This window comes from Benincasa hispida, chromosome 11 (genome assembly GCF_027475165.1).
Source record: "Benincasa hispida cultivar pf3 chromosome 11, pf3_genome.v1.1, whole genome shotgun sequence".
NCBI lineage: Eukaryota > Viridiplantae > Streptophyta > Magnoliopsida > Cucurbitales > Cucurbitaceae > Benincasa > Benincasa hispida.
The window spans coordinates 88167534-88227869 of record NC_143488.1 but is presented as its reverse complement, the minus strand read 5'-3'; the positions used below and the strand labels follow the sequence as shown (position 1 = coordinate 88227869).

Sequence of the window (60336 nt, the reverse complement as noted above, 5' to 3'; positions counted from 1 at the left end):
AATCGAATTGATCGAGTCATGTAGGAATAAGGTTCAAGTCTACCGGTCTGTTAGGATACCTCAGTTGCATACATCATTGTACTTCCACCTGACACCTATCGTAATGATAAACGACTCATCTCGCCATGACCTTCTCTTGAATTCTTAAAACTTCTGTCGCTCCATCCCCATAGGGGCAGAGAACACATCACTGTCTCGGGTATATATATATATATATATATATATATATATATAGTATTATATGTATGATACATATGTGTTATATATATGTCATATGTTAGTTAGTTGAATATATATATTCGTCAGAGCGGGGCGGAGAATCGGGATGGGGTCAGGGTCGGGACCGGGGAATGTAATCCCCGTCCCTGTCCTCGTTTAGTCAATGGGGAAAAAATCTTCTTCGTTCCCTCCCCATTCCCAGTCTAATCGGGGACTCCCCGCCCCGTTCGTGGTGGGCCCCGCGAGTTAAATGAACGTCTCTATACATAATAGCAAAATATCATAGTTTATCCGTTGATAGACTAAACACACACAAGAATAGTAAAATATCATAGTTTATATGTCATAGACTGCAGTGGACTAAGACAAAGATAATCGTCTATCACAATCTATCGTAGATAAACAGTGAAATTTTGTTATTATTTATAAATATTTTGATTTATTTTTCTATATTTGAAAAAATTTCAGGTATATATCTATAAATAATAACTTAGATAAATATACGATTAAACTACAAGTTAAAATTCATCAACTTTCTATTTAGTATATGAATTTTAAAAAATATTTAATAAGTATTTAACTTTTCAAATTTAGGTTTAATAGCTCTCTAATTTTTAATTTTACTTCAAATAGTCATTCATATTTTTTAAGAGAGTTTACAAAACTAATAGACACAAAATTGACTATTAAAGGCATATTAGAAAAAGAATACTTAAATAATGTAATTCAATAATACATAAATTGATTAAAAAAAAATCAATTGCAATTTCCAAATGCTATGTAGTTTTGTAAAATTTGCACTTTCAACTAGATGCACCAAACGATGAAAAACTAACATTTAACCCTCAACATATTATATTTCCTTGTTAAGAAAATGTCAAATTTGATGACAAGGGTGTAAATGTTGACACTTGTCCCAACTAATCTAACTTTTTTTTAGTAAGAGGTTTTAATAGAAGCAGACCCAACACTCAATACAAAAATTAGAAATCACATTAAATTAACGAGACTAATCATTCTCGTTCGAATCTTTGATGAACTAATCCAAAATGCAAGAAGAATCGTAATTAGGAGATTCATCTTCTCCGTTTAAAGGTTTAGAGAATATTAGTGTAAGTAAATCACTTCTATAAAGGGAGAGAGAGCATTATCTCCTCCTGGTTTTCCTACAACGTGGACGATATCGCTATTGACGATGAATATAATATCTAAATCTTCGGTTTAAAACTATAATGATTTTAGGAGATAATATCTAAAAGTACAAATTCCATATAGTATAATAGAAATTTCCAAAAAGATAAACGTAGATTTTAGGACAATGTCACAATTCCATATAGTAATATATATATATATATATATATATATATATATATATATATATATACATATACACATAATCAATGAAACACACATATTAATTACTGTCTATCTTTCTCATATCTAATGATCGAACGAGCAACCTTGAGAGTTGAGAGGATGTCAAACCTACTAAAGTATTGATAGTTTTATCTTCCTATCGAGGGATGTGACAAAACGAAATGGTGTTGACGGTATTTCCAACAAAAATAATATTCTCAATTAGGACTCCAATTAAGATTATTCGTTTTCAGCACATTTGAATCTATCTTGACTTCTTGAACAACAAGTTTGAGTCTTCCCATTCATTTTGAACAATAGACAGCCTCTCCAATACGGACTCAATTTCCAACAAACTGATATCTGCCCCATTTTGATAAACTTACACCCATCCCTAATTGCTTTACCCATCTGATCTCAAACAATCCACCCAAGCTTGCCGAAAACCACGTTCCATTGAACTAGACTGCATCAACAATTAGCTTCTAACAACTCATACTCGGTAGAACCTAGCACAAAAGGATATAAAGACTACACGTACGGACAACAACAGGACTATCAGTATCTCCCATCAAACAACTACCTGTAACGCCACTAACATCCAGGAGATAGATATCAATCAAACTCTTTAGATAGAGAAAGTTATTCACACCATTCTTGGAACAATATATCAATTATGTAGTTCCATAAGCTTCAGAAAATGACCAGTGCATAGTTTAACTTCTCACATTAACACAATGATATCAAACAATCCAGTAATCCAACAGGGACCAGTTAAACTTGCCCAAACCATTCAAACTTACATTTTGGGAGGAAAACTTCCCAAATTTTATTTGAGAACTTACACTCCTTCATAATTAATATGACTTGTTGACTCCATATACTTTCTAATTGATATATTAAAAAAAACCTTACACTCCCCTTACCCTTGTTATATTAAAAAAAAAACCTTCTAATTGGTACCAAAATCAAGAATGAGTTAAATTATAAGAAATACCCTTGAACTTGTTATTTGTTTAAAAAACACCCATATACTTTCAAAAGTTGCAATATTAATCTTAAACTTTCGTAAATATTAAAAAATGCCCCTTGAAGTAGAGATTATGTAAAATTTTGGATGGAAATTGAAATATGAAATAATGTAGCAATGACCTAGAATGAAAATTTAGGTCACCACATTGCTTTAGGTTAATGCCACTTAGTTTTAAGTTTCGATCTATGTTTGAATTCTAAAAGATTTCTACTCTAAGAGTAGCTTTGAAACATCCATAAAAAGTTGAGGGTGTTATTGCAACCTTTGAAATATAAAGGTGTTTTTGAAACAAAGGGTAAAATTCAAGTGTATTTGTTACAATTTAGCTAAAAATGATTAATTTTTTAATTAATTAAAAAATGACATGACAATTTGTGATCGACCACAGTTTCTCACTCAACGATGATAAATTTTAAATTAAATTTAATTTATAGCACTCTTTATTAAGATTTTTTTTCAATGAAATTAATCTATTACTTTGTATACCACTAATATATCATTTTGATAGTATATTATCGATGAATTGTTTTTGTAATACATAATCAATATACATTTCTACTATACATCACTTATAGACATTTATAAGCAATAACGGCCATAGATTATTTCTATATCTATCCATAATAAAGTTGGACATTTGATCCTAAAGATATCATATCCTATCAATAATCATTATAACATTCAATTCCATCAAATTTGTCCTTAGATTAGAGAAAGGTTGTAATTTCTATCTTCATTCCATTTTTACTATTTCTCCCACTAATTTTATTAAAGAGTAAATAATAAAAAAAACTAATTTATGTCACGAGTAAATAATAATAATAATAAAAAAACTAATTTATCAGGAGTAAATTATAAAAAAAAATGATTTTTTTTTTTTTTGGTGTGAAAAGAAAAAAAAAAAGAGAATCCATGTTTCAACTCAGCTGCGATATGCTTGCATGTGACTCGTGAGCCTGAGAAACTACCTGTTCTTGGAAAGAAACTGCTTTTCCAAACCATGGCTTGAAAATTCAGCTCACTCTTCGATTAATGGCGTCAATTAATGCGATCAAAGAGGCGCCAGTCAACCAAATGTCTGTCAAACTTGAAGGTGAGTGTAATTCTAGGGTGTTTCTGCACTTGCTCGGGATCGAATGTTTTCAATTCTAATACAAATTGCGGCTGGAAATTGAACTAATCTAATAGATTATTAGCTAACTAGTTTGGATTTGGGGAGAACTTAATCACTGATAAGAAGTATCATATCGCGTTGTTGGTTTGATCATCCTTAATTTGTCAGTCCTGTCGACATTAACCCTAATATGTATCAGAAAGTTTTATAGAATTAGGAATTTATGATTGGAATAGGAGATAGTTCGATCTGATGTTTGAATAATAAATACGAACAACTCGAGGAAAAAAGAATAGATGGAGAAAATAAACTTTCTTCTATGAACTTTCATGCAATTTCCGATTGTCTTATAGAGAATTTTCATAGCCCGGCTGGTATTTGAAAAATTACAGAGTCAAACAATGGAGGGTAGAACTATACAAACACGAGGATGCAGATAATTCTGGGTGATAGATTAGTAGCGAAGGTCTGTTCACTCTGTTTCCTATTTAACGCATTGCATTGTTCCTTCTATTTTGTTTATTGCATATGATCATCCTTCGTTGATATCTTTAGCACACACATTTACATGTTTCATAAAATCATCAGCACTATACCATTTCGGAAGAAAATGGCAAAAAAATTTTAACTCAAAAACTTCATCTCTGCATGTGGTCTTTCCTGATGTTTGGCGTCAATGTCCTAAATTCCTTGTTACGGCAGCACCATGTATCCTGTGGTGGCATGGCTGCATGGAGGCTTTACAATGACAGCAAGTAATAGTAGGCCAATGCTACTGGCAATGCAATGAGCAAGCCCAAAAGTACCCTGTAACCAAAAGAAAACACCATTTCATTATGTTGTTTAGCTATATAACTTGCGCTTCTCCTTAAACTGCTCAAATGTTGCCATGGCATGTAAAGTTTCTTCGATTTTTTTTATGAATAATGTTGGAAATTAAAATGAAGCAAAGTTCTCTCGTGTGAGCGCATTTAGATACAAGAGATGATCAGTGACGGTTTGAAAATTGACATAGGAGATGAAAATTACAATAGTTACCCTGTGCTTAAAACGTCTGGATGTATGTTATACTCTTTGGAAAAGACAAATGGAACAATTCCTTGAGGAAGTGCTGCCTGTACCAATGAGAAGAAGAAAGAAGAAACAAACATGTCAAACAGAATTGTTAGTCCTGAATGTGGACTTAGTAATGCAAATTACAACAACCTGCACAATTGCCACTCTGAGCAATCTTCCCCTAAGTCCTAGAGCGAGTGAGCATGCTGCCATAAGTGCAGGCCCCATTAAGAATTTCATTCCCATGGCCACCAGTGTCATCTTTGTACCACATGCTATAATGCTAGTCCGCGAACCCATGAAAAGACCTAATAAGTAAGAGTCAGACAACTAGAAGTTACGTTTCTCGTCATTTACTTGTTGGAGCTTCTAGTAATGTTTTCGTTTCATACCTAAGCTGAACATAGCCATACCAAGTCCTCCAGTTGATAGAATGTTTATTGATCTGTCAATAACTTCTGGCAGTTTTACTCCCCACCTGAAATAATGTTAGTTTCATCCCAATACATCTTTAACTTTTTTTGAAGTGAAATCTATCATCTCTAATTTACCTGAATCGTATGCTTGCCCAAATGAGACCCAATATAGTTGCATGAGTATTGGGGTTGATGATGAGCTTCCTAGCGACTGTTAAGAGAATGGACCTGGTTTTGAGACTCCTCCCATTTCTATCTCTTGCCTCCTCAATTTCTTCTTTTGCTCGTCCATCTTGAGTTATATCAATTTCTGCTTTTCAAAAAGACAAACAACATAATTAGAATTAATGAATTGGACAAAATTAGCTTACACATTTTTGTTATGTGAATTCATGTGAGACTATGTTGAGTATTCTTTCTGCCAAAAACAGTAGCCTAAGTATAGCACTCATGACCTACGGATGTAGGAAGAGAATAAAAATTTAGGAAATGAGGAAAAGTAATCAAGAGAAAATTTAGGAGGTTTCCACTCTTGGTCTTACATGGATGAAGGAATGTTATTGAGATTGATAGCATGAATACAACCATTTCTGTTGAGGGAAGTTCTAATGTTATACATGAAGACTTAAACTGGGATGGTTACTGAAGATCATGGCATTGGCATGAATATGACCATTTTTGTTTAGCGAAGTCCTAAGCTTATGCATATAATGACTTATAAAGTTGAGTTGATTTGATTCTCTTTGTTACTATTTTTAAAAAGCAAATTCCAATGCCTACCTGTGGCTTCTGATGCTGGAGCTAAAGAAGCTGCTTTGGTGGTAGTGAACTCAAAGAGAAACAGTAATATGTTGTACCAAAGAATGCTCTGTAAGACAACTATCTGGGCAAGAAGCACATCTGCTTCACTGCCGTACATAGCCTTCAATACTGGTAGTCCAAGAATTAGAGTATTTGGCATGGTTGACAGAGAGAGACCAGTGATAATCCAATTTAAGCCTCCCCGAGAGGTGATTTTAGTGATTGCTCCCAGCAGAACAATAGCTAATATTTTCTGAAGGAAGTCAGCCAATATCAGTTGCAGGTTCATTTTGTAGAGGTTGTTGTCTGAAATGACTTGAAAGGATAACAGTGGGATTGAAAATTTTGCCACAAACTTGTTTATTCCAGAACATTGCTCCGCTGTGAAGAACTTCCACCATTTTACAGAGATGTAAGCTAACATCATGGCTACATACAGAGGGACTGTGGCTGCCACAACATGATAGACATCAGACAACGAAATCATGGTGACCACTGAAAGAAGGATTGAAAATTTTTCGTATTGTCTATAGAAATTCCTTGTTAATAAAGCACTTTCCTCTGCTTTTCTTGATTGCTTTATTAATCAATAAAAGCTCGGGTTTTAAGCCACTGTTCATTGGAAGCCTCTTCAAAAGTTCCAATAATGCCCAGAATGATCTTCACCTCGCTTATTTATAGATGATAATAAGTCTATGTAGATATCTTATAATAGGAGAGGAATTTACAGTTATATTATAATACCCAGTCCAAACTTTAATTGTATTAACTGATAATTAAACTGGATATGCTGTATGAGATTTTTTTAATAAGATTACGAACTAGCCATTTTGTTATACATTTTATGAATCACCTTTTTCTAATCCCTCGTGTGATGGTTAGATATTGATTATAAGTCTTGTGATAATAGTTTGTAACAGCGGGAACTGATTAACTTAGGAAAGTGGGGGTATTCTTGTCACTGTAAGCTAAAAGTAGATTCCAGGATTCTTGTGCTCATGTGCTTTACATTTATCAGTTCTTTAAATAAAGGAGATCTAACTAGGCTGACATGATAACTCCATAACTTCATGCTTTAGTCTTTTACTTCAGTTTGAAACAACATTAAAAAGGAATTTCCATTAGTTTTTTTTTTCCAATTTTGTTTTCCAACTCGTCGACAAAATAAAACATACATTTTATACAAAGCTTTTAGCACCCTCCGTTTCCTACAGTTCAATCTGTGTTTTGTATGTATCTTTCATTTCAACTGTATGCTTAGACTTGTTCTTTCCTTGTTGAAGAATAATGCTTCAAGTAATGACCCAATACATAGTTTTCTTGTATGACTATATTGGGTGAGTATTCTAAATTTCACCTGCAAATGTTTAGGCTTTTGATATATATATATATATATATATATATATATATTTTTTTTTTATCTTGTAACAGTGGGAAGAAGGAATAAAGAACTGAATTGCAAGTGAAGTAATGGCAATAATAGTGGCAGAGTTCAATGCAGTTGTAAGATGGAATTTTTTCCTAAATATGGTCAAAAGTGTGAGAATAATTGTCATGAGAAGGAATTTCCTTTTGGGCAATGCAAAATTTTGCTATACACAGAACCTAATGTCTCTATGGTTTTCTTTACTATAAAGACCTGAAAAAATTGCAAGAAGTCATTGAAGATATCAGAAGATTGATGACATCATCACCTTGCTGCTTTTTAGAAGAATAATGCCAAAACCCTGTAGAGTCTGAAAAGTAGCTCAAGAAATGGAATTTGATCCCTTTTTTTTAATTCATTAGAATTAGATCCTTTTTATTTATTTGTAATAAATCAGAGAGGATTCATTTTTGATAATAGAAATTGCCAACTCATTAGAAAGTCAAGACCATTTCATTCATTGGGAAACATACAGTATGGAGTTAAAAAGTGAGATGATCAAAAGCCAACCAAACAACTTAAATTTGGATGGCTCTGATTTGATTGAAATGTTCAATCTCTTCTTCTAGTGTGATATAGAATTTTTTTTTTCCCTAGTGGCCAAATAGTTGTTCAAATTTTATTCTCCACATTAACTCTGTTATAAGGAATATGTATCATCTCAAATTCTTTATGTTATAAAAATGTTGTGACATAGAATATCTTTTGATAGTGACTTTGCCCATTGGTTTATGAAACACTGTTTGGTATCTGTCTTGGAAGGGTTTATGTTGTCTGCAGCTTGTTCCCACTCGAAAGAAGATTTTTAATTCTTTTGAAACTCAACTAAAGATATTGTTTTTTCATTTTATATTCAAAAGAAAGAAAAATAAAGTGATTTTGTTTTGAAAATATGTGCAAAAAGCCCCTTCATACAATCTCAAGTTTTCACAATTCAAAGAGCAAACCACTTTTATTTTGCACAAAAAAATAAAATAAAATATGTGTTCGCACAAGATTAACACAAATTTTTTGGAGAAACTTGTGATGAAAACACGCGATATTATTTATGTCTTCAACTTCAATTTGGGGACACATGTCAACTTCAATTTAGAGACACATGTCAACTTCAAATTGGTCCCAAGTTCAAATATTTGAGTTTCATCCTTAAATTAGTGAATGATGTGGCAATTTGTAATTGGTCCAAAATTTCTCCTTCCACAAATAACCTTTTTCGAGATTTATGCACATACATTGGTGGATGAATCTCGAAAAAGAAGATGTAATCAAAATACAAGTTATTTGCTCTTGATTTAAACTCCATTTGATGTGCTAGCCAAACTATAAACTTAGTACTAAAATTTGGGATAAAATTTGGAATATAGCCAAATTTTAATTTGAGATTTTGTCTCCAATTTGATTTAGACTGAGGGCAAAAGCTAAACTTGATTTAAAATTGAGATAAAATTTGAAATATAGCCAAATTTTAATTTGAAAGGAATTTTAGATTTTACCTGCAATTTGATTTGGAAATAGGGATAAGAACCTAAATTTGTATGAATTTGAGATAAATTTTGGGAGATGACTAAATTTGAATTTTACATCAATTTGAGACTATCCTTAATTTAATTTGACTTGAGGATAACAATGTGTGTAATTTGAATTTTGGATAAATTTTGGAATATAGTCAAATTTTAATTTGAGATAGATTTGAGATTTTATCCCTAATTTAATTTGGCTTGAGGATAACAATGTGTGTAATTTGAATTTTGGATAAAATTTGAAATATAGCCAAATTTTAATTTGAGATGGATTTGAGATTTTATCCTTAGTTTAATTTGGCTTTGGGCATGGGAGGCCAAATTTTGATGATTTGAATTCGGGGATGAAATTTGAAATATGTCCAAATCTCGTTTGAAGATAAATTTGAGGGAAAAATCTAAATTAAAAAAAATCTTGACAAACATAGGGATGACTCCTTATTTTATTTATCTCACCCTCTTGACACACATAGGGTTGACACACAAATATGTCCAAATCTCGCTTTTATTTATCTCACCAACTCCTTTTTTTTTTTTTTTTTTTTTTTTTTTGTAGCAATGCCCCGATACGTGACCACTGCCTTAACACACATAGGGATGACTCCGGAAAGGTCTAAACAACCCTATTATATCGTCACTTCTTGATCAACATAGGGATGACCTCGAAAAGGTCTAAACAACCCTATTGCATCACTTATTGATCAACATAGGGATGACCTTGGAAAGGTCTATACAACCCTATTACATCACTTCTCGATCAACATAGAGATGACCCCAGAAAGATCTAACAACCCTATTTGATCAACATAGGGCTGGCCATGGAAAGGTCTAAACAACCCTATTACATCACTTCTCGATTAACATAGGGATGACCTAGGAAATGTCCAAACAACCCTATTACATCATCACTTCTTGATCAACATAGGGATGACCCTGGAAAGGTCTAACAACCCTATTTGATCAATATAGGGATGACCCCAGAAACGTCTAAACAACTTTACTACATCGTCACTTCTTGAGCAACATAGGGATGACCCCATAAATGTCTAACAATCCTATTTGATCAACATAGGGATGACCCCGGAAAGATCTAAACAACCCTATTGCATCACTTCATGATCCCTATAATATCATGGTTTGGTTCACATAGGGATGACCCTGAAAAGGCCAAAACAACTTTACTATGCCACTTATTGATTTGACTTTGAAGATGAAGCAGATATGCCATCGAGTTTTGAAGATGAGGCGGATATGACATCGAGCTTTAGAGCAGAGCTGGGTAGATTATACTTAATCTCGCATATGAGGTGGAGTCAGGCAGACCGAACTTAATCTCACATATAAGGGGGAGAGGCAGACTGGACTTGATCCCGTGTATGAGGCACAACCAAGCAAATCAGACTTGATCTCGCAGATGAGGTTGAACATTACAACCTAGACTTAATCTCGCATATGAGGTAGAACCTAGCAAACCAGACTTGATCTCGCATATGAGTGGATCTAGGCAAACCGGACTTGATCTTGCATATGAGGTGGAATCAAGCAGACCAGATATGATCTCACATATGAGGTGGAACCAAGTAGACTGGATGTGATCTCGCATATAAGGCAGAATCGGGCAGATTGGACTTGATGAAGTAAAGTCACACCAAACTTGTCTTTATGCCAGTTTGCATTGGACTTGATTTTCCACCTTCTGCATCGGTCTTGACTTTTCGCCTTTCACGTTAAGCTTGACTTCGCGAATTAAGCATATAGATGGCATCATAAAGCCTCCAAACTTGAGTATGAAGATGGACTATCGACGAATCCTTCGAACTTGAGCTCGACGAAACATCAGAGAATCCTTCTCATTTGAACTTGAAGAAGCATTGACGAATCTTTAACACTTGCTTATTAAGAAAGCTTCGGCAAAATCTCCGAGCTTGCATTTGAACAAGCCTTGATGAAACCTTCAAATTTGAATTTTAGGAAGCATAAATGAAACCTTTGAACTTGATTTTGAAGAACTTATTGTTGGGATTGGTGTCCTAATTCTCTCGTAGTCTCGTTGTTTTATAAAGATACACATTGTTCAATGAATAAAATAAGTGTTGTTTAATTTTGGCATTTACTCATATCCAATAAACAAACCTTCTTGGTTATCTTATGTGAACTTAAGCATGTATATGTGATATACAAGTAGATCATGCCTTAAGTGATAACCTAAATCGGTTTGTAGTATAAAGATTAAGGTAGATACCTAATCATGGTGACACTACAAATATGGCCCGTTTTGTAGAGGTTTGCAAGTGTTGTAAACTACTATAGATGGTAGATCCTGACCATTTGCGTGGAGATGTGGAGCGGGAGTGTCCTATACAAAGAGTTTGTATAAGACATGGACCACGAGAAGACTAGACTCTGTATATAATGCCGTTGATACTAGAGACTTGCATCTCACCTAAACGACCATAGGTGACACGACCTCAATCCTGAGTATTTTGGGAACTTCTGTCTTTGAGGGTGGTCCTTTGATTAGTATGGATGAGAATGACCAGATTGCCAACTCAACATGCCTACCTTTTTGGGGACTTGTCTGATTTGGGAGCTGGAAACTCAATCCACAAGATGGAATTCACTTTTTTTCCGAAGCAGGGATAAGTAGAGAGATTGCTCCCTTAAGGGCTGATTCCGGGGCTTGAACATAGTGGCCACAGCTTCTCTTTGGAAGAGAAGACTCAGTAATTCTTTACTAAAATACTATTTATTATAAATATCAATAACCCATCGTTTTCAATTACGAAAAAAAAATTGGCTATTCCATTAGTTTTAGTTCATGAATTCTACATAGTAGGACTATGATTTATGTTCATTAAAGGAATCAGTGGTACTTAAGGAGACAGATGTAACTACAGGGGCATAACGGTTATTGACCCAACTGTACTTACGAGTGATCTGTGAAGGGCTGTCACACTGTTGATTGGTTAAGATGGATACATAATATATCTGTAGTGAGGAGAGTTCAGTTGTCGGTCTTTAGTGGAGTGCCTGGAAGTTAACGGATGGTAGATCCTGTGATTAAAAAGTTTAGTCAGTTATTCACGTACTGTTGGAGCTTCGAATCTACAGGTCCATGAGGTCCCCTTGGTAGCTTGGATTCTATTGAGGATCAGTTCTTGGTGTTGATTTGAAATGTTCAAATTGACAAAAGGTATTTTGATTATATATGATATAATCGGTATGATGTATAAGATACATCTAGTGGAGGATTGATGTAAATGAGATTTACATTAAGTACCATGGAATAGGAAAAAAACTATAGTTTATATGTTTCATGAGATGAAATATTTAAACTATATATTATAAATATAGTATGATAAGTTGGTTATCATTTATGTTTATAACAATATTAATTGTTAGATAATTAATACTTTTTCTTTTAAATAACCAAAGTAGTAAGTGATTATTGGATCATGGTAACCGTGAGTTTAAAAGGAAGTGGTTTCCTATTTTGAAAAAAAAAGTTTTACAAAAGATTGAAAAGAATTTTGAGTTTTCTCTCTAGCGAAAATAAACTCACGGAAGTCATCAAGTAAATACAGATTTACTAAACGATGGTTGGGCGACCTAAACGATCATGCAGTATTTACTAAAGGATCGCATAGCTTTGCTAGACGATCGCTGGCCCAAGGTACATGATCGTGTAGAGTCTGTACGCGACAAACCAAGCTAAACGATAGAGCTAAACGATCGCATAGCTTTTGCTAGACGATCGCATAACTTTATCTAAACGATTGGGCATCAACCTATACGATAGGTCTCCAACTTCTCCCACTTGCCCAATCGTGTACGCGATCGTTGTTTCCTCCGTTTGTCTACCTCATACCAAGTCCGAACAGAGCTCACCCTCTGGATTCTCACACTGAGAATACCAAGGTCGCCTTGTTGGTGGTGTCAGACTCAACTCGACACCATCGAGGTTTTTTTAAGGCCATTCATGGTGTTGTGGAGGTCGTTCATGTCGCTAAGGACGAGCGTGGTATTCGTACTGTTGTGGAGGAGTTCGTGACCGAGGAGATCGTTGAGGATGAGCGTGAAGTGTTCGTGCTATGTTCGTGCAGTGTTGCGGTCATGTAGATCGAGCCCTCGTGGTAGCTGTTGTTCAATCAGAGTTGCGCATCGGAGCGTGGAGACGCTTCTGCCGATGTTCATATAGAGTTTGATCTTTGTTCTTCTGTATTGTTCATGCTATAATTTTTCTATATAATTGTATAATCATTTGTTTTGAAGTCGACTGTAAATGTATTGTTGATTCATGATTGTAATTTGGAATAAGTCTCTTTCGTTGCTCACAAAAATCATCGATTCTAATTTCCTTCAATTGGTATCAGAGCTAGGTTCTCTAATATTCCAAATTACAAATCTGAATCAAACGTTTTTTACAGTCGCGGTGGGTTTCTGCATTTGTGGTTAACAGTTTTCTGCATTTGTGTACGAAATTGATGAACGTTTCGGGTTTAATCTGCCTTTTTTTGTTAAAGCTTTCAGTATTACAAAGTTTTAATTGTAAGGGCCCCTGTATTTTTGGGCGAAATTAACTTTGCCATCGAGTCTGTAATTCGAAAAGTTCGAGTTCGTCGAGTCGTTCGTGATAAAGCTTCGGCGCATGGCGATGTAGTTCTCAATGAAGAAGAAGATCAAGCGTTGATCGGATCGTGTAGCCCCAAGGCAAACTATCGTAGGGATTTTACTAAGCGATCGTTTAGATTTTTTGTTCTAGACGATCGTATAGTATTTTATAATCGATCGCTTAGCTAATGCTAAGCGATGAGGTAAATCGTTTACCATATCGCGTGGTGTTGGTTGCACGATCGCGTAGGCACTGGAGGTAGGCAATCAAAATGGGAGCATGCGATACTCGTTGTTTAGTAGAAGGCGCGCGCTAGACGATCGTTTAGTTAGCAAGCTTCATCGCTTAGTTACTACCTATGCGATCGCGCATATGTGATACAGAGACGTTAGCTAAGCGATCGCTTAGGCGATGGTGCTTCGTGGCATCGTAGTCGCTTAGACTATCGCGGAAGGCGGGCGTTGTGCGGAGTGCGCTAAGCGATCGTGTACTTCAGGCTTCATCGCTTAGTAAAAGTACACGATCATGTAGTAATAACTAAACGATCGTTTGGATTTTTCTAGACGATCGTATAGTAATGTTAAATGATTGTTTAACTCTAGGAGCATTGGTAAGCGATAGAGCAAAAAGTTTGTTTTATCGTGTAGACGATCGTGGGGTGCTTAGTACACGATGGATGGTTGGAGAAGCGATGCTTTGCCGAGCGATTCAAGACCCGGTTCGCCTGTTTGAACCGGAGACTCCTTGTTTTTGTAATAGTTAGCTTTTCTTTTATGTTTTAAGGCAATTTTACTCGGTTCATCAACTTTGATTGCTTATACATGTGATGTATGGTACTTATATGTCGAAGTGTTTGTCATATAGTTAAAAAACCACCTTAGGTTGTGCAATTATTGATGCATCATATATTATAAATGTTATAATCTTGCATGAAGAAATTACTTGAAAGCATGCGCATGCATCATGAAATATAAGAGTTATATTTTGCATGTATCGAGCATTATCATGCATCATCCTTTTATTATAAGCGTTATAGTCTAAGGGTGAATGGAAGCATGTTTTACTTGTTTCATATCTGTTTTGTATAAGTGTTATATAAAAGAAGTAGCAGTGAATGGACAATGCATTGAGCATGACACTTAGGCCGTTTATAAGTGTTACGAATGCCTTGCATGTGTTAGCTTCGCATTGTGGTTGTTTCCATTTATAAGTGTTATAAAGGAAATTAAACCTAAAATCAATAATTTAGAGTTGCATGCAGACTTATGGTTAACTCAAGTTTTTTTAAAAGGGTTTTAAAATTGGATTGAGATAAACCTAAGTTCAAATGGTTCTAAAGAGTTTAGTAACCTAGATTAATCTTTTAAATTTAGTTTAATAGAATTAAATTGGTTGGAATAAAAGATTAAATTTGTTGTAAATCTATCTATAAGGGACCTTTTGTCTAAGGCAGGTTCTGGCTAGGCTGGGGTTCTTAAGTTGACGGAAACGTAACACCCCTACCTGGGAACCTACCTAGAAAGGTGAATTAGATAGATTTTCAACAAGCATGCGACGTTTTGGTCAAAAACTCCATTAAAGAGTTTAATGGATGATGATCAAAAGTTGTTCAACTATCCAAGGTAAATGTTACTTTTGGGAAAACCTAAAAGTCGCTTAGTTAAAATCCTTAGCCGTATTTTTTCTAAGTAAACTAAACCCTAGGTTATAAAATACTCAGTGGGAGGAGGAGGCTTATCAGATATATCTATGATTCCACTCACGTTTCTCCCTGTATGTTCACACCGTGAGATTCATGTTTGGCCTCGAGATGCCCCAAGATGCATCCCCCTTCGGATGGTGTTTGCATGAGTCAATATCAAGGTGGACGGAGAGAGTATTTATAATAAGTGGGTGAAGGGTGTGTGCCAATACGTCCTATGGTCTTTGTCATTGATTCACACTGTGAGATAATTCTGTATGCCCTCGTGTCACCTTCGATGCGGCCCCCTTCGGATGGGTTTTGTGTAGTTGGTCAATATCAAAGTGAACTCCAAAAATGGATAGGGTCGCTTTAGGTTTTGCCCAATCCGAATTTTTTCCCTTTGGATTGGCCTTTTGGGACGGACCTCTAGGGCTTAAAATGGCCGGTCACACTTACGGGAGATTATTAAGTAAGTTAATGATTTATTGGCCAAATCAATCATGGCTTGTTGTTATAGGAACAAGAGTTGTTCTGGTATTAATGACTGATTGAGATCTTCTCAATTCAAATGAGGGATAACCGACCTCCCTTCGACGACTTTTGTCCTAAACCTTTGAAGCGTCATTGCAAAACTAGATGTCACACGGGGTTCATGTTAGTTTTGCTAAAACCTTATTGGATGTTGTTTTGTTTTACAACGGGTATTTGCTTAAAACCTAACGTAGGTCAATGTGTTTTTCTTTTCAGCAACTCGTTTGTATTTCCGTTTAAAGATTTTAAAAATGACTGATTTATTACAGTGGAAAGAATTGTGTGAAGCGAATTTCGTGGCAAACGACCTCTATCCCACTACTCTCCAAAAGAGGAGACAAGACAGTAAATATGATTTATTGATCTTGAAGACATGTCTGGTAGAGAATGATGATTATGCTTGGATCCTTGATTCAGGTGCTATCAATCATGCCAGTTCCTCTTACCAAGGATTTAGTTCCTGGCAAACGTTGCCACAGGGAGAGATGACTCTTCGAGTCGGTAATGGTGAGGTTGTTTCAGCTGTTGCTGTAGGCAAGCTAAAATTATTTGTTGACAAGAAACGTTATCTGTTACTAAATAATGTTTTTGTAGTTCCTCATATTAAGAGGAACTTAATCTCGGTTTCTTGTCTCATTGAACAAGGCTATACCGTCTTCTTTTCTGAGAATAAAGTGTTTATTTTCAAGAATGGAATGGAGATTGGTTATGGCTCAATGGAAAGGCCGTTAGTCATAAAAGCCTTGTTTAACACTGAAATCTTTAGTACGACAACAACAGCTAAAAGACTAAAGGTTTCTCTAAAGGAAAACACTCATCTTTGGCATCTAAGGTTAGGTCACATCAACCTCAATAGGATTGAGAAGTTAGTGAAAAATGGATTTGTAAAGAGTTTAGAAGAAAACTCCTTGTCGGTATGTGAATCATGCCTCGAAGGTAAGATGACCAAACGACCTTTTACTGGAAAAAGTTACAGAGCCAAGGAAGCCTTGGAGCTTGTACATTTAGACCTCTATGGTTCGATGAATGTTAGAGCTCGAGGTGGGTATGAATATTTCATCTCTTTCATAGATGATTATTCAAGGTCTAGGTATCTCTTTCTAATGCGACCTAAGTCTGAAGCCCTTAACAAGTTCAAGGAGTATAAGGCTGAAGTTGAAAACTTGTTAGGTAAGAAGATAAAAACACTACGATCTGATCGTGGTGGAGAGTATATGGACCTCTAATTCCAGAACTATATGATAGAACATGGGATTGCGTCTCAACTCTCGGCCCCAGGTACACCTCAGCAAAATGGTGTATCTGAAAGGAGAAACAGGACCTTGTTGGACATGGTTCGGTCTATGATGAGTTATGCTCATCTTCCAGACTCGTTTTGGGGTTATACAATGCAGACTGCATGTTATATCCTGGACACCGTTCCCTCGAAAAGTGTTTCTGAAACACCTTTTGAGTTATGGAGAGGCCGTAAAGGTAGTTTACGCCACTTTAAGATTTAAAGCTGTTCGGCACATGTGCTAGTGGCTAACCCAAAGAAGTTGGAACTGCGTTCGAAGGTTTGCCTCTTTGTGGGTTACCCTAAGGAAACGAGAGGAGGATACTTCTATGATCCAAGTGAGAACAAAGTGTTTGTTTCCACTAATGCTATCTTCTTGAAAGAAGATCACAAGAGGGATCATAAGCCACAAAGTAAGCTCGTTTTACGTGAGATCTTTAGTGAGACTGAGACTGCTGAGGGTTCAACAAGAGTTGTTGAACAGGCCGACAAATCAACAATAGTTGTTGAGGTCGGGACGTCTAGTCAACCAGCTCAAGAGTTGAGACTGCCTCGACGTAGTGGGAGGGATATGAACCCACCAAATCACTACATGGGTTTAAATGAAGCCCAAAACGTCATTACGAATGATGGAGTCGAGGATCCATTGTCTTTTAAGAAAGCAATGGAGGATGTTGACAAAGATGAATGGGTTAAGGCCATGAACCAGGAAATGAAGTCTATGTACTTCAATAATGTCTGGGAGCTTGTTGATCCACCTGATGGGGTCAAACTTATTGGGTGCAAGTGGATCTATAAGCAAAAGAGAGGTATAGATGGAAATGTGCAAACCTTTAAGGCTAGACTCGTGGCAAAGGGTTATACCCAGGTTGAGGGAGTTGACTATGAGGAAACTTTCTCACCTGTTGTCATGCTTTAGTCTATCAGGATACTTCTATCCATAGTCACATTTTATGATTATCAAATAAGGAAAATAGACGTCAAGACTATCTTTCTGAATGGTAATCTTGAGGAGACCATCTATATGACTCAACCAGAGGGGTTCGTAGTTCCAGATCAAGAGCAAAGAGTTTACAAGCTTAATAGGTCCATTTATGGGCTGAAACAAGCATCTCGATCTTGGAACATCAGATTTGACATTGCTGTCAAGTCGTTTGGCTTTGACCAGAACGTTGATGAGCCTTATGTTTACAAGAAGATCATTAACAGCTCAGTAGCTTTCCTGGTACTGTATGTGGATGATATCCTATTCATTAGGAATGATGTAGGATATCTGACTGACATTAAGAGTTGACTAGCTGCCCAGTTCCAAATGAAAGATTTGGGTGAGACCAATATGTTCTCGGGATCTAGATCATTCAAGATCGGAAGAACAAATGGTTAGCCCTATCTCAGGCATCGTACATTGATTAAATATTGATCAGGTACAGAATGCAGGATTCCAAGAGGGGTTTGTTACCTTTTAGGCATAGAATCATTTTGTCTAAGGATTAATGTCCTAAGACACCTCAAGAAGTTGAGGAGATGAGACGGATTCCCTATGTTTCTGCTGTAGGAAGCTTGTTGTATGCAATATTATGTGCAAGACCCGACATTTACTATGCAGTAGGGATTGTCAGTCGATATCAGTCCAATCTAGGATTTGATCACTAGATGGCGGTCAAGACGATCCTCAAGTATCTTCAGAGAACGAGGGACTACATGCTTGTGTATAGAGATAAAGATCTGATCCTTACAGGATACACGGACTCTAACTTTCAGACCGATCGAGATTCTCGCAAATCAACATTGGGGTCAGTGTTTACTCTGAATGGAAGGGCTTTATTTTGGCGAAGCATCAAGCAAGGATGCATCGTGAACTCCACTATGGAAGCCGAATACGTAGCAGCTTGGGAAACAGCTAAAGAGGCTGTTTAGCTGAGGAAGTTCCTTACAGAATTGGAAGTTGTTCCAAATATGGATTTGTCTATCACTATTTATTGTGATAACAGCGGGGCTGTGGCAAATTCGAAGGAGCCTCAGAGTCATCGTCGAGATAAGCACATAGAACGAAAATATCACCTGATCAGGGAGATTGTGCGTCGCGGTGATGTGCTAGTTGAGCAGATCGCATCGGAGCACAATGTTGCTGAACCTAAAGGCCTTCATGGCTAAAGTGTTCGAGGGTCACCTGGAGAGTCTGGGTCTACGGGACATGCGACATCTTGTCTAGGGCAAGTGGGAGATGATACTAGGGTATGCCCTAGTTTATTATATATTGTACATTAGTCTCCCGAGTCATTAGAACAAGTGGGAGATTGTTGGGATTGGTGTCCTAATTCTCCCGGAGACTCGTTGTTTTGTAAAGATACACATTGTTCAATGAATAAAATAAGTGTTATTTAATTCTGGCATTTACTCATATCCAAAAAACAAAACTCCTTGATTATCTTATGTGAACTTAAGCATGTATATGTGATATACAAGTGGATCATGTCTTAAGTGATAATTTAAACCGGTCTGTAGTATAAGGATTAAGGTGGGATACCTGATCCTGGTGACACTACGAATACGACCCGCTTTGTAGAAGTTTGCAAGTGTTTTAAACTATTATAGATGGTAGATTCTGACCATTCGTGTGGAGACATAGAGCGGGGGTGTCCCATACAAAGAGTTTGTATAAGACATGGACCACGAGATGACTAGACTCTATATATAATGCCATTGATACTAGAGACTTGCATCTTACCTAAACGACCATAGGTGACACGACCTCAATCCTGAGTATTTTGGCAACTCCTGCCTTTGAGGGCGGTCCTTTGATTAGTATGGGTGAGAGTGGCCAGATTGCCAACTCAACATGCTTACCTTTTTGGGGACTTGTCTGATCTGGAAGCTAGGAACTCAATCCACAAGATGAAATTTACTTCTTTCCCAAAGCAGGGATAAGTAGAGAGATTACTCCCTTAAGGGCTGATTCCGGGGCTTGAACATAGTGGCCACAACTTCTCTTTCTAGAGGACTCAGCCATAGTAGGACTATGATTTATGTTCATTAGAGGAATCAGTGGTACTTAAGGAGACAGATGTAACTTTAGGGACATAACGGTTATTGGTCCAGCTGTACTTACGAGCGATCTGTGAAGGGCTGTCGCACTGTTGATTGGTTAAGATGGACACATAATATATCTGTAGTGAGAAGAGTTCAGTTTTCGGTCTTTAGTGGAGTGAGTGGAAGTTAACGGAAGGTGGATCCCGTGACTAAAGAGTTTAGTCAGTTATTCACGTACCGTTGGAGCTTCGGATCTATAGGTTCATGAGGTCCCCTTGGTAGTTTGGATTCTGTTAAGGATCAGTTCTTGGTGTTGATTTGAAATGTTCAAATTGACAAAAGGTATTTTGATTATATATGATATAATCGGTATGATGCATAAGATATATATAGTGGAGGATTGATGTAAATAAGATTTACATTAAGTACCATGGAATAGGAAAAGAACTATGGTTTATATGTTTCATGAGATGAAATACTTAAACTATAGGTTATAAATATAGTATGATAAGTTGGTTATCATTTATGTTTATAATAATATTAATCGTTAGATAATTAATACTTTTTCTTTTAAATAACCAAAGTAGTGGGTGGTTATTAGTCATGGTAACCGTGAGTTTAAAAGGAAGTGGTTTCCTATTTTGAAAAAAAAAAAGAAGTCTTACAAAAGGTTGAAAAGAATTTTGAGTTCTCTCTGGCGAAAATAAACTCATGGAAGTTGTCAAGTAAATACAGATTTACTAAACAACGATTGGGCGACCTAAACGATCGTGCAGGTACGAGCTAAACGATCGTGCAATATTTACTAAAGGATCGCATAGCTTTGCTAGACAATCGCTGGCCCAAGGTACACAATCGTGTAGAGTTTGTACGCGACAGACCAAGTTAAACGATAGAGATAAATGATCGCATAGCTTTTGCTAGATGATCGCATATCTTTATCTAAACGATTGGGCATCGACCTATACAATAGGTCTCTGACTTCTCCCACTTGCCCAATCGTATACGTGATCGTTGTTTCCTCCGTTTTTCTGCCTCATATCAAGTCCGAACAGAGCCCACCCTCTGGATTCTCATACTGAGAATACCAAGGTCGCCTTGTTGGTGGTGTCAAAATCAACTCGACACATCGAGGTTTTATGGAGGCCATTCGTGGTGTTGTGGAGGTCGTTCGTGTCGCTGAGGATGAACGCGGTGTTCGTACTGTTGCGGAGGAGTTCGTGACTAAGGAGATCATTAAGGACGAGTGCGAAGTTTTCGTGCGGTGTTGCAGTCGTGTAGATCGAGCGCTCGTGGTAGCTGTTGTTCGACCAGATTTGCACATCGGAGCGTGGAAACACTTCTGCCGATGTTCGTATAGAGTTTGATCTCTGTTCTTCTGTATTGTTCATGTTGTAATTTTTCTGTATAATTGTATAACCGTTTGTTTTGAAGTCGACTGTAAATGTATTGTTGATTCATGATTGTAATTTGGAATAAGTCTGCTTCTGCTGCTCACGAAAATCATCGATTCCGATTTCCTTCACTTATAAACTTGAAGATGAAGCGTTGATCTTTAGTTAAACAATGCTCTTATAAGCATTTAACTTGTAATGTCTTGCTTCTAGTGTTGTGCTTCTTTGATTTGTTGGGTTGCCCCCTCTCCCCCCCCAATAAGAATGAACATCTTCGATTTATTGAATTGCGTTTATTAGGGTTGTCCTCAATTCTTAGTGACATTCTTTAATACAGATGAACACCATCAATTTGTTAACGTTACACTTTAGATGGTGGTGACTTTTTCCTTGGACTGAACTTAAACTTCTTTAAGTTCTCTACGTACCAAAGAAATGGATTAAGCCATGACATGGTTCAATTGATTTTTTTTTACTGGACTGAACTTGAAGTTTTCTTCAAGATGCCAACTTACCCTTTATAATGAATATCGATCAAGTCATAACATAGTTCAAAAGATTTTTTTTTTGGGTTGTTCACCTTTTAAGTGTTGGGTTTTATATCCTAAAACTCATGGTATGTAAACAATAGAACTTATTCTGGAAACTCAATAAGGTGTTATTGAATAGATGTTTTGCTTAATAGAAATCCAATAAACCAGAAAGTCCTTTGACTATTGGATGAGTACTTGAACTTTATGTGGAGATATAAAGGTGGATCAGGTTTGAGTAAATAGTCAAAATGATCTATAGTATATGAATAAGGTTGGGTACTTTATTATGGTAATACTTCCTACGACCTGCTCTATAGTTATTACAAGGAGTTGTAAAATGCTACAAACGAAACGATCCTAATTCGTTCATGTTGGGACATGAGAAGTGGGAGTGTCCTTGTGTAAAAGGGTTTGTACAAGATCGGACTACGAAATTAGTCACTTTTACTCTATAACGTTGTTTACTGTTTAAAACTGACTATTTCAAAGCGATGACTTAGGTAACTTGACCTTAATCCTGAGCTAACTATGAACTCCTATTTATTTGGAATTATCCTAAGATTTGCATAGGTGAGAATTGGCTTAACAGCGCCGGTTCAATAAACTTCCCATTTCAGGGGTAAGACTGGATAGATAGCTGGGGATATAGGGTACAAGACGGAATTCACTCTTACCCGCTTTAGGGATAGTAGAGAGGTTGTTCCCTTAAGTGCTGATTCTGGGTCTTGAACAAAGGGCCCCGTCCTCTCATTGGCTCGAGAGGGACTCGGTTTTGTTGATTGGATCACAAAACAATTGTTCGTTATGGGATCAGTGGGGACTTAAGAATAAGAGGTAATTTCGGGAGTAAAATAGAGATTTGACCAAATCGTTATTATGAACAACCTGTGAAGGGTTGACTTACTAATCATGGTTATATCGAGTGGACATAATATATCTACAGTGAGGGGAGTTCAACTATGGGCTTTAATGGAGTGACCCATTAGTTAACGAATGGGGGTTAGATCGATCTAATGAGTTTAGTCGATTAATTTCGGATCATTGAAGCCCATGATCTATAGGTTCACGAGGTCCCCCTACTAGCTTGGTAATGGATTAGCTCTAGAGTAACGTGATAAGTTAATTTGAAACGTTCAAATTAGAATCAAACGGAATTGGAGAATATATATTTAAATATGATTTGAATATATGAAGATGAATTGTGTAAAAATTAATTTAATATTGGATATTAAATTAATTAGAATTATTTAAATTGTTTAAATAATTAATTATTTATTAATTTTATTAGAAAATTAATTTGTGAAATTAATTTGTAAAATTAATAAATTTTGATTTTAAAAATAAAATATGATTTTAAAATCAAAATTAGATTTTGAAAATAGAAAAACACAAAAAATAAAAAATTAGATTTTTCATCTTCATCTTCAAAGTAGCTCACTAAAAACCCATTATCTTCAACCTTCAATTACTCCAAGCATGAGCTGCATCCCATGCAATAAATTTCTTTGCATGATAGTCTGTAATATATTGAAGAGATTGGAGTGAAGTTGAGTTGGTTGCAACCGATTGAATTTTTCTGAAAATTTTGGTTAAAAGAAGGTGTTTTTCATTGGGTAGCTACAATGAGCTTTCTCCAAATTTTCTTTGATTCCAGCTTAGTTTGAATCTCACAACTCAATCTAGAGCACTAAGAGAATAGTAGGAAAGATCTTGTGGTGGTCTACACAAAGATTTGGAGGAATTTGTAGCTGAAAATCAAGATTTCAACGGTTCTTCAAAGGTACGTTTTTGAAACCCATTAAATTCTGTTTAAGCATGTTTTTGTTTTTGCCAAAATTAATCAATTAGAGTGCTTATCGATCCTCGTCGCTTCTGCTGCATGCTGGGACCTCTCATCTATCCAATCTTATTCCCAAAATGGGAGGCTTATTGAGCAGTGCAGTTGGACCACTCTTACCTATGCAGATCAAAAGATAATCCCAAATAAACGAGAGTTCATAGTTAGCTCAGGATTAAGATCGAGTTACCTTAGGTCATTGAGTTTGAGATAGTTATTTTTAACAGTAAACGGTTGTTATAAAGAAAAGTGACTATTTCGAGGTTTTGGTCTTATGCAAACTTATTGCACATGATGCCCCCACTCACATGTCTCCACATGAATGATTTTTGGATCACATCATTTGTACCAGTATACAAAATGGGCCGCATCCAAAAGTGTCACCAGGATGAGGTACCCAATCTCATCCATATACTTATAGACCAGTTTGGCTACATACTAAAACTTGATCCTCTCTTATGTCGCCACATAAAGTTAAAGTATTCATGTTATAGCCATAGATTTTTTTATTGGATTTTCATAAAAGGATGTAATATCAATAGTAATTTATTGAATAAAATACTCAACAACATTTTTATTGATAAATAGAATATATTAACAACATTTACGAACTGCGAGTTTAGGATATTCTCAACACAAAGCGCAGTCTGATGCGATTGAAGGCTGAGGTTCTTTTATCCTTGCCTTCATTTTCTTCTGCATCATCGACTTCTTCTACAGTTACATGATTGTTGTCAACCACCTTTTCCTTCGCCATTCTAGTTATGTGAACTGGCTTTACGACTTATATCCAAGTCCCTTCTTCGATGCAGGTATAACACGCCCTTCCTACAAAAGATTCTTTTGGGTCGAAGAAAGCTCGGGTCGCTCATAAATGTTCAAACAGTTAAATTCCGTGTGAGTTATAAAGTCATACCCTGATTTTGCCAACAATTTGTAAGCTTTAGGATCGAATCCGTCTTTTGGTCGTGTTTCGGGCATATTTACCTTTGTCAAGTCTCCCTTAGGTTCATGGATTTCTTGCTTCGTTATCGACGTGAGTGGTGTAACAAAACTTTCTTTTAAGATTTCAATATCTCTGATCTCCAAGCCTTTTGAGCACTCTGTAAAAAGTGACTCACTCTTCTTGTGCCTCAACAAAGGACACAGCACAAGATCGGAGGATTTGAAGCCTTTTTATCTTTTAAAATCGGTGTCTTTGTAACTTTGATGGATGCCTCCCCCCTTTCGAGGTAAAGGCTCCTGCCTTGTTGTCTGTTTCCTTCCCTGCATCTGCTTATGATTTTGACTTGGATTCACCTTCATCCTTTATTAATGGAGTCTCCACAGGAATTACCTCACCAACACCCTCACTCTTTAAATAAAACTTCTAATCTGTGAAGTGAGACTCAGCTTCTGAAAATGTATTAAAGTCTACTTCAACTTTCTTAATCCCGTCTTGATAGAACTTGAAACATTGATGCAGTGTTAATGTTATCACCCCATTTCCATGAATCCAAGGACGTTCCAACAATAACTTATATGTGGTCTTCGAGTCTATGACATGACACAACGACTCGGCCTTCAGGTCACAAATGAGGAGTTCTAAGCGTATCATACCAATCGCCCTTTGGCTGCCTTGGTTGAAACCTTGGATTACCAACTTACTTTTTGTCTATTCTTCCATGAGGATGCCCAGTTGCTTCATAGTCGTCTTAGGCATTATATTGACAGCTGATCCATTGTTGATGAAAATTCGCCCAACTTTTTATTCTTAAACATATCTCGAGACGTATAAAGGCCTATTATGTAGCTTTGATCCCAACAGTAGATCCTCATCTGAGAAACCTATGGACGTACTACAAGAGGCATACACGCGCATCATAGAGGTCGACACACTAAATGTGTTGGACTCTAACAACGTGTCGATAAGAGCCGTCTTAGTTGCTTGAGAGAGTGACAACAGGTCATTTATGCTGAACGATAGTAAGTCGTTTGATTCTTCCATCACTTTTGATAAACTTAGAGGAGTATCCTCTTCTCTTAACATGCTGATGGCATTACATGTAACAACCTCTAGTGCTTTCCTCGGACAACGACCATGGAAGTTCTTCGGTAGAAAATCTGCTAATGTCCCTTATCGCCTGGGTTGAGGGAAGTCTTCATCTTCCTCATTAACAAGCCTAGGCTTTCAAGGCTTCATTTTTTCCTTTCCTTTTATGAGTCTTGTTCCCTCTTCTATAATTCCGAGAAGAGCATGAATATTTTTGGGTGAAACTCAACTTTCTCTTCTTTCAATGCATTACGAGAATCCATCCCTCATCATTGTCATCGTCAACATGTTCTTCTTTATTTTGAAAATATCTCATTTGCACCACATGCTAAAACCAAATGACTACGGTTCAAAGGTCCCGAACTGGACTAAACTCTCCTTTTCGTCATAACACATATATGATGTTGGAGCACTCGGACTTACTGCCACTGCGACATTATTTGTTTGAGCAACCTCGTCCAGATCCAGCTTAATTTTTTTATCATGAGCCAACCTTAGAATTAGCTTCTTCAACACAAAACATTTTTCAACTAGGTGGCTAATGATCCTGTGGTACTTGCAGTATTTAGAATTGTCCATTTTTTTGGCTTACTCTGGTTGTTTGCATTTCGGTAGCTGAATAAGCCGCTTGTCTAGCAGTTGCTCAAGCATATCTGCAACATCGAAGTCAGGAAACAGATAAACTTTTTCTTGCTTATCCTTCAAAGTTAGGCGACGTCTTTCGCCTCGATCGTCTTTTTTCTCAATTTTCTTCTCTTTTCCTTTCGAAGCAAATTTCAGTGCGGTCGTATTAACGACCATTGATTCCTTCGTGGCACTTTTCACAATCTTTTCAGCGTTCTTTATCTCTTTCTTGTCTTTCTTCATCTTAGGGATCAGGAAATCTTTCGTCCCCCTATTGGTGATGCTCAACTTCATATCATCAACACGAGTTACCAATTCTTCAAACGTATGGGCTTTTATTCCCTGCAAAATATAAAGAAGTCTCTAGTACGTACCTTGGGTGTGCATTTCTACCGCAAACAGTAGGGTGAGTCGGTCTTTGCAGTCTAAGCTCAAATCTCTCCATCGGTTGATGTAATCGATGATCGGCTCTTCTTTCCATTTTTTGGCGTCTGTCAACTCAATCATACCGACAGTGCGTCTGGTGCTGTATAAGTGATTCAGGAACTTTTTTTCCAGCTGTTCCCAACCATTGATCACCTCAGACTCTAGATCAGTGTACTAGTCAAAAGCATTTCCTTTCAGGGTTCTGACAAATTGTTTGACCAACAGATCTCCTCTGGTTCTCGTGTTCTCACACGTTTTGACAAAATGGGCAATGTGTTATTTTGGGTTACCTTTTCCATCAAATTGTTGAAACTTCTCGGGTTGGTACCCAACAAACATCCTCAAGTTATCGATCTCTAGTTGCACGACTTAGAATACATAAAGGAGGTTTGAGACGGGTCTCCATACTGAGCCCTTATGGAAGTCATGATCATATTTTGCAACTGTTGGACTGATAGAGAAGCAACGAAGTTTGATTGATGCGATTGAGCTTCTTGTAACACGGTGTTCCCTTTATCATTTTCCCTAATAGCAGGGGTTTGACTTGAATCAACGGTTTCACAAGCCTGCACCTGTTCTCTTAAGGAAATAATCTCATGATATCGTTCCTCAACAACTTTCATTAGAAAATTTATCTTTCTTTCCATTTTCACCATGGCTGCCTCGACCGCCACGTCTGCCATCATTACAGACATTACATCCGGATGTGATTCCCTCTTCAACTTGCTGGAGGTAGAAATAGAGTTTTCAAACAAGAAATTTTTCTTGATGAATACCCCGCCTTTATGAAACTCTATCATCTGTTTTAGAATGTTATGCGCGATGATGGAGCTCTACTCTTATCCCTATAGAACCTCCTTTGAGCAACTGTGGGTGACAGATCCCATGTAGAGTTGTTTGCAGTAGTTACTTTGCAACTTTCTTTGGTGTCATTGATTTGTTTGGATGTTTAGAGAGAGATGAGAGGTAAAGATGTCCCACTGGACATGCCAATTTGTTCACACTAGGTTTTTGGAGAAACTTATTTCGTGGAGTGAAACTTGTGTTGATGTTGATTTAATGCGACATGGTTCGATCTCTAGTACTTGATCCTCTGATTCTCTCTTAGTTCAATGTGTAAGCCTGACTTGAAAAAGTGGAGTGCATGATTTTCTTGAAGTTGAACTTGAAGTTGAAGTCTTGGAAGAGTCCTTGTATCTTCAGGAGACTTGTGTTTTCAAGGAGCGTACAACTTCAAGAGTCTAGGAGTCTTCTGATTGTTGGGAGAATTCTCTCTGGAATATAGAATTGTTGACCCCCACAAATGAAGAGAGCTCCTCTATTTATAGAGTTCTCTGGTGAGCTTCGTGGGCTTGAGCTTGGTTGGTCCATCAGTCTGGCCCTTGGGTCAAATTAGTTGGATTTGGAACTACTTTGGCTCTTGGGCCAAATTAAGCCAATTTTTGGGCTTAACTAGACTTTAGCCCAAATTATAATATCAAATTGGTCTAAATTAATTTCACTCTTTGTGATGAAAACACGCGATATCATCAGACTTTGCCAATTTATGTCTTCAACTTCAATTTGAGGAAACATGTCAACTTCTATTTGGTCCCAAGTTCAATTATTTGGAGTTTCGTCATTAATTTAATAAATGACGTGGCAATTTGTGATTGATCCAAAATTTCTCCTCCAACATTATGCATCACCAATTTGCAGTTGCTCTACTTAGTTTGTTAACTCCGTGAAATCTATATATTTATTAAATATTATATTAAATATGCCATGAAAAAATTTAATAGTTGCTCTTTCTTTCTTTCTTTCTTTCTTTGTTTTTTTTTTTTTGAAAAAAGCAAAAATTAATCCTGACTTGATTAAATTACATAACTTGAATGGAAAGGTAAGAATGAGTTCTTACTTTCCCATAAAGTTCATTTTTATTGGTTAAATTATTTAGATTATATTTAATAAAAATCTATAGATCCTACGAATTTTTTTCTCCATAAATGTAGGGCATATAATAATAATAAAAAAAAATCCTATTTATTGGTGTGTAACTAAATTTGATTAGATTATATTTTTTTAATACAGATTGAAGATGAAAATTTAAACCACAAAATCTCTTATTCTTCAACATATATAGCTACTAGTTGAGCTAAGTTCTTCTTAACTGATTAGATTGAATTTTTAGTTACACATATGTTAACTTCTTGATAAAAATGAAAATTTATTTTGAGTTAATATTTTTCGGTCTAAATTATTTAAAAGAGTGATAGATGAACTTAATCGATGTGATATTTTATGTTAATGACATAGAAATTATAGATCATAATGGTTAAAAAGAAGAAACAAGAATATAGGTTGAAACTAAAGATCCATTGTCGTGGTTTCGAGGGAAAAAAGAGGATTGAGGAGTTAATCTATCTCAAGATGAACCAATATTGCGGGATGAATTTCTATAATAATTACTTGTCATGTTAAATTTTTATTTTTCTTTCCTCTTATGGTAATTGACATATTGCAAATTTTAACAAAAATGATAAAAATGAAAATGAAACATTTTTTTAAAGTATAGAGATCGACTAAAAACTACTCTCTTTTTTTTAAGGGACAAATGGTGACCACATGAGGACAACTTTTTACTCAAATTGTTAAAACATTTCTATATGATTGGATGTACATTATTATAAGGGCAACCAAAATGGAAAGAAGCTACCTCAAATTTCTTTTCAGCTGATTCTTTGGTAATTTATGAAGTTAATTGACCATAGGAAAAGAATATATAAAAATGTTAGTTAAATTATAATGCAAGCATCAATATAGTAACTTCTTGTTATCAGAATTTTTCAGCTTATTCCAAATCCATAGACAATAATCACTTCAAAAGATGAAGAGGTGCAATTTAATACACTTTATAACTATCATATGTTTTAGGGGATTTTCAAAAATACAAAAAAAATGGAAAATTATTTATACAAACTAACACAACTTAATCTTCTTTGATAGAGACTGATAGAAGTCTGTCATTGATACTATGTGATAGACGCTAATATAAGTCTATTAGTGTCTATCGGTGTTTTTTTTGCTATCTTTGTAAATAGTTTGATATTTTTCTATCTATGAAAATTTCTCTATGTTTTATCTATTCTTCTTTGTTACTTACTTATTTTTTTTTATTTTAAAATACTACATATATAGAGTAGATATTCAAACCTATAATCTTTTAACAGAAGTAAAAATGTCTGAACAAAATATCTTATTAGTCCCCTAGTTTTGAAGAATAGGTATATTTGATTCATAAGTTATCAAAACAGGCATTTTTAGTCATTGAGTTTTTTAGCATATGTGTACAATTGGTTCATGAGTTTTCAAAATATACCTTTTTAGTTCCAAGTTTTTAAGAATAGGTTTAAAAGGTCCATGAACTATTTTTTTTTTAAATTTTTATTCAATATAATTATATGAAATTTTAAATTACAAAAATATGTTTAAAAAATATTTTTCGAGCGGAGAGGTCATTTTCTTAAAAGAAAAATTAATTTTCTAATTTAAAATAATAATAATATATTATTGCAGAGAACTGTTAAACCTATTTTTAGAAAATTAAGGACTAAAAGGGTATGTTTTGAAAACTTGGGACCAAACGCATATATTCTTCAAAACTCGAAGCTTAAAAAGGTAATTTTCCTAAATGTTTTTATTCTCAAAACGGACAACTATGCTTAAGTTAGCATATATGTTTTACATTAATTACTATACAATAAGGATCATAATAGATTGACCTACAATCAATAAAAGGTCATGAGTTTAATAAATAACTTAGGACCTGTTTGGTAGACAATCTGAAAATAGAATTTTGAAAACAAGAAATTCAAAGAAAACATAGTTGTATTTCATGTTTTCAGATATGTGTTTGATAGTAGAATCAGAAATTAAATTTCAATTTAATAATTTTTCAATATGTGTTTGAAAATATATTTAGGTAATACTGCATATTAGGTTGAATATGAACCCTTACTAATTAATTTATGAATATTTTTTATATTAATTTTTTTTTTTATAATTATTATTTTGTAACATCACGTAATATATAAGATGTGATATATTACATATTATAATTTAATAAAAATAATTGAGCCTATAACTTGAAATAGTATATTTGTTATTGTTCTTAGTATTTTTAATATAATTTTGCATTTTAAAATCTTGCATTCAAATTTTGGATATACTGAAAATATAAAAAAGTTGTTTCCATAATGTGCACTATTTGGATCACAAAATCTAAAATCAGTTTTCAAAAACATAATTCAAACTGTCAACCAAATACTATTCGAACTCATTGAACCTGAAAACATAAAATAGAATTTGAATTGACTACCAAACAGGCTCCAAGAGACTTGAATTAATTCAATCCATAGTGGTCACCTACTTTAGATTTAATATCCTATAATGTGATGTTCTCGTAATCTCATTACGGTCAGCTTGAAATAACATGAAAACTTAAAATACAACATTTTATATATACATATATATTAATCTCAACACAAATAAGTGGGGGTGTGAAAGGTGGCGATGGATTTAAGTCTCCTACCTTTTAATTAAAAACATATATCTTAACAAGTTGAGTTATGTTCGAGTTGATAGTTTAGCATAATTCACCTCTCATCCTAAATTAATTTTAGATTTGATAATCAAACTTTATTATTATAATATGTTCTAATAGATAATATTTTTTAACCTCTTTCAAAGAAATTATATTTTTAATCTTTTTTTCATAATTTTCTTATGAAGTTGACGCCATTGTGGGAATTTGGTACTTATCGCTTGATCAGGCATCTATTTGTGGTATAAATTTTAAGGTAAATTGAAACATTTTCATAATAAAAAAAAAAAAAGAAAGAAAGAAAAAGAAACTTAAAACATAAGAGAATTTTAAAGATAATGTATATTTGAAAGGTTCATGATTAAGATTTTTTAAAAAAAAATAAATAAATAAAAAAGAAAGTTATATAAGCGACAATAACCATTAATTTATATTGAATGTATTATTATTATTATTTTAGGAAAATATTGTTCATATTATTATTAATATGCATAGAATCAAACTAATTAAATATGAAATTATGTCATTATTAACACAATCTTCATCTCACATCTCTATACTTGAGTCATTCTAAGTCTCACTTAGGTTAAACTATGACTCACCTATAATCTTTTCATCTTACGTATTTAATCAAATGACTTTGGTTCATCTGAATAGAGTCTATAGTTTATATATAGAACTTGTTTTATTTTAATAAATTTAGTTACATATAGAAGATTTGTATGGATGTATTTATAATATTCATAATATACGATTATTTTTATGATGATAGAGTTGCAAAGGATACACATTTCATTAAGAATAGTCATGAATAGCGTTAAAATGAATACATGTTATACAATTTTATCTTGACAATCAAATATATGGTTGGGACATAGCTAAATGATCATTAGCATTAGAAACTTTTAAATATGTAACGATAGAAACTTATTTTTTTATCGTGGAAATTGAGCTGAAAACATAAAATTAATCAATTGAATTAAATAGTTAATTGAGCCTTTCTTTCCAGTCATATTGTTTATTTATTTGATGCTAACACTGAAAAGTACCATATACAATGTTTTAAAAATATCATGAGAAGACAATATATTTAAAATATCGATCTAAATATAAAAATTTTGAATCTACAACAAATTAATAATATATGTTAAGAGGAAAAAAAATACACTAACTAAATCCTCTAAAAAAGTGAGGGAAAAGATTCTTCAATGAAATAGGGCAAATTATCATCCATCCACTAATCTTAAACACACTAGCTATATATGTTTGGGAAAATTGAAACATGTTGTGACATATTAGCATATACATAATTTAATTATGTTATCCATAAAAACTTATATATTCTAACATCAAAATTTCCATAATTTCTATATTAGTAGATTCCTTTTCTGCATTATCACAAATAAATTAGAGCTTAATATTATTAATTAAATTCTATATAAGATGAAACAAATTAAAATGTAAAGAGAGGACAGATCTATTAAATTAAAGAACCAACAGTTTTGCTAAAAAATAGATGAACCCAAAATAATAATAATAATTAAAAAAGAAAAGCTTAAAATAGAAGTCAAATAAAAACTAACTAACTTCCCTCAAATTAGCCTGGAGAATGAATGGTTGTTATTTTTAGGGGAAAAAAAAGGAAAAGAAAAATTCTGAAATTTGAGGCTATAAATAATGAATTGATGAGGGTTTTAGAAAGGGCAAGCAATGTTAACAGCTTAGAAAAATAAAAGAAGAATAAAGAAACTGAGGCTTGGTTAACATTAATTTTGGTCTGGCAAGGTCTTGAATAAACTTAGGTCGTTTACCTATTTGGGGTTCTTTCTTAGACCTTGACCAGCCCAAAAAGCTTGCTTTCAGAAAGAACCTCCAAAAAAAATTAAAAAAGGGTCCATTTTTGCTTGGGTCTTCATCAAGAAGAAGAAGAAGAAGATGGCAGGTTGTTGTAGTATTAAGGTTGTGATGTTTTTGGTTTCAATGGCTGTTCTTATGCCAACTCTAAGAGCTGGCATTGCTGAATATGATGATTATTTGCTCCAAAAGGCTGAAGAAGCCAAACAAGCTGCTCTTGAATCTTTCCATCCTGATCCCATGAATGTCACTGACCATTTCAACGAACATGTTCATTTGTATGTCGTCTACTCTAATCTTTCTTTGATATTTTCATAAAATTGAGACATTGACATTGATATTGATATTGACATTTTGTTTTATTTCGTTTTGTTTCGGATTCAGGGCTTTGGAGGGAATAGAGGGAAGCAATAGCACTAGGAGGAGTCTGAAGAAATATAACGGTCCGTGCATGGCAACAAACCCGATTGACCGATGCTGGCGTTGTGACCGAAATTGGGCCATGAACCGTAAGAAGCTTGTCTCTTGCGTGCTTGGTTTCGGCCGAAAAACCACCGGTGGCTTGAGAGGACGTTTCTATGTTGTGACCGATCCATCGGATAACGACGTTATAAACCCTAGACGTGGAACCCTCCGACACGCCGCTATTCAAAAGCGGCCACTATGGATCATTTTTGGACGCAGCATGATCATCAGGTTGTCCAAGGAGCTGTTGATCACCAGCCACAAGACCATTGATGCTCGCGGTGCCAATGTTCACATTGCCTATGGTGCTGGTCTTAGCATTCAATTTTCCCGGAATGTGATCATCCACGGCCTTCACATCCACCACGTCGTTTCAGCTCGCGGTGGCATGATCAGAGACTCCGCTGACCATGTCGGCCTTCGAACCGTTAGTGACGGAGACGGTATCTCCATCTTTGGATCATCCAACATCTGGCTCGATCATCTCTCTATGTCTAATTGCCAAGATGGACTCATCGACGCAATCCAAGGCTCCACCGCAATCACCATCTCAAACTCTCATTTCACTCATCACAACGACGTAAAGTCTATATATAATCAAATTACGAATTACATTATTACTCTCTAATAGAAGGAAAAAAAAATCCATTCTGACCATTTCATTATTATACAGGTGATGTTGTTCGGTGCAAGTGATTCTTATCAAGGCGACTCAATCATGCAAGTGACCGTCGCGTTCAACCATTTCGGAAAGGGATTGGTGCAGAGAATGCCAAGATGCAGATGGGGTTTCTTCCATGTCGTCAACAACGATTACACTCATTGGCTCATGTACGCCATTGGCGGCAGTCAACATCCCACCATTATCAGTCAAGGAAACCGTTTCATCGCCCCACCAAACCCTGCTGCAAGACAGGTAAAAGAAAAGAAAAGTTGAAAAGGCTCTGATACCATGTTAGAATTCATAAGTTAATGGTGAATGTGTTTGTGCAGGTTACAAACAGAAATTATGCAACGGAGAGTGTATGGAGAACATGGACATGGAGATCGGAAGGGGATTTGATGATGAATGGAGCATACTTCATTCAGTCTGGGAATCCAAGCAAACGAAGGCCATACAGCAGGTTCGATATGATCAAGGCTAAGCCTGGCACCTTTGTTAGAAGGCTTACTCGCTTCTCTGGCTCACTCAACTGTTATGTTGGTCGCCCATGCTAAATCCAACAACCAACCAAATTTCATTTTTATTTCAAGCTTTAATTTACATTCGATGTTCTGCAACAAAAAAAAAACATGGCGAAGAATAAGAGAAAGATAGAAGATGATAGAGGATGAAGAATTATTATGAGAGCAGCAGCAAAAATGGAATCTTTGACAAAAAAGATTAAATAAAAACCAAAGATCAGCAAAAGGGAAAGAACACAGAGATTGATGATCGACAACTTGAAGAAGAAGGCTTGAAGAAGGAAGTTCATTTGTTTTTAATTATTATTTTGTATTGGAGAAAATTATTATTGTTGTCATTTCTAGCAATTATTTGATTATTATTCCTCCTTTGCTGCTTTGGTTATGAGAGATACAATTCCATTTCCTTTTATAAATATTTACCTTTTCTTTTTATTAATCTATTTCATTCCATTGTTTTATCTCTTTCTCACTATTATTTTATTTATTTATTTCTTTTAGAATCGAATTTGTGTTTATTTCTTTAAGTTTGTAATAGATATTTTAGTAGCTGAAAATTTAGTTATGGTAGATAAATTTAAGTATTTTAAATTAAGAAAATAATAATAATAATAACGGAAAGATCTAACCCAAATGAAAATGCTTTTACACTTTCACTCATTCAATAAGACGTTATTAGTAAGTCCATTTTTCTCGATTATTTTATCTTAAAAGATATATGAAACATTTTATTGACACTTTTTTTTAAAGAAATTTTTGTAACCCTCGAGAATTATCGACCCAAATGAAGAGCTATGAAGAGACTATTTTAGAAAAATCTCCATTATTTATAATAATCATGTAAAATTGGCAATCTTTGAACTTATGGTTTCACTTCAAGCTCATGAAGAATGATTGAACAAGTCCCCAAGTCACTCATGGAGCAAGCTTTTCATACCAATAAATCTAATTATACAATGGAAAAAAAAAACATGATCACACAGAATTAAAAAAAAAAGAAGATAAAAATCTATTTTAGCTAACAAAGTTCTTAGTTATGGCCTCTCGAAGTTTAGACTTTAGATCATTTTAGTTGGATCTTAGAAATCAAGATGGTGTATCATTTTTCTTAGTTTATAAACATACAAAAAAAAATAAAAAAAAAGTATGAAAAGAGTGATCCTTTAGCTAAGAAGAAGTTCTATTGAAGAAGTTATGACCAAAATAAAAATGCACTAGTGCACCAATCATATAGTGTGTGTATGCAATTGTGTAAATACTCAAGATTGTATAATATGTATATAAGAACTCAAATTACATGACCTCTCAAGTTTCATATGCATATAAATAGCTCGTGAGCAATGCATCATATGCTAATGTACACAACAAAATATTTGCTCTTTCACCTATGATCGCCTTAGACTTCTATCAATCTTGAATCAAATATGTGAAAATATATCGATAGACGTCGTTGATGGGTCTTTTATATCCTCCACAGGGGTGGATTGATTAAGAAAATATATGCATACTTTATTTCGATGATTACCTTTTTTTACAAATGCAATTGCAACTATCTTTTGTGAGAAGGAAGGTGGTATGTCTTTGTAGCTTTTTCTATAAAGTATTTGATCACAAGAAGGTGTTTGTCAGTTACTTTTACTAATAGGCGAACAAATATGGTCATAAAATCCATTACTTCAAATGAAATTTGTGGAACCAAATGAAGCATTGGGCCTTCTTCAAAACATTAGGAGAAATAGGAGAAAATGGCAAAATTTGGGAGTCTTTGAATTTATGACAAAAATCGAAAATAATAAGAATTTTGATAAAACGTGTGCTTTTATAATACCAAATTTGCCCATGGTATGATCGGATAACAACATTTTCAAATATAGTATAATTATTATTAACGTGTATCAATTCTAATTAAAAATACAATGTAAATGGGAAGCGTATATCAATTCTAAATAGAAATATAGTGTAATTGTTGTCGCATGTATCAATTATGAGATTCCAACTAATATTCAAGAGAAAAAGGTGGCACGGCAATTTAATATCACATTTGATTTGACATAACCACTTTTTGAATTTATTCAAAATAAATCAATCTCTAATTTGTATACCTCCATTTTAATTTTAATTTATACTAGATCTTCAAATTTTACATTATCTTATTAATTTATTTTTTTTTACTATTTTAAGTTCATATTAATATATTTGATTTCAACTAAGATTTTATTCATTATTTTATACATATTATCATCAAACAAACAGTACATTTCATTCAATTTTTCTCATTTTTCAATTTTTTATCATGCTTTATCACTTATCATCTTATTATATCATTACATCATTTTAAAATTTTTGATATACACTTCATTTTATCAATATCTTAAAAAAAAGTCGATCTTTTCTACAAACAAGTAAGTAGTCATTGTTTCAATCTTTCTATTTTTTGCTATGGCTCTACGACGAGTAAAGATTCTTTTCGACGGTAGATGGGATGAAAGTTCATACTATCATGATTATCATGTTGTTGAAGCTTATATTCTATTAGATTCATCGTTCCAACAATTTGTTATTATATTCAACATAAGCTTTTTCTGTCTTCCAATCTTTCTATATCTCGTTCGACATTGTACTGGGATGGTTTCAGCAATTTAAATCTTACATGAATGGTTGAAAATAAGGACGTTTGGTGGTTGATGTCAATTTTTTTAAAATCTCTCTAGAATGATTTATGTGTAGTTGTTGATGCCGTATCGTTTGGTACTTCTAGAAATACAATGTATTTCAATAGTGAGTTAGCAGAAACAAACCAAACTCTTCCTGATTTTTATTTATTTTTTATTATCAAATTTGATTTTAATATACTAATTTCTCTTTATTTTGTTGCTCTACTAGTTCTCTAATTCCTACAAATATATTGTATTTGAATAATAATGCATAAACAACTCCTTCTACCCAACTTTCTGAACACATTAATAATTGAAAATTAGTTTATTTTATTTTGACGAGGTACAACATATGTTTCAAATACAACGTAACTTTATTTTATTCACTATATTTCACATGACTTTATAAATATAGTGTATGTTAGATCTCGAGTTCCAGGCAATTGTGAATTATTTTGGCTATTTATCAATTTAATTTGAATTTTAGGTTGAAGTCAAAATTAAATTATTTAGGACAATATATTAAATATAAACGGGGATGTTTTCCCAGCGGGGATGGGGGAAATACCCCTCGCGAGGACGAGGATGGGGAGTCCTCCCCCTGCCTCGGCCCTGGTGCAACCCTACTGTCCAGCCGTCATCAACCCCCCCCCCCCCCCCCCCCCCCCACAATATCTCTCACTCTCGCGCATACAATTTGCAAGGTCACCTTGCCTCTGCTTCCCGTCAGACACCCTCGTTTGCCATCGATCTGGCCACCTCGCCACTCCAGCCACGTTAGTTCTTTGCTAATTTTCGTTCACAATCGCTACCATATCACATCCAAGGGTGGGCTTTTCTTCTTCCATTTTGTTCTTCTCTCACAACTTTGTCTCTCTCTATCCCTCTCTCTCATGTTTTTCTTCCATAATATAGATTGGTTGGAATCGTGCTTTCGCTTATAAAATTATGAGTTTGATGTCCCTTATACAGATAAACGAATGTTAGAGAAAAGTATATATGAGAATGTTAGACTTTCTTCCACAATGTACGATCACTTATCGGAATGGACGAGATTATTATGAGAGTTTGCAGAGATTTATTGTTGTAGGTGGCTTAAGAAGTGAGGGTTTATGGTTGGTTGACCGAACAAACTTCCATTTTTTTTCTTCATGCTTTGGGGTGTGTGTGGCTTTTGGCTTGGAAAAATCGAAATCCTTAATTTTTTTTGGGGGAAGATTGTTTGGTATTTTGAACGCACTCTTTGGATTGTGTTTCAATCATATCAGTTTATCTAGTCAGTCCAAATATTAACTTATGTTATCCTGTTTATTCTTTAGAGACACCATGTTCACTTGGGCAATTATAACATTTTCATCTTTCTTATTTCTTGTGTTTACCGTTTACATTTGTACAACTATGAGGTGGGAGACTGAATCTTTGACCTCCAGGAAACGGACGTTGTGCTAATACCACTGAACCAAACTCACTATGGCAACTCATTTTTTTGTTCTTTAAATAACTATGTTGGTATTATAAATATTATATAAAAATAATAGATGTTCATTAGTGCAATGTCCCGTGTCATTTTCTCTTTATCACATGTGTTGGCTACGTGTCATTCAACCACCTATGCATATTGTCCAAATGTGCCACTTGCTACTTGCCAAAATTTCCTATAGATAAGTGGTCATTTGTGGATTTTGTAGAGATATATACATTGGTGATAATTCCATTTCAATTTACCTATTATCCAATTTTATAATTTTAATTATTTTATTTATTTTTATTATTATATAAATATATTATTATATTATATTTTCTCCATATCCGTGTTTCCGTTGTGCTCCTCAATTTTATCACACGTTATCAGAACGATTTCCTGTCGTTTTTTCCACTAAAGGTAGGTCCTAAAGGCATGTCGGTTTTTCCCTCTTCGTTATAATTAATAAATTTTATTTATTTTGCATATTCAATATCTCTTAAATTTCTAATGTAAGTACAATATTTTATGATAGTACTGTCATGACAAACCTCACAAAATTAGAATTTGTCACCCTCGATATTGACGACAATAATTATTTGTCATGGGTACTTGATGCCGAAATTCACCTGGATGCTATGAATCTTGGGGAAACTATTAAAGAAGGAAATACGATATCCAATAAGGACAAAGCAAAAGCTATGATTTTCCTTCGTCATCATATCCACGAGGGATTGAAAATGGAATATCTTACAATAAAAGATCCCTATATCTTGTGGAAAAATTTGAAAGAGAGCTATGATCATCAAAAAACAGTTATTCTTCCTAAAGCTCATTATGAGTGGATGCACTTAAGGCTACAAGATTTCAAATTAGTAAGTGATTACAACTCTGCATTATTTAAAATCAGTTCAAAATTATTATGCAGAGAGAAAATTATTGATACTGATATGTTAGAGAAGACATTTTCTACATTTCATGTCTCAAATATCTTTTGCAACAGCAATATCAAGAGAAGGGTTTTAAACAGTATTCTGAATTAATTTCATGTCTTCTCATAGCCGAACAAAATAACGAGTTATTGATGAAAAATCATGAATCTCGACCAACCAGAACAACACCATTCCCTAAAGTGAATGCTGTGAATTTTAATAATAATTGTGGTCGAGGTCGCGGTCGCGGTCGAGGTCATGACCGTGGCAGAGGAAGAAATCATTATTATTTTCATGGTGGGCATTGGTCATGAACCTTTCGTACGTCAAAACACTTAGCTGACCTTCATAAAGCCTCCCTAAAGGAAAATAAGAAAAATGTGGAAGCAAATTTTGTATACCAGGATAATGACATATTTGACCCATCCCAATATGACAAATTTGGATGTGACAGACTTCTTTGAATCTCTTGAAGAGAAGATTGGCACAATTGGTGACACATCAAGTGTTTCTTTTGACTTTGAGAATATCTAGACTTAATATTGTTGTTTTCTTTTATCTATCTTCATGTTTTTTTTAGTAACTTTTGTATATTTTAATTATTGTTTTTGTTATTGTAATTATTTTCTTTTAATGAAGAAAAATAGATCATTTTCATATGTTGGATGACTCAAAAGTGAGCAAAGAAAAAACTATGTCTGGCAGACAGTGCAACTATACATACAATACCTCAAATAAAAAATACTTTTCCAAATTGACAATACTAAAAGTAAAAGTAAATACAATGTCGGGTTCTGCAAAATTGATCGAAGGTTTTGGAAAAGAAAATATTATTTTACCTAGAGGAACAAAATTTACAATTGACAATGCATTGTTCTATAGTCAATCAAAGAGAAATCTTCTAAGTTTTAAAGATATACGTTACAATGGTTATCATATTGAGACTGATAGTAAGAATAATGTGAAATATCTATATATCATATCCACTGTCTCAAATGAAAAACGTATATTATAAGAGTTTCCTGCTTTATTTTTTGGATTGTATTATACTCATATACGAGTAATTGAAACATATGTAACAATGAACCTGAAGTTCATGAATCCAAATATATTTTCAATTTGGCATGACCGATGGGTCATCCAGGATCTATAATGATAAGGAGAATTATTGAAAATTAAAATGGACATACATTGAAGAACCAGAAGATTTTTCAATTTAATAAATTATCATGTGATGCTTGCTCTCAAAGAAATTTGATTATTAGACCATCACCAACTAAAGTGGGGACTGAATCACCTGCATTTTTAGGACAAATTTATGGTGATATATGTGGACCCATTAATCCACCAAGTGGACCATCCAGCAGATGGTCACACGTATTCTTATTATCAAGTCGAAATCTTGCATTTGCAAGATTACTTGCTCAAATAATTAAGTTAAGAGCGCAATTTTCTGATTATACAATTAAGATCATTCGTCTTGATAATGTTGGTGAATTTACATCCCAAACTTTTGATAATTATTGTATGTCGATTGAGATAAATGTTGAACATCCTGTAGCTCATGTTCATACACAAAATGGTTTAGCATAATCATTTATAAAACATTTGAAATTAATTGCAAGACTATTACTTATGAGAGCTAAGCTTCCTTTATCTATATGGAGACATGCTATTTTGTATATAGCGTCACTTGTACGCATTAGGCCAGTAGCTTATCATAAGTACTCGCCATTACAATTAGCTTATGGTCATGAGCCAAATATTTCCCATCTGAGAATTTTTGGATGTGCAATATATGTTCCAATTGCTCCATCACAACGCACTAAGATGGGTCCTCAAAGAAAGCTAGGAATATATGTTGGATATGATTCCCCATCAATTATTAAATATCTTGAGCCCCTGACGGGTGATGTATTTACTGCACGATTTACTGATTGTCGTTTTAATGAGACAAATTTTCCAACATTAGAGGGAGGAATTAAGAAGTTGGAAAAAGAAAATTTTCCAACATTAGAGGGAGGAATTAAGAAGTTGGAAAAAGAAATTACATGGAATGCATTGTTATCGTCTCATTTAGATCCCCGTACAGATCAATGTGAACTTAAAGTTCAAGAATAATTCATTTGCAAAATATAGCAAATCAATTACTAGATGCATTTATAAATGCAAAAAAAAAAAAAAAAAAAAAAAAGTAACTAAGTCATATATACCAGCTGCAAAGTTCCATACAAATTTGATATCCCAACACAACAAGTTATCATTAATGAGTTTGGAACATACCAGAAGCGTGGTAGACCAATGGGTTCCAAAGATAAAAATCCTCGAAAAAGAAAAATAATTAATAGTCAAGAAAACTTGGTTGAGGATGTAAATACTGTTGGGAATCGTGTTCTAAATCTCCTAGTAGTCTCGTAATTTGTAAACTCTGTAAATATATTGTTATTAATAAAATAAGTGTTATTTTATAAGCATTTACTAACCTAAATGGTCTGTAGTAGATGGATAAGGATGAATGCCTTATCCTGGTGACATTACGGATACGGCCCGCTTTGTAGATATTACAAGTGTTGTAAATTGCTACAAATGGTCTGATTCTGATCATTCATGTGGAGACATGCGAGCGGGGGTATCCTATACAAAGAGTTTGTATAAGACCGGACCACGAAATGATTAATCTCTTTATATAACGGTGTTGATAATAGAGACTTACATTTCATTAGGATAACCATAGGTGACATGATCTGAATCCTGAGTAAGTTGGGAACTCAGGCGGTTCTTTGATTTATATGGGTGAGAGTGGCCAGATTACCAACTCAACAAGCCTACCATTTTGAGGATTCATCTAATTGGGAGTTGGAAACTCAACTACACAAGACAGAATTCACTCCTTCCCAGAAGCAGGGGTAAGTAGATAAATTGCACCCTTAAATGCTGATTTCAGGTCTTAAACATAGTGGCCACACCCTCTCTTGGGAAAAGAGAACTTAGTCATAGTGGGACTATGACTCATTATTTATTAGAAGAATCAGTTATACTTAAAGAGTTAGATGTAACTACAGGGGTAAAATGGTAAATTGGCCTAGCTGTACTTACAAGCGATTTGTGAAGGGTCATCGCACTATTGATTGGTTATATCCAATGGACACAGAAATATATCGTAGTGCAAAGAGTGCAACTGTTGATCTTTAGTGGAGTGCTCGACAGTTAACGGATGGTGGATATCGTGATTAAAGACTTTAGTCAGTTATTCACGTACCGTTGGAGCTTCAAGCTACAGGTCCATAAGGTCCTCTTGGTAGCTCAATGGGTTCAAGTTGAAAATTAGATTTTGGGTTAGTTTGAAGTGTTCAAATTAACAAGAGAGAATTTGATTATATATGATATAATTAAATTAATTTAATTATATGTGATATAATTGATATGATATATTTGATACATTATTTGATTGGAGAAACTAATATAAATATGATTTATGTTAAATACCATAAAATAGAAAAAGAACTATGGTTTGTATGTTGCATATGATGTAATATTAAAACTATAGGTTATAAATATAATATGATAAGTTGGTTATTATATTTATTTATAATTTATTAATTATATGATAATTAATATTTCTTTTTCTAGATAACTGACTTGAGTGGGAGGTTATTCACGGTTTTATGGTAACTGTGAGATAAAAGGAAAAAATTATTTTTCAAAATCATTCAATCGGATACATCTCACAAAATACGATCGAGTAAAAATGTTTTACTACACGATAGTTCAACAGAGACTAAACGATCAAGCATCGAGTTGCCATACGATAGTACTCGTTTCTACATGAGTAGCAAGTCTATATAATAGGCTTCTTCTTCTACACGATTGTTTGATCACGTACTTGATCATTTACTTTCTCATTCCCTCTATCCAAAATCATACAGAGCCCACAACTCTTGGATTCTCACACGGAGAATACCAAGGTACCCTTGTGGTAGTGTCGAGTTATGTTTGAAGATCGAGGATCGAGTTTCACTCGTTGGTGATCGAGGATCTTCTAGTTGTTCGTTGCGTTCGTGCTGTTTGGACGCATTCGAGTTTGATCGAAGGAAATACGTGAAGAAATAAATCTTCAAAAGTATTATACTTGATCCCTTTGTATTTTCTTTGAAGAAGCATGCTGTAATTTAGTCTTTAAGCATAATCGTTCTGTTAGACTGTAAATGTATGTGTTCTTTCTCAATGGAGTTTGAAACGATCCGTTTCCGCTCACTGGTTCTCTAATTTAGAGTTCTTTCAAATACCCATAAAGAAATCCTCGACATGACTAGTGAAGAAGGTGAAGTACCTAAAGATAATAATGAGATTTCAATAAACTATGCCATGTCAGGAAAAAGATGAAATCAGATTAATGTAATTATTGACAACATTTTTGCATATAATGTTGCTCTTGATATTATATCTGAAAATGAGGATCCTAAACCAAAATTTGTTGAAGAATGTCGACATAGAAAAGATTGGCTTCAGTGGAAAGAAGCAACTGAGGCAGAATTAAACTCAATTGCAAAACGTCAGATTTTGGACCAGTAGTCCGAACACCATAAGGTGTTAAACCTGTGGGATACAAATGGGTATTTGTGAGGAAAAGAAATGAAAATAATGAGGTTACAAGATATAAAGCAAGACTAGTTGCACAAGGTTTTTCACAAAGACCTGGTATTGATTTTGAGGAGACATATTCTCCGGTGGTGGGTGCAATTACATTAATGTTGGGATTGGTGTCCTAATTCTCCCGAAGTCTCGTAGTTTGTAATCTGTACACATTGTTATGAATAAAATAAGAGTTATTTTATCTGACATTTACTCATATCCAATAAACAAAGCTTCATGGTTATTATTTGTAAACTTAAGCATGTATATGAGATATACAAGTGGATCATGCCTTAAGTGATAACCTAAATAGGTCTGTAGTATAAGGATTAAGGAGGGATACCTGATCCTAGTGACACTACGGATACGACCCGCTTTGTAGAGGTTTGCAAGTGTTGTGAACTGCTACATATGGTAGATCTTGACCATTCATGTGGAAACATGCGAGCAGGGGTGTCTTATACAAAGAGTTTGTATAAGACCAGACCATGAGATGATTTGTCTCTGTATATAACGTCGTAGATACTGGAGACTTACATCTCACCTAAACGACCATAGGTGACATGACCTTAATTCTGAGTGTTTTGGAAACTCCTACCTTTAAGGGTGGTCCTTTGATTAGTATGGGTGAGAGTGGCCAGATTGCCAACTCAACATGCCTACCTTTTGGGGGATTTATCTGATTTGGGAGCTGAAAACTCAGTTATACATGATGAAATTCACTCCTTCCCCGAAGCAGGGGTAAGTAGTTAGATTACTCTCTTAAGGATTGATTCCAAGTCTTGAACATAGTGGCCACAACTTCTCTCTGAAAGAAAGGACTTAGTCATAGTAGGACTGTGACTTATGTTCATTAGAGAGATCAGTGGTACTTAAGAAGTTAGATGTAACTACAGAGGCATAACGGTTATTGGCCCAACTATACTTACAAGCGATTTGTGAAGGTTTACCGCACTGTTGATCGGTTGATATAGACACATAATATATCTGTAGTAAGGAGAGTTCAGCTGTCAGTCTTTAGTGGAGAGCCTGACAGTTAACGGATAGTGGATCCCGTGGCTAAAGAGTTTAGTCAATTATTCACGTACCGTTGGAGCTTCGAGCTACATGTCCATAAGGTCCCCTTGGTAGCTCAATGGGTTCAAGTTGAGAATCAATTCTTGGTGTTGATTTGAAATGTTCAAATTGACAAGAGGTAATTTGATTATATATGATATAATCGGTGTGATGTATAAGATACATCAAGTGGAGGATTAATGTAAATGAGATTTACATTAAGTATCATGAAATAAAAAAGAGCTATGGTTTACATGTTTCATGAGATGAAATATTAAAACTATAGGTTATAAATATAATATGGTAAGTTGGTTATCATATATATTTATAATAATATCTAATTATTGGATAATTATCTCTTTTTCTCTAATAACCAATTGAGTGAGAGGTTATTGGTGGTTTCATGGTAACCGTGAGATAAAAGGAAAAATGTTTTCATAAATTTAGTAGATGTTTGAAATTTTCCATTCTCGGAAAGACTCACGTTAGCTGTCATGTGAATAGGATTCACTAAACAATAGCTAAAGAGAGACTAGACGATCGTGGAGTGACACTACACGACAGTTCACTCAGCTGGCCTTTAGCTAAACGATCATGGAGCTTTTGCTAAATGATCATAAAGCATTTGTTAAACGATTGGGCATCGTCTATACGATAGACCTTGTTATCTCCCACTTGCTCAATCGTTTACACGATTGTTCTTCCTCCGATCTTTTCCTTTAACCAAGTCTACACAGTGCCCACACTTTTGGATTCTCACACCGAGAATACCAAGATAGCCATTGTGGTGGTGTCATATTCAACTCGACATAGTTCGAGGTTTTTGGAGGTCGTTCGCTATGTTCGTGATCTTGGAGATCACTGAGTCTGTGGTCGCTGTGAACGTGTTGTCGTGCAGTCATAGTGTTCGAGCGTTCGTGATTGCTGTCTTGTTGTATGTACGAGCGTTCGTGATCGAGAGTGTGAAAATGAGTCTTCAAAGGTATGATAATCTATCCCTTGATCTTAGGTAAAGTATGCAGTAATTTCGTTTTGTGCATAGCCCGTATGTTTCCGTTTCTTGATTGTAATTGTGTATGTTCAAATATGAATGAAATTTGGAACGATCATTCCACTGTTCATGGAAATCCTCATATCCGATTTCCTTCGATTAAGATATTTAATTGGCCTAACTGTTTGTAAGTGTCATATATATAATGGGCATCTAAAGGGGTATTATAAATATTATAAAAATAATAGATGCCCATTAATATAATGCCAAGTGTCATTTTCTCATTATCACATGTGTTGGCTATGTGCCATTCAACCACCTATGCATAGTGTCCAAGTGTGCCTCTTCCCACTTGCTAAAATTCCCTATAAATAAGTGGTCATTTGTGGATTTTGTAGAGATATATACATCGGTGAGAATTCCACTTTAATTTACATATTATCCAATTTTATAAAGTTATTTTATGTTTTTAGTTATTTTATTTATTTATTTATTAATATTATATAAATATATTATTATATTATATTTTTTCTATATCCGCGTTCTCGTTGTGCTTCTCAATTTTACAACAGTTGGCAATCATTTCATATTTACTGTGAAAATTTAAACTAAGAATATATTAAAAAATTAAATATGAAAATTAGTTTTTGAAGTTAAATACCCAAAATTTCGTTTGTTATATTGATTTTTAAATATTATTATGCATTCTCAAGTCGAGAATGTTAAAAAAATAAAAAAAAAAAAAAAACTACCCTTATGTTTTGAGAAAAAAAAACGAAGAAAATCAATGATTTTATTGTTTTTGTCCTTTCTGAAAAATAAAAACAATCAAATGCTTCTGTTACGTAGAAACTAAAAACATGAAACAAAAAACAAGCCCTTTTATATGTCACAGTGCCAACCTTGAAAGGGAAACATCTACGAATCCATTGACAACGGTCCCATTTTTCATTTTCCATTTCTTGTTCATTGTTTTTTGTTTCCTGGTTCGTTCATTGTTTTTTGTTTCCTGTTTTTTTAAGAACCAGAAACAAAAATATGTTTAATAACTATTTCTGTTTCTTGTTTCTTGAAAAAAAAAAGAAGACAAAAATAGAAATTTGTTTGATAATCCTTTCTTGTATTTTTTCCCTTCATTTTCTCATATTTTATAATTTTAATATAAAAAATAATTATAAGCATAGTTCATATTACCAAATACACACATCTCAATGAAAAATTAATAAAGATAATACAACTATATTGCTAAAATTTAATTTACAATATTATTTCACTCAAGTCATTTGTTGACTCAAATTTAACATAATTATATTATTATATAAATATCGTAGTTGTAAAATATTGAAATAAACTAAATGTATGTCTTAGTAAATAAAATTCATAAATTTAAAAATTATAACTGATATGGAATGTAATAAAAATAAAAATAAAGTAAAATAATATATAAACATGTATATTGCAAATTTTAAAATTTGAAATTTGAAATTTGAAAATCAAAGTAATATATACATTTAAATGTTAAAAAATTCAAAATCTAAAATTAAATTAACATATAAATATAAAAAATAATAGTAAGTATAAATAAAAGGAAGAAAAGAAATATAAATGATAATGTAGAAAAGAAAGCAATATAAAGAAAGAAGCATAAAAATAAAATAGAATACGAAGAAATTCTGAATTTGGGAATTGAAACCAGGATCGTAAGGTTGTAAGAAAATAGAGACATTTCTGCTGCCAACCAACCAAAGCTAACTTAATTAACAAGGAGGAACAAACTTAATAAAAATAGAAATAAAACAAGAAAAAAAAACTATTTTATAGAAACAAACTATTTTTTATAATTTCTCAAATTTGACCACATTCTTAGGAACATTTCTCAAAATTTAGAAACAAGATAACAAACAGAAAACATTATCAAACGAACCTAAAGTTCTCTCCCCCTCACTTAGTTACTTATGCTTCTCTTATTATAAATAGTTTTTCAATAACTGATGACTTGCACATTATTTTTAGAATGACAACAATAGATGGGCGGAATATTATTAGTCCTAGTAGAACCAGAAAGGTAATTCAAGTTCACATCCCCTATCAAAACACTCAGGTTTGAAGTTGCATGTATTTATTATCCGAGTTGATTCTTCTTTGCTGTTGCAAAAACAGAGGGGGAAAAAGAAAGAAAAAGAAAATAAAAATCTACTCAATATAAATAAGGAATTCTAAATATTTACCAAGTTGTGTCAGCTAATAGCCAGCCAAGTTTGGTGGTTCAATCTCTCCAGTTGCTTCAAAAAAGAATGCATACAATAGAAGCCAAAACCAGCAACTCTACTCGCTCAACATTTGGGATTCCTCAGCTAATCCTGTACTATGTTATGTTATGCTAATACAGTACAGTACGACAACCTAGTACATCCAAATCCCATTCAGCCATGAAGTTGATCCATCGCCTATGCACTGTCAGATTCATTCCCTGAATCTATATTCATTGGCTGTGGATTCTTATAGCCACTGATTTCTTCCTTGTATCGTTTTTTGTCATCCCGAGCCTTTGATTCGTATGGTTCTTTCTCTTCCGCTGCATTTTAATACACGTGTTTTATAGCTTAAGGTGACATCGGATTCTTTGATGCATGATATCCAATTAAAAATTTAAAAAGGCCACATACCCGACATCTTATTCCACTTGTCTCCAAGTACTCGCCCTAATTCCGTGAAAGAAATTCCAGGATTACTTTTCTTTATGTTCTGCAATAAGGAAATACAGGTAAGCAAACTATCAAAAAATCCTACAATACCAATTACCCTACAACGGGGGGTGGGGTGAGGAGATCACCTCTCTTTCCATCTTAGAGAAGAACATGAAACCAGATATTGCCCTCTTTGGTGCATTTGGATCCTTCTTCTTTTTCTGTTTTTTCTTCTTTGAACCATCGTCAGTCCCTTCTCTAGATTTCTTCTTGGCAGGTGCCTTGGAAGATGAAGGGTCTTTTTTGGCCTCCTTTTTTCCAGGCTTCTGAAAAATGGAAGCTCAGTGAACTACAATATAGAATGGAAGTGTGTATGCAACGACTAAAAAAAATTGCTGACCTCTTTTTCACCTCCACTTATGCTACCATCAGAGTCATCCCCACCCGAATCATCGGTTGGAGAACCCCCATCATCCTTGTCAGCAACAAAATCGGAATCCTACAATAACGCAACCAAATATATGGAGCTGGACATGAATATTAAAAGGCAAATATAAAGATCTACGTGAATTATGTACAAACACAATGATACCCTGAATGCATGCAAGGATGCAACTATCAGCCACTCATAAACTAGAGGCAAAGATCAAAATACAGAATAGATGATAAAATAATTCATAAATTACATATATAGGAGGTAATGCATGGTAAATCTATCAACACGTGACATTTACAATTGGTAATGCATGGTAAATCTATCAACACGTGACATTTAAAATTGGATATTCATATGTACCCAGCTCACAATATGTTTGTAGACAGCATAGGCCTCAGAGACCTCAAATTGTTTCAATATTCTTTAATAACCACAATATATTTTGGGCAATCATGCAAAAGTTTTAATGTAAGATTTTCAGAACTTCCAAAATCCAACCAAGCAAAAGGTCATTTAACCAGTATGCACCATTGGAATTTCAGAGCCACAAGTATTATAAATTAACCACCAAACAGGCAAACACAACCAGGGGCATCCAAAAGCTCCAATGTGTCATGAATAAACAAAAAGTATCTGATATGAACTGTATTCCTAGTTGGAAATGGCCAAAATCGGTCCTTTAGACCACCGAACACTCTAAACAAATTGACCATACCCTTAAACTCTCGATGTCTTTCCTATTAATCCTTTCCCATGACTATTAGTTTTGGTGGGAGTCCAATCACAACGAGCCCTTTCCATGATTAGTTCTATGTCTCTACCCATAAGTCCATAACTGCAGATAACTTCTAGTGGAAGTCACATTTTCAAAACTTTGTTCATAACTGTCAAACACAAACCATCTTCTAAAAAATTACAAACATGTCCCGGCTAGTATTCCTAATGAGATTCCCACACTATTTTTCCTAAGATAGTACTCCATATCTTCACATTTTGAAATCCTCGGTCTTATGATGGTATGTATCCATGAAGCCATCAATAGTTTTAAACCAACAAACAAACCCAGGACAAGTAATCATCTGCAATCTGATTGAGACCAACAATCAAAGGTGTACTCCCCTTCTACAATTCCCACACATCCCTTTCTAGCAATCTCAACCACAACCAGCAAACATTAGAACACTGGCATCATGCTAACCAACTTGGTCTCAACAGCCACTGGAGCCAAAATAAAGGCCCAACCAACTACAACTTGACTTCAACCCAGTTAAGTAAACCTCCTAATGCGTCCTAGTTTTACGTAAAATGCACAGTAGGCCAAAAGTATCACTATCAAAAGAGAACCCTAACTGATAGTACTGAACAGGTAAAAGCTTACCTCTTCATCGCTCTCATCTCCACCAGCTTCATTTCTAATTCGCTCAAGATGTGGGTCAACAGCGTCGTCATCATCCTCTTGGAGAACAGCTGCCACGCCATCTCTAGCCTGAGCATCTCCCAAGTTCATGATCTTCAAACCCTTCCCGCTGCAGCGATGAACAAATAAGATAAGATGAAATAATAGCCACCTCCATACATATGAGGTAAAAAGTTAGACTGACCTGATAAAGTCGAAAAGATTATGGTATTCGTTCCTCTGGATATTTCTAAAGAGATGTTCTTGTTCAGTTTTCAGTCTAATGAGAAGATCGAAGTAATGCATATTTGACCCCCCAGCAGCATGCCTCTCAAATTCAACATAGTCAATCTATTGCAAAAATATTTTAAGGTAAGCAACTCAATGGATTGAACATTGAACCATCAAATGATGTCCGAACGTGCAAGATCCAGTATTGAATCTATACCTCATCATGAAGAATAAGGGTAGGAGGCTTAGGAAGAAAGAAGAAACTTTTTTCAAGTGGATATAAGACACCATCTTCAGCTTTCAAAGATGACTTGACAGCATAACCATCTTGACAGCTGCGGAATTTTCCAGGTCTGGTAATTTTCGCACCAGATAAACCACGCAATATGGTGGTGAAAACCTCATGAATCAGTCCCTGTTACCAACACAACTATTTGCTGAGAGAAACACGAAATCCACAAGGGAAGTTTATAGTTATACACCTTGCTAGGTAATGTTGAATGTGATCCAAGAAATCCTAGAATATATGCCAAAGCATAGCTGACAAAAGAGTCAATTAATGGAACAATTATCTTTTGGTTGATTGTTTATATATCTATGAAGTCCGGACACTTCGCTAATTTGAGTAAAGTATCCAATGTGCAACACATATAAAATTAACACTTGTTAAACACATGTAGGGTAAGTGTAGCATAGTTCATCTAATTGAATAAGACTCAAATACTTGTTGAGCCCATTCTTAACACTTGTTCAACACAATCAACTTGTGTCAGACACTTGTAACCATATGACAAACTATAAAACCCATGAACTAAAGTATCCAAACTTCTATTTATTATTTTAAAAGAAAACTCACATTTCAATGAAATAATGAAATACACCAGTGTGTGTGTGTGTGGTGGGGGGTGGGGGGTGCGGGGAGGAATGGAACCTCAATGGAATTTCAAAGACCATTCCAACTGGCCAAAAGAACCTTTATTTATTTATTTATTATTAACTTTTGACAAATAGAAAAATAATAAATCTGGAGTGCAATACATCATGCTTTCTTTTAACCAGAAACACAAACATCAAACTTGATATATATATATTTTTTAATTATACATGCCTTATCGACTTTAAATTTTATTCTTGTATGATATAAAAATAATATATATCTTCAAACAACATATCTAGTAAAACTGTCTTTATTGAGTCCATGTCCTAGATTTTTTAAAAATATTATCCCACTCTGTTTGTGCATGTGTAATGTCTGTATTTTTGTTTATTCTCTTATAGTGAAACAATTCTATTGTTTGGAGGGAGAAGCGCTTTTCTACCTTATAGGAAGGTTCTAACTTGTCCTTGTACTTTGTGTTGAGAAGTTCATCACCTATTTGCAGGGTGCTTTGAACCACATAGTCAGTCTCAAACTGAAAAGATGCATCAAAAGAAAAGGTGATCCTCAGAAGTACATGAAGACTTCAGCTACAAAAAAAAAAAAAAAAAAAAAAAGGGACACAAAACCTTAACAAATGAAGTGACAAATACCTGCAGAACAATGTGAGGGTATAAAGTTTGGCCTTTACGGATTGGTGGATCTAAAGTCACAACGACAAAAGTATGTGGCTGATTGGACTGCACAAAACATCACAAGCACATAAGACATCAAATATTATTGACTGACTGGTCTAGATAGTGAAAGATCTATGGTCAGTCGATGACAAGAAGGAAAACCTTTGGAAGTAAGAAAAGGCGAACAACGCTGCTGTATTGTATTTTGAAGTCATTGGCTTGTCCTTGGAGCCGCAGGAATGAAAGGTGGAGTTCTACACTGTACCGACCCCTATACAACAAAAACCACCTCTTTAGAAAAACTTACCCAGCATTAAAAGAAACAAAAGGAACTATGCAAGTTAATCAAACAGAAACATGTGCATTCAGACTGTCTACCTTGGAGTGAGGATAGCAATACCCTCAAATGTGACCACGGCTTCCTCAATGCCCGCACTAACATCCGCCATGGACATAATTTTGTCACGGAAAACCTAAATCAAACTATACTTCATAAAAAGTCACAAAAAAGTAGACATTGTAGTTTTAATCAAGCAGATAAATGATCCTACCTGAGCAGGAGGGCGACTTTCATCACCAACAAATTGAGTATTGGTATTTGGTATGTGAAAACTTATCTCCATTAGAGAATCTTTCTGTGATCATAATGTTAAAAATATTAGATTACAATAAAGAAATCTAAAACAAAACTAAGCTTTGCAGTTTGAGATGTTAGATGTTACATTGCACATCAATTGGCAAGCAACTAACACGACTATTTTAAAAGAAAGAGTTCATAATGAATGACCTCATTTGCTCCTGTTGTATCATCCACATGGAACTCCAACATAACATCGTTCTTCCCTTGAAGTTGTGTTTGGGCAACATCAGCTAGAGACACTTCAAATGCTTGCTTTGAACCAACCAAGAAAGTAAGCATATTCCCTACACCAAAAGTTTAAAGGTAATTAAAAGAAGACGCCTTTCTGCTAAAGTGAGTTTAGCTCAGTGGTATTGGCATGCACTCTGCTTCAAGAGGTCGGAGGTTCAATCCCCACCCCCACAATTGTTGTACTGAAAAAAAAAACAAACAAACAAACAAAAACAAAAGACCCCTTTCCTATAGACATGATTTCATTACTAAAGAAATTTAGTAAGGATCAAATATCTGACAATAGAGAGAGATATCTAGAAGGGAGACAAAAGGGTGAAGGGAGGGAAAGTTGAAGAACAAAATGCTCGGTAATCTTACAACATAATGGAAGCAATTGTGATTGCACATGCCCGTGCAGTGTATCTTTTGAGAAAATAGATTTAACCTAGAAAAACAAATTTGTAGAGAGATGACTTCTATATTTGATTTGCATTACAGATTCAGAAAATGTACGCTAGACCTAATTGCTAATATGGCGTATTTCCTATACCGAGATTGGTGGTTTCTTAAGAGCCATTTAGTCTTTTCTTAGAGAACTAAAGTTGCAATCAGTGATAGACTAAATGCATCAAAACAGCTTACCATTCAAATCAACTTCACCCCAATTACGACCACTGACACAAAGCTGCTTTTCCTCTGGTGTTATTCCACAATTACTCTGGAAAAATTTGGTTAAACTGCTGATGTCCTACATTAACCCCCAAAAAAAAAAGCACAATCAGAACATTTCAACTGCATCATAGAAGATACATTCTTGAAATATTACTTAGCAATCATCTCATTTCCAGCTACTGCTGTAAACAAGTGAGATGGACCAACATATAAAAAGCTAACCACTAACTAACGGCAATGTTTTAGTGAATTATAAGTACACACAGTAAATGAGAAATTAACACTGTGGGGTGCATAGCCAGATTCTAAAGTCGATCAATAATATGAAAGCAACATCATTCTATAAAATTTCAAGAAACCTGGTCGCGGAATCCAATGAACTTGTAATACAAGCCATCTTTGACCCGAATTCCCAACTGGTTTGACCTTGGGACCTTCATCCATGTTACACCAACAATGTCTGCTTTATCCACCTCAACTGCCTTCCCACCTCCTTGCTTCTTCCACTGAATACCTCTTGGATCTGTTTTAAGCTGACCAGGGTTCTGCATTGAAATATGTACATGGAGGAGAATTGTAAGAGCCCATGTTTATCGTTCCAAACTTCCAAGAAGCCCACAAAAGCAAAATCAGAAAATTGTAACTATTAAAGATCATTTCCCTTCCTTTGTTCAAGTCGAGTATCCTCCAATACAAAGTAAGATGCCGAGGATAAAAAATTAGTGTGTCCGAAATATAACCCTTAACCCCCACGCTTGACGCTCCCAACAAACGACACTCGGAAACAATAACAACCCATCAAATTTATGAAAATTGGGAATTTCAAGACCAGATCTTCCCCATACAAATTTACCAAGAAGAATAACGCCGGAAAAAGCTCCAATTCCTGGAAAAGTACAAATTATTCTGGGTATTTGACACCGCCTCCCTTCCGCAGCGCCACGAAGAGGTACGGAAAGACGCAAAAAGCGGAGAAAATATAAAAAAAATCCGCATATCACCATGTAAGTATAGACATATTCTAGGAAGAGTTAAAAAGTTAGGGTTTGAAAACACAACAGCATCCCCATGCCCAAACTAAATACAATGATCCAACTCAACCAAGAAACCAAGTAAGTAACCAGCGGCGCAAAGAGAGAATGAGAGAGGGAGGGAGCTCACAGTGCCTCCACGGCCGCCGAGAGAGATATTGTTGTAGAGCTGACCGTCAGCCATGGCTGGAAACCTGAGAAGAACCTGAAGGGAAGCGAATCGCGGAAAGGGGAAAAGGAGAAGAAGAAAGGGTTTTCAATGGTTTTGAGAGGAAATGGCCAATGGGGAGTCCCACTGTCGTGGCGCCAAGCGGTGGTGATATGCTGCTCACCGACTCACCCTAAGCTTTTTTACATTCATGTTAGCCCTCGTTGGATCACTTCCTTCACCTTAATTACACTCGTTAAACTTATTCATGTATTTACTTTGTTTAATCAATTTTCGGAAAAAATGAAATATTCATTATTCATTTAAATCTTTTTTATACCAAAATAATTGAGTCAAATATTTTTCATTTTCTTAAACTACACCCTTTATTACCCATGTTGTAATTCTTATTTTTTAATCCAACGGATTTATGATTGTCCTTACTTGAAAAGTTCGCTTTAGATGAGTACAAAATATAAGGTTAAATAAAACAATATTAATATTAGCTAGGGGCATCTAACACTACTAAGGAAGTGCAGATGTATGTAACGCAACGACGAGATAATTGAGAAGAGTATAAAAGATGAGATTAAATAAAACAATGTTAACACTAGCTAGGAGCATCTGACACTACTAAGAAAGTACAGATGTGTGTAACGCAACGGCAAGATAATCGAGAAGACCGTTTGAAACTGACGAAGAGAAAATGAGCTGGTTGGCTCTAGTCGGTAAAGTTTCTTTAGTAATCGACGACATTGAAATAGTAGGTAGATAGGACGATCAATCCTTCAAGTTAGTCCACACAAACAACATCTACGACGATCACATATGTTTTAGAGATTGAAAATTTTCATTTGAACCATATTGGGTATAAATTTTGATAATGTTTCTTTTTAACTAATATTTTTTTAGAGATGAAGATGAAAATGTTATTGTTGACGAACTAAAAATATTACCTATATGAATAAAATATGAGGCATATATTTATGGAACTAAGATTCAATGCAATCTCTATAGGATATAAACATGTGATTATATATTACGTGAGAATTACAAGTTAGAGTATATGTTCCAAAATAAAAGTTACAAACTAAAATAAAAACACTATTGGATTTGAATTAATATATATCTCATAACAGCTACAAACTACAATAAATACTATCAGAATAGGAATGATCTGATATAAAATAATGGGTCTAGCTATTTACGGCCCAAAGATTGGATTTGGGCTTGAGGCATAGCTGGCTTGAACCCAACCTTTTCTTTGGCCCAAATATTGGCTCGAACTTGGATTAAATTAGACTTTGAGCGTGGATGACTTAAATTGCTCTATTTACAATTTTAAGTGTAAGTGGGTTAGTCAAATTTATCGATCATGGTTCGAGCTTAACCACCCTTTAATTCAAATCAAACGATAAGATGGCTAAAAAAGAGACATGTAACATTCTTTTTTTTCTCCAAAATTTTGATTTAGGGATACGATAATTCTTAATTTTAAATTTATAAATTTGATTTTGTTATAATGAGGTGGCAAAATTTGATTTTTAAAAAATATTCTTCCAACAATTATATTAAATATGATTTTATTTATTACATGCAAGAGTATTTTGGTAAGAGAAAAAAGTAATCAATATCTACCCACTCTTTTATGCATGTTTTGTTTTCGTATTGAGATCATGTTTGGAGTAATTTTAAAATAGTTAAGGTCATTTTTGTGTCGTATAACTAGGAGTTGTGATATATTATTTTTAACCGACTATTTTAATGGAATGTATTAGGATTTAAGGTTCAAGTATAAAATAAAATAAAATGTATGAATTTTTCAAGTGGGTTGAACACAATTAAGGGAAACTCATAAAGTTTAACGACTAAATGATAAGAACCTAATCGAAATTAAACCTAAAGCCATAAAAACTAAATTGAATATTTTTAGGATCATATTAATCAAATTAAAATATAACTCAAATAGAAACTAAATTAAAACTTCACGAGGGTCCTAATGAAACTATACATAAACTATACAAACCAAAATTTTAAATTAACCTACTTAAAACATCAGCTAACCTAGCTAAAACATTGTTTGAATCTAAACCAACCCATTATCGATGTCCTAGCCTATCCAAAATAACTAAGCTCAACAGCATGGTGTCTTTGGACCGAAGAGAAGCCAAAATGTAAGAAAATTTATTTTTCTGAAGGGAAAAAAAACAAAAACCTTGAAACCAAAATTAAAAATAAATTTAAAATTTAGAAGTAAAAGGGTAACATTTTAAGACCTAGGGATCAAATAGAGTTTACTAAACTTCAAATATAGAGACTAAAAAGGTATTTTTTTTTTTTATATATAATTGAAATATATGATTGTACACAATATAAATACTTGAAGTATCACTAGAAGCCAAAGTAAGCTTAATTAACTCACATTAATTAGCATGCATGACCTTTTCTCTTGAGGTCGAAGGTTTGATTCCTCATCTCTATAGTTACTATACTAAAAACAAAAGTATGACTACAAATAAATAATATCAAATATATTAATAATATATATAATTAAAGTTTATTAATCTCTATTACAATGAAGTAAGGATTGGGTTTCAAACTGTCTAAGTTTTGGTTACTAATTCAAGTAAAATTCTTTTGTATTCTCTTGTCTTAGAGAGTGGAAAAAGGGTCACTACAAGAAATTTTGTTTTTACTGATAAATTTTTTGTTGATGCTTAAAAAAGCATCAAGAGACAAGCTATCTCAACACTTTTTTAAAAGTTTGTAAGGATAGGATTAGTATTCCCGATGCCATTTTTCTCGACGTCGGAGGAAAATTCAATTAATAAAACTTTTTGGACTTATCCCAATGTCAATTGCATAGCATTGGGATAGGTAGCCTTTCCCAACACCAGGTATCAATGCCCTATTATTCTTTTTTGACACCTTCTCTCGACGGTGCTATATAAGAAGTGTTGGCAAGAGGGTTTTAAAAACCCTCTTCTCCCTTTCTTTTTTCCACTCTCGCCCGCACAACACCATATTAGCTTTGGCAAAAGTCCTCCCCATTTATGACGTTGCAAGATCATTTATTCTCGACGAAGGAGCTCTTCTACATCGGGATAAGATTTTACCAAAGAAGATTTTTCGATGACCATGCCGACAGTAAAAGTGGTGTTGGAAAAGTCTTTTCCAACACTTATTTTCTTTTACTATTTCCAACGATTTTTTCGTAAAAAAAAGTCTAATTTATTGTAGTGGACGGGTATAAACAGTATGAAACTTTAAGAGAGTGATTCAATATAATTAGGATTCAACGAGAGAATTATGTGCAATCAATTATAATAAATTTTTCACGTAGTGAAGTTTAATTTGCTTTTGGTGTGTAACATATTTTATTATTATTATTTAAAAAAATTTCACGTAAATTCTCGTATTTCTTAAATTTATCTAAAGATGATCGTTAGGATTACGATCAAAGTCTCACGTCCTTTAAACAAACGAATTAGCTGAAATCAAAAGTAAAGTCATAAGAATATATATTCACAAAGATTGTTGTTCTTGACAATGGACAAAATAGAAACTTAATTATATAAGTAATGCATGGGGGAATGTGATTTGTCTTGGGAAACATCGTGATGCATAATTTGGAAGCGTATGGAATTTTGGACAGTGGAAAGGAAGCAAATAACATTGGGTTTGTGAGGGTAATCGTACGGCTTATTCCTTTTGGCTTCTTATTGCTCTCCAAAGTTTAAGGCAATACAAACACACAAAACACAACACAAAGAAAGCGAAATATCATAATCATTCTCTATCGATTCCAACAAAACTAAAGATTGGCGATGCTCACTAGGAAGTTTTTACTTAGTTGTTGATTTGATGCCAAATTTGAAGACACACGATTTGGCTAACTAACAAGTCTTTCAATCACCATCAACTTTATATATATATATACAATGTAAATTGTGTTATTATTATTATTTTTATTTATGACCCATTTATGCTTCCTTTTCAATTCATTTATAAATTCTTGTTAATTTGAAGCCGATTTGTATTGGCTAGAAAAAAATATTTTTAAAGAGTCATTTTTTTTATAAAGATAACTTAAAATTTTTAAAAAAATACTCATAAATTTTACAACACTTATTTTAGAGTGTTTTTATATACAAGTTTGTTTGGTTTGTTATATAATAAAAATGTTTATATTAATGTCAAATTAGACAACTATAAAACACTAGAAATAAGAGGACATTTGGGACGCCGAGTTGGTTATTATAGTTGGTGGATTATGATAATCGATAGATTATAATAGTTAGTGTTTGGGGTGTAAACTATTTTAATTTGGGTTACAATAGTTTGTGTTTTGAGTGTAATTTTTATTTGAGTAGGAAATAGTAAACATTGTAGTAAATAAAAAAAATAAAGAATAAGTGATAAATAGTAAATAATGTAGCAAAAAGGGGTTTTGAAATATTATTTACTATACTTAATTGTAGGTTATAAATAATTGTACACAGCATTATTATAGTTGGTGCCCCAAACGACCCCAATTTAAAATAATGATCGCCGAAGTTAGTTGTTTGAGATAGTCATCGTTGGAGTTGGTAGTG

The 60336-nt window shown here is 34.3% G+C and overlaps 3 protein-coding genes and 1 long non-coding RNA gene across 6 annotated transcripts; 2 read left to right on the top strand and 2 right to left on the bottom strand.

The window, feature by feature from the left end:
- Positions 1–3495: 3495 nt before the first annotated feature.
- Positions 3496–7867, top strand: LOC120090974 (uncharacterized). 3 transcript variants are annotated; one of them, XR_016524573.1, is made up of 3 exons: positions 3496–3701; positions 4115–4188; positions 5958–6834. It is a non-coding gene; the product is annotated as an uncharacterized LOC120090974 (long non-coding RNA). The 3 variants fall into 3 exon arrangements; XR_005485625.2 differs by lacking the exon at positions 5958–6834 and adding an exon at positions 4425–4673; XR_016524574.1 differs by lacking the exon at positions 5958–6834 and adding an exon at positions 7427–7867 and having other exon boundaries at positions 3528–3701.
- Positions 4034–6482, bottom strand: PIN8 (Auxin efflux carrier family protein). Its single transcript, XM_039048715.2, has 6 exons — positions 5975–6482; positions 5330–5504; positions 5171–5256; positions 4929–5086; positions 4761–4837; positions 4034–4529 (listed from the first exon to the last, which is right to left on the bottom strand). Exons 1-6 carry the CDS (start codon positions 6480–6482, stop codon positions 4463–4465), a joined length of 1071 nt encoding a protein of 356 aa, XP_038904643.1. The 3' UTR covers positions 4034–4462.
- Positions 7868–33437: 25570 nt separating the features above from the next.
- Positions 33438–35359, top strand: LOC120091762 (pectate lyase-like). Its single transcript, XM_039049883.2, has 4 exons — positions 33438–33634; positions 33741–34401; positions 34495–34737; positions 34815–35359. Exons 1-4 carry the CDS (start codon positions 33438–33440, stop codon positions 35037–35039), a joined length of 1326 nt encoding a protein of 441 aa, XP_038905811.1. The 3' UTR covers positions 35040–35359.
- A 13555-nt stretch (positions 35360–48914) lies between these two features.
- On the bottom strand, positions 48915–56037 carry HMG (high mobility group). The gene is made up of 16 exons (XM_039049908.2): positions 55724–56037; positions 54922–55107; positions 54533–54638; positions 53825–53961; positions 53589–53672; positions 53416–53510; positions 53200–53308; positions 53014–53100; positions 52803–52895; positions 51701–51898; positions 51458–51603; positions 51235–51382; positions 49821–49919; positions 49567–49746; positions 49400–49478; positions 48915–49308 (listed from the first exon to the last, which is right to left on the bottom strand). Exons 1-16 carry the CDS (start codon positions 55775–55777, stop codon positions 49181–49183), a joined length of 1929 nt encoding a protein of 642 aa, XP_038905836.2. The 5' UTR covers positions 55778–56037; the 3' UTR covers positions 48915–49180.
- Positions 56038–60336: the final 4299 nt, after the last annotated feature.

Bases quoted from the DNA above. Each gene is read 5' to 3' on its own strand.
- PIN8 (XM_039048715.2), bottom strand. From the start codon at position 6,482: ATGATTTCGTTGTCTGATGTCTATCATGTTGTGGCAGCCACAGTCCCT. The intron at 4,838-4,928 runs GTTGTTGTAATT...TCATTGGTACAG, and splicing joins TCAGAGTGGCAATTGTGCAG to GCAGCACTTCCTCAAGGAAT. The intron at 4,530-4,760 runs GTAACTATTGTA...TTTTGGTTACAG, and splicing joins CCAGACGTTTTAAGCACAGG to GGTACTTTTGGGCTTGCTCA.
- LOC120091762 (XM_039049883.2), top strand. From the start codon at position 33,438: ATGGCAGGTTGTTGTAGTATTAAGGTTGTGATGTTTTTGGTTTCAATG. The intron at 34,402-34,494 runs GTAAAGTCTATA...ATTATTATACAG, and splicing joins ATTTCACTCATCACAACGAC to GTGATGTTGTTCGGTGCAAG. The intron at 34,738-34,814 runs GTAAAAGAAAAG...GTGTTTGTGCAG, and splicing joins CAAACCCTGCTGCAAGACAG to GTTACAAACAGAAATTATGC.
- HMG (XM_039049908.2), bottom strand. From the start codon at position 55,777: ATGGCTGACGGTCAGCTCTACAACAATATCTCTCTCGGCGGCCGTGGA. The intron at 53,673-53,824 runs GTCATTCATTAT...TTATGATCACAG, and splicing joins ATACAACAGGAGCAAATGAG to AAAGATTCTCTAATGGAGAT. The intron at 49,479-49,566 runs GTGATCTCCTCA...TCCTTATTGCAG, and splicing joins TCTCTAAGATGGAAAGAGAG to AACATAAAGAAAAGTAATCC.